This window comes from Cornus florida, unplaced genomic scaffold, assembly GCF_030987335.1.
Source record: "Cornus florida cultivar Cherokee Brave unplaced genomic scaffold, ASM3098733v1 CherokeeBrave_3.0.0_Hap2_Chr10, whole genome shotgun sequence".
NCBI lineage: Eukaryota > Viridiplantae > Streptophyta > Magnoliopsida > Cornales > Cornaceae > Cornus > Cornus florida.
This window is the reverse complement of record NW_026775580.1, coordinates 87,183,283-87,255,189: the sequence shown is the minus strand read 5'-3', so window position 1 is coordinate 87,255,189 and position 71,907 is coordinate 87,183,283. Positions and strand designations below refer to the sequence as shown.

Genomic DNA, 71,907 nt, shown 5'->3' with positions numbered 1-71,907 from the left:
ATAATAAAGAGTTCTAACAAATTTGACTCCGTCTGAAAAACAACATAAAACCCTAACACGAAAGAAAAAAAGGTTTAAATGCAAGGGTTACATTGACCTAGCTTGAGGTTTGGTCAAAGTATAAAAAGTTGGACCTTTATTATTTTAAAATTTGGTGCCTTTGGTCAATGACATCCTTTGTTGTTAACAAAAATTAGAAGAATGACTAAGTTGCCCTTTTATTGTGTTTAAAAGCCTCAATAACCTTATATTTTGATATAAAATGACAAAAATGTCATTGAAATGCCATTCAATTTTCATACCAATTTCATATTGTTATATTTTACAAAAACAAATTTTTTCTTCTTGTTAATGACATTTGATTAGGTTTTTCTTTGTTATAATCTGATTAGATTTTTTTTTCAAAAAAAAAAAAAAAGGGAAGAAAAAAAGATAGGGTAATAAGGACCGAATATTTTATCCGTATGTAATTTATTCAAATCTCATGAGATCTTAGTGTATTTTACCCTAAATTCAAAGGCATTCTAAGGTTTAAAATCTTTCAAAAATAATTTTGTGGGGATAGCGCCCCTTGGACTCCCTAATTGATCGGACGGCTTAACTCTCGACCAAAATTTGCAAAATGACAACACAAATCGAGTTTATGATTCAGACTCCATAACCACAACATAAATTTGAAGTGAATGAGGTGATAGTAACCTCTTTTTTTATAAAATAATACCAAATGTAAAGTTTTGCACCTAATTTGTCCATTTCAACATTCTTAGCTTAATGAGAAGATCAAGTTTTTCATGCAGCAAGCAATGTTAGTGATAGAACTACGTACTTCAATTTGAGTCTTCCAAGAAGGTTGAAGAACTAATTGCATTTCTCACCCACACACTTTATGTACATATACATAATATGTATGTATGTATGTAATATCAAATGAATCTGCAGCAGATAGAAGTACTTTAATAATGAGTGGTGGTTGTCTACAAATCTTCTTTTTCAGATATGGAATATTCTTCTTATAAGCATATTGTATACTTTTGCTTTATGGTACTTGAAAAGCCTCTAAAGTGAAGGCTGAAAACTACAACTACATGGTCCATAAATGATGTTGGGCTTGTGCTGTTTTTGAGATTAGAAAGGAACATTTGGACCACTACATTGGGACCTCAAGATGACACATATAGTATTATCTCTTGTACTAATCACATTTTCCATCAACTTTTATGTTTTCTACCAACCAAACAAAGCCTTATCTTCTCATTTTCCAATGCATGCACATTAACCACATGGTCAAGCTCATTGTCTGTTCATTTATCTTGATATTGAAAAGGGCAGTGATATTTGCACCGTTACAATAATTTACCTAATCAAAATTTTTTGATTATTTATTTATGTAGAATACAAATAAGTAGAGGGTCTCACTTCTTTATTTGTCGCATAAATAGACTAATTTAAAAAAAAAAAATCTAACAATTCAATGTAATAAATCGATAAAAGAATCATTTTTTTTATTGAAAATGACCATAATCCCCGTAGCTGGATAATTAAGGTTTGTGGTCCCTTGGCTAGCTGCCTTGTCTGATAAAAATTAATTAAAGGTGTTTGTCCTTTAAGAGTGTAAACATAATGTGTAACATGTTAAATGCCCATGGTAGGTCAGATATTTTATTTTTAATTCAAAAATCTTTCTTGTAAGAAAAAGACAATATACTCTTAACTTTGTAAATAGAAATGTACTATTAATTTATATGTCACTAAGAGAGATGGTATTATAGGGGTACGTATGAAGAGGCACTCAAATGGTAGCAGTGGAGTTTAATTTTTACTGTGTTGGAAAAAAATAGAAATTTAAAAAATAAAAAGAATCATGATATGTTAATTCAATAATTATGTTAAAGTTTAGGGGCACAAGTATTAATAACTTAATCTTTACTTGTATAGCTAGTCGAGTTGGTCAAGGTCTCATATTTTAAAAATAAAAAGAAGCCTCATAATTGATTCTTAAAAAAAAGTCTCGAATTTAATTTTTTAAAAATTATGACATGCATTCTTTTATGAAAAATTATACATCCTGTAAATTTAAAGGATGTCAAATGATTGTAAGAGTGGGTCGAATGAATTGTATGACATCTTCTAAATTCAGTTAATGTATAATTGCTCCACTCATAATTGATTCATGGAATAATTGTGAGGGCACTAAACTAAATATGACAAAGTTGGGATACTTTTGTCAAAAACCCATTCTTTAAAAAGAGTAAAAGGAATTAAAATTACTTAAAGTGCAATATAATAACAACAAGAAGTTAATTTAATATACATCTTGATGGAACATTTATTATGTCAAAACGCAACAATGGTGAAGTGAGAAATATATATATATTTTTTTTTGAAGTATCTATATTGGTCTCATAATATATATACTATTTAAATTAAACTATTTTAAAATAAGATTTCAAAAACTTATCCTCAAAATTAAGCAAGAATTTAATATAACTAGATCAAAAATCTTATGTGTTACATTTTTTTATGATTACATTCTCCATCAACATAATGAGTTATGCCTCTGGATACAAGGTTACTTGAACAGTAGAGTATCCAGATCCGAGTCAATAAACCATCAACTTTCTGTAGCCATTAGCTGAACAAAGCAAATGAGGAATGTTTGACCCTGACACTCTCTGACACCGTAAATCTGTGGAACTTCTTTATAATTCTTCGTTTTGACCAACGTCAGCCCTTTGACCGAATCTTAGCCGTCCATACAATTTTTTATTTTGGTAATTAGCTGTTGTTTACATTTGCCACGCTTTTACTTCACCATCGTGTTTTAATTCCACTTTATAAAACTTCCCCCTGTTTTGGAGAAAGAGCACCTCACTAATGCCACCAAGTTATACACTAAAAGTCTATAATACCCTTCTGTTACAAGGTCTCTCTGGATGCATAATCTCTTTACCATTTCATCTATTCTATTTTGTATCAATTGCAATCTATCCCATGTTTTAAACAAGGCATATTGTTAATTCATTTTGAAGTTTCGAAAAATAAAAAAAAAATTGGAAGATTCTCAATTTCTCTTATGTTATTGCTATTCTATTATCATATCGTGTTTTTCTTATTCGTGCGACAGAACAATTGATGAAATAAACAGATTTATTCTTCGTATTTTTTTTATTCGTGCGACAGAACAATTGATGAAATAAACAGATTTGTTCTTCAATTCAATTATTCGATTCAATTACGAAAGTCCATCTATCTAAGTGTTCGAAAAACTCTTTATTCTTTTTTGTTTTTATACTTATTTTGTGTTCTAGTAATATATTCCTATTTGTTTTGCAACATAATAATAATAATAATAATAAGTGAATTAAGATAATAAGTGGATTATCAAAGCTTGACTTAAAAAATAAATGAATTCCAAATTCTTAACGGAATACTAAACAGAATCTTAAACTTAACAAACATAGGACCAAAATCCAGTTGAACCCATCATCATCAAAGTGTACATAACCAACCCATAGATATTGAGGAAAAAAAAAAAAAAAACCCATAGATATTGACTAAATCAAGGCCAAACTTGACTTTTCATCAATTTGTTATTGAATAAGTGGTGCCCGGCAGCAAATATAAAGAGGTGTGTGTATATCACCATCATCATCATCCTCGTCGTCATATCACACAGTACTTTCTTCTTTTAACTCTCGTTCTGAGGGCTCTGTTTCGAGCTCGCCCGCTAAGATCGGATCTATTATCTGCCACAAACCCTCTTTACTCTCCTCTTACGCCATTTGTATCTCATTCTCATCATCAAACAAAACAAAATTCATAAGCAATTTTTTTTTTTCAAAAATAAAAATTTTAAAAAAATCCCACATTTTCCGTCAAATTTTGTTTTGTTTCAGAAAACAGAAGAAACAGTCCGAGAAAATCCCCAGAAAATCTCATACCCCAAGCTCTTTCATGGCCTAAAACCTCAATCGATCGCGTAGATTGATAGATTTTCTACGGTGGGTTGGTGTTAATGGGCAATGTAACGTCGAATGTTGCTGCGAAATTCGCTTTCTTCCCGCCGGACCCACCAACGTATAATGTGTACAGAGAGGACGATGGGAAGCTATTTTTCACTGGTTTATCCGCTGACAAGAACGTCGATGTCCATTTGCTGGACACAAAGGTGGGCAACAAGATTGTGGCCACGTTTTGGAGACACCCATCTGGGAGGTTCACGATTCTCTACTCCCATGGAAACGCTGCTGATTTGGGTCAAATGCAAGAGCTCTTCATCGAGCTCAGAGCTCACCTTCGTGTCAACATCATGAGGTATCTTAATTTTTGTAGATCATAATACATTTGTATATATCTATGTGCATAAATCTGTGCCTTTTTTCGTTATGTGATTGTTTAATCTGGGTTTTAGTGGGTTCTGTTTGTGGTTTTGTGTTTTCGGTGCTCATTTAAGTATGATTTATTTATGATATTCACTTGTATATGTGTTTATGTGGGTGGATATGTATGCTTGCATGTATGTTTTTGGATGAATTATTGTTTTTTAATATGGGTTTTGTTTGGATTGGATGATATTGAAACGGGTGTGTGATTTTGTTCTTCCGTGCTTATTTGTGTCTGCTGTTGATTTATCTGTTCTTGAGGTCTATTGGTGTAATCGGAATTTGGAATTTGATTTTTTTTGCTTGGGTCTTTGATCGTATCTAATTGGGTGCTTGCGTTTAATGTTTTGTTTGTCAGGTCTTTTGATTTAATTAATTCAACCCCCACTGTAACTTTTGATTTTATTAAATTCGACTGTTTGATCATTTATTTGAAAAATTAATGGTATTTTGGGTTTAATGTTGTTATATTGTTTACCTCTTATGTTTTGTGTGGTTTGTTTAATAATCACTTCATTATCTATTTTTTATAGATTTTTCCTTTTCTGTAGGAAATTTAGTACTTCTTCATTTTTTCCCCCAACTTTTTGGTCAGGCCTCTTAGTGTCATTCGTTTTATACTAAGATTTTTTGTTGTGTCACTTTTCATATACAGAGAGAGATGTTGAAAATCCAGATTTGTTGTTGTTGTTGTTTCATGCTTTTTACTTCCATAATTTATCATTGATGCACTTCCTGTAACTATTATATCCATGTATAGGCTTATAATCTCATAAAGCCATAAAAAAATAAAAATAAAAAATCTCTTATCCGTTTTTTGCCGGGAGATAGTGTACTTGATAATGATTAAAAGTTTCCTTGGATTTATAACTTTTAATTTTTATTGTGTTTGTGAAATATAATGTGATGATCAGTCCATATAAGGAAATGTATACATTTTGTATTGTGATTTGTGATCGACATTTAGTACTGGATGGTAGCAGTATTGTGAATTGGCAGCAATAGAGTTATTTATGATTTTTGTGTTAATGGTTTTGTGAATTGGTGACCTGTTGCTTCTAGGTGATCTTTATAGCAGGTAAATTCATCTGGTCGATACTCATTCAGAATCTAACTTGCAGCTGCCATCATTTGTTAAAAGTAGACCGGCTCTTTTTTATGTAGATTTGATGCACTATGTATAGCTATATTTCAACCTTTCCTTTATCATTTACGTAGTATAATTTTCTATATTGCAGCTACGATTATGCTGGATATGGAGCGTCCTCGGGTAAGGTAAGGAATATTTGAAACTAAATTGCATATGAAGTTTCTTTTTGCTTTGAGCATGTAGTGTTTAGGCTACAAGTGTCCAGTGTCCACCTATCTTCTAAATGAGTTTGAAACTGGCCATGAAGTTTTCTACTCATAAGCTTTGGTGAGTTTAAAGAAAAGACAGATAAAAGTAAAACCTCCGTATGGCAGCAAATTATCTATCAACAAATTATTTGTCATCCCATTATCAATCCATATATTTCGTCAGCTAATACTGTTCCTGATTTGTGATTATTTCTTTAATTGTGATAGCCATCTGAGTTCAACACTTACTGTGACATAGAGGCTGCCTACAATTGTTTGAGGAGTAATTATGGAATTAAGCAAGAGGATATGATTTTGTATGGCCAATCTGTTGGAAGCGGGCCTACACTACACTTAGCTTCTCGTTTGCAGAGGCTAAGAGGTGTTGTTCTTCATAGTGCCATCCTTTCAGGCATACGAGTTTTATATCCCGTGAAGGTGACATTCTGGTTTGACATTTTCAAAGTATGTTTCACTTCTTCATCCTTCTGCTATATTTCAAGTTTTAATTTCTTGGTTTTTGTATTAAGGATGCTCTGTTTAATATTTACAGAATATAGACAAAATACGGAGTGTCAGCTGTACTGTTCTAGTTATACATGTAAGTGTTACCTATTTCTTCCTTCCTTTCTTTTCCGAGATACATATCTCTGACGTCCATTCAGTTGTCCACCATGTTCATGCGTTTATTCTAAGTGAGATGTCTCTTGGGATAAATCGTTTTCTATGTAAATTTGTTTCTCCAATCACACTTTACAATTACCTGTGCTCGATTCATATTTCATAATGATTGAGAAATGACTATAGCTTACCTTATGATTGTTCTATTATATTGACTGTACCCTGCATATCTCATTCCATTGTTACCATGTCTTATATTTAGTTGTGAATTCCTACTAAAGGGGACAAGGAAACCTCAAATATTTTCTGTAAGAAACCATGATCCATCATGATTATTGATTTTGAACTTTCAAGTAATCTATGTTAAAATTTTGAATTATGAAACTACTTGGTTTTTAGAAACAGATTCCAATGTTAGCTTAATTGAAAATAGTCTGTGTAATCACCTTCTACTGCTTGTTGAATTATATTGGTGTATCTATATTGGCCCTTGATTTTCGCTCATGAACAAATAACAAAAAACAAAATTTCATATTATTGATGGTATTGCAGTTGGTGCTGAAGTGACCCTAGCTTGAGAAGTCTCTATATATCAAATCAAATCAGAGGCAGATCCTTTTTCTATTTTAAACTTAATTTTCTTATTAATAACTAATAAATTCTTTTGATTAATAAGCCATGTTCATTATGGCGAGAGCGAGCCTAAAAATATCTCTACCCGTGAATGATATTAGAAATCAAATTCCTCTCATGTTGGGGAGTGTAGTTGCAGCATTTTTCATATTGATAATCAGAAATTCTTGAAGTGAGGTAATGATTATTTGCTCGAACCTCCAATTCTAAGGAATTGTTTGAGATGTTTGGAGCATGTATACGAGTTAATAGATAAATTTCAAACATGGCTATCCAGTGGCCATGTAAAAAACATACAGTAGCCAAAGGGAAAATGTTAAGAAGTATCATGGATGAGTAAAAATAAGAAAAAAAAGATTGAATATTACGATATGAATGCTTTTGAGGGATTTCAGAACCGGACATGTAGGTGGATTTTCTTGAATCTTACTTTTACTTCGGTTACAATTGGTCTCCTTGGAAAGAATATCTATCAAGATGTTGTACAAAAAATTCTGTACATTTACAACTGCCCTTGTGTTTCTATAGGCTTTGCAATAATGCATGTCATGAAATAAATGGAGGCTCGTAGCCAGCCCGTAATTTGGAGCAATTTCTTGTCAGAAAATTGGTCAATATTTAACTTCATTTGCACGCATCCTCCTTTGGATTTGTCTCATTTTATTTTCTATTGAACCATTTGCAGGGAACAGATGATGACATTGTTGATTGGTCACATGGTAAGCGATTGTGGGAACTTTCCAAAGAAAAATATGATCCATTGTGGGTAAAGGGTGGAGGCCACTGTAACATTGAAACTTTTCCGGAGTACATTAAGCATTTGCGCAGGTTCATAAACGCAATGGAGAAACTCTCTATTGCACAGCAAAGCAAACCGCAGCTTACTTCCACACCAAGTATAACGGAATCCAAACACAACAGGTGCTTGAGATTTGGATAGAGGTGATTAGTTCGTTCTTCCCGCTTGAGTAGTGAACAGAAATAGCTTAGTTTCTTGAAAGGCTGCCATGACAAGAAAGAAGTATGCTTGGTATGCTGCATCGGCACAGAGCTTTGCTGCCAAGCTTGTACTACTCCTATGTTTCTCAAGATTACAAGCTGAGATGAATCATGTGTTCGATCCAGATGCCGAGCACTAAACCATTTTTGATGTGGAATACTCCTGTAGTTTCCTGTACTGTTGAAAAGGAGCGACGGCGTGTGAGTTTATCTGGATTTATTGTATAATTAGCAAGCTGAGCTTTATGTCTCAACCATCATCATTTGTAAACCAAAAAGAATTAGTAAATATATGGATCAGTTTCTTTGTTAATCTTTTAGCCCATTCGCTCCTTTTGTTGTCTTCAAAGCTACATCATGATCCTATCACTCACTTGAAATGCAACTCATACCCATATCGTATTATTTTCAACTTGTACAAAGACAAACTAGCCTTGTAAGGAGTTTGAAAAAGTTGTTCATATCATATCATATCATTGGTGGTTAATTCCATATAGTTCCAGAAGCCAAAGTTATTTTTGACAAATACACCTTTAATAATTAAGTCGGTCACCAAATTGTACAAGCACATATATACAATAAATGTTGATTGTCACTCTATTATGTTTAGGTATATATATATCATATATGTGGTTTACATGAGTGTAAGGAAACAATGGTGCATGCACCAAGCAGAGATTCATAACACCTATTCGTGTTGGCCCTCCTCTTGTAATCAGAATGGTAACACATATTCTTATTGGGCCCTCCTCTTGAATTCACAACGTGGACTTGTTCAGTTTATATGTGATGCAAAATACAGACACTTCAGCTGAAAAGTCGCTGATATATAAAATGCGATGATTCAAAATAGAATGAAAAAGTCTTAGATAATTAATGTCTCTCTTATCAAACACATGGAAAAATGACAACTGACTGGTAATGCAAATATCAATATTCAAATGAAATAGACATCAAGTGACACTTCTATCAACTAAACAATATGGTTGGGCCTCTGAAAATGATTTCATTTTCGACCACATACCTATATATATGCATGTCTATTCACAGGTAACTGTGACTTAAAGCTGCTTTTATATATAATATATAGGGTTAGGTAATAGAATGAATAAGACTAAATTGACGTCAGCTGACATTTTGATTAATTCGCGAAAATATTAAACCCCATCCCTGTTTTTCAATCTTCTCTCTCCTCTCCATCCCTCAGAGGATCAATTGGTGAGACTTTTGAAGAATGCAGATTTTTCGAGCATGTATAAAATTGGTGTCTTAAAATTTGAATCAGACAAAATTTAGTTTAAATTTTAAATTAAAAATTTTTAATTTTAATTTTAAAATACCAATTTTATGTTATCAAACGTAGCACAAGTATATTTGAATCTGATGTAATGTTATAGTAATTTATCAAAAAAGAAAACTGTTTGTGAATTGGTGCAATATTTAGCAGTGGATAAAGAAACAAATAGAACTCACATAAAACCACTTAAAAATGGTTGTACTTTGATAGGGAACATACTAGTGTAAAACCACATAATGGTCATTTTGACAAGTGATGTAGACAAACAACCCCACTTTTCTGTCCCAAGAAAATTGATGGGTGGGTATATTTCTAATGCCACCCACTTTTAACTGCAGCAGCAAATCCATTTCAAGTCCTTAAATTATAGGGTTTTATGATTACCATAACCGATGTTTGGTAAGAAAACAGAAAAGAGAAAAGAGAGGAGGGAAAAGGGAAAAGGGAAAGGGAGAGAAGCTTATCCTTGTTTTTAAGGAAAAAGCGAGAAGAAAAGGAAAGTGGGACTGTGAGATATATATTTTGTAATTGGCAAATTTTGATGTCAAAACAAGTCCGATCGAATTGTAATTTTTGATGTAAAATTTCGAAGATTGAAGATCGGATGCGGATTTGAAGAAGGTTAAATATTCATGGTATACTACACTCCGAGATAATGAGAACACTGTTCTAAGAAGTTTTGAGAGGTAGTGAGAACATTTAGGAAGGATTTTGAAAGGTTCGGAACAAGTTTTTACATTCTATCCATCTTGAACTGGTTCAGGATTCATCGAACAGGTTCAACATCATCAGAATTATAAAATTTCAAGACTAGCCATCTTAAACCGGTTCAAGAGGGCTGAACCGGTTCAAGAATCCGTGGGATTCCTTACTGGCCATCTTGAACCGGTTCAAGATGGCTGAACCGGTTCAAGAAGTCCTGAATACATCAGGTTTCCAAGTTTCCTTCTTCTGATGTTTTTTTTTTTTATCCCAACTTTCTTCCAAGTCCTATGCACGAAATTTATCATATTTTCTGAGGGATTAGGACTTTCAAAACTCTATATAAACCATGTCATATACATTGGTTTATTCACGGCTTTAGGGAAAATCAATTCTATATTTAGAGAAAGCCTTTTGAGAGAGAAAAATTTAGAAAATCAAATCTGATTATTCTGAATTTATTTTTAAGAGCACACATATATATTTATGAGTGATTTAGTTGTGTTGTTCTCTATCTCATTGGAATTGGAGTTGTATTGAAGATTCAGATATTTCAGATGATTAGTAGGATTTAATTCTTCTACATTTAAGTTCAGATCTTGAAAAACAGAAGTAAACGCAATCACACTTTGGAAGGGTTGGAGCATTCGTAGAGTGTTCTCTGATCTACCTACTGCTCTTTTACAAATATCAAGTGTAAGCCTGAGGTCAAGTTGCTGTTGGACAGGGAGTCGCAAAGCCAGAGGATCGTTAACGGTTGGTGTGGTGTAAAACAATAGGATGTGAGCCAGAGTCAAAGTTTGGTATACTTTGTTTCAAACATAGTGGATTGGTTTACTTTGGACTGCACAATTCACGAGGTTTTTCCCATGCAAACAGTTGACATATTTTATCAATTAGGGTTTCCTCACTAAAATCCTGGTGCAATCTCTCTAACTCTAGCTTGCTTTACTTTTCATATATTTGTGATTGTGGACATTTAATTTAATCAATCATAAATCGAGCAAGTTGACCTAATAATCAGATCTAGGTCATTAAAGGAGTTAATCACAATTAAAATCAACTGACTGTTTCCACACACCGCGTAACTCTTGTTTCACAATTTGGTATCAGAGCGGGTTACTCGATATACAGAGTAGATCATAGTTGCTAATTTATTATTGATTGTATTTTTTTTTTGGCATCATGTTTGAAAATTCATCTGTTGACGCTTTACCTCTTGTTTTTGATTCTGTCACAAGCATGCAAATTGAGTTGTCAAAGTTTAAAAAGGATTTTGAAAATCTATTAGAGAAATTGAATCTTGCGGAACTTGATAGAGATATTTATAAGTTATAAGTTTCTGTTTCTAATAAGAATTTGGAAGAAATTGGCCAGAAAAATTTGAATCTTCTTCATAAAATTGATTTTCTGGAAAAAAGAGCTTAAGAAGGTAAATTTGTTTAATAAATCACTAGAACTTAAAATTGATAATTTGAGTAGTGAATTTGTTAAATCAAAACAGTCTGTTCAGAAGGTTGATATTGACACTTGCAAAATTGATAAGTTGAAAGAAGCGGTTAAGAATGTTATAAGAAATAGAGATTTGGTATCAATTTCAAAGGAATTGTATTTTCAGAAATCTAAAGATGTTTTTATGAAAGTTGAAACCAACCCTTGTGTTATTTCTAATTCTCCCGAACTTATTTCAACATGTCATTTTTGTGGTGAAAAAGGACATATCAAGTATAAGTGTCAGAAAAGAAAAATTAAACTAGGAAAGAATTTTAAAAATCTAGAAAGTTCAAATTTAAGGAAGGAGAGGATTCGAACTGTTGAGCCTTGTGACACTTTGCCTAGAACAAAAAGGAAATCATTGCATAATGAATCTAAAATTGTTTGGGTAAAGAAAGAGAATTTTAAGTGTCTTGCCATGCACACTGCACTTAGAGCATTTGGTCCATGTGGTTGGTATTTTAATAGTGGTTGCTCTAAGCATATGACAGGGGATAGAACATTATTTACCACTTTTAAGGAATGCTCAGTTGGTACTATTACTTTTGGTGATGGTAAGACTTCTACTGTAAGTGGTAAAGGTAAGATCAAATTTTCAGGAATTGGGGAGTTAAAAAATGTTCTATATGTTAAAGGTTTAGCTGCAAATCTGTTGAGTATTAGTCAAATCTGTGATGAGGAGTTTCAAGTCAATTTTACTCAATAAGGGTGTTTTGTAACTAATGAAAAAGGTGAATGCATCTTGAAAGGAACTAGAACTTCTGATAATTGCTATGTTGTGTTTTCAGATCCTTCACGAATGTATTTTTCTACAGTTACTGATGAGGCTGTTTTATGGCATAAAAGACTTGGATATGTGAATTATAATGATTTAGTGAATTTGTCTAACAATGATCTTATTCGAGGTTTGCCTAAGAATGAAATATGTAGTTCATGTCAATTAGGAAAACAAACTAGAGTGTCACGTAAAAGACTTATTCATAAAGTCACTACTCGACTTTTAGAATTGATTCATATAGATTTGATGGGTCGCATAATACCTGATAGCATTGGAGGAAAAAGATATTTGCTTGTTATGGTTGATGATTTTTCTAAATTTACTTTTTTTGCATATTTGAAAGAAAAATATGATACTTTTGTGAATTTCAAATCTATTTGCCAACTTATTCAAAATGAGAAAGGATATCGAATTAATCGGATTAGGAGCGACAATGGAGGTGAATTCGAACCTAAGGAATTTATTGAATATTGTGATAAGAATGTCATTAAACATGAATTTTCAGCACCTAAAACACTGTAACAGAATGGTGTAGTGGAAAGAAAAAATAGGATAATTGCAGGTATGGTATGTACTATGCTTCATGAGAATAAAATTGCAAGTCATTTTTGGGCTGAATCGGTACATACTGCTTATCATATCCTAAATAAAGTTTATCTCAGGTCTGGAACTAACAAGACTTCATATGAATTACGGTATGATAAGAAGCCCACTGTTAAATACTTTAGAGTCTTTGGAAGTAAATGTTATATCCTTAGAGATAAGAAACACTTAGGAAAATTTAACTCTAGAAGTTATGAAGGTGTGTTTTTGGGTTATTCATAGACCAGTCGGGCTTATAGGGTTTTTAATCTTAGAACCAAAGTGGTTATGGAGTCTATAAATGTTGTATTTGATGATACAAATATAAGATAACTTCTTCTCAACTTGATGAAGAAGAAACTAAATTTGAAATTGCAGGAGAAAGAAAAGAACCTACAATTCATAAGGAAGAAAGAGTTGAGGATTTAGGTGGAGAAGGTGAAAAGGTTGAAGAAGATGAGGATAAGGAATTAGAGGTCATCATTAATGAACCTATAGGATTTCCTGCACCATCTCTAGATATTCCCACATCTAGTAGTTTTAGAGTTATATTGAGTCATCCAATTGACAATGTGATAGGTCCATGGGATAAGCATGGTACTAGGAGTACAGTCCGTGATGATGTAGGACACTCATGCATTATAGATGGTATAGTTCACTCATGTCACATAGCTCAGTTTGAACTTAAGAATGTTGATGAAGCTCTTCAAAGTTCTGATTAGCTAATGGTTATGCAAGAAGAATTGCTTCAATTTGTAAATAATGATGTTTGGGAGCTAGTGCCTTGACCTAGTGATGTTAATATCATAGGGACCAAATGGATTTTTAAAAATAAACTTGATGAACATGGTCATGTGATGAGAAATAAAGCTAGATTAGTTGTACAAGGATACACTCAAGTTGAAGGAATTGATTTTGATGAGACTTTTGCACCTGTTGCTAGACTTGAGTCTATTCGACTTCTTTTTGCCCTTGCATGTCATTTTAAATTCAAATTGTTTCAAACGGATGTTAAAAGTGTTTTTCTAAATGGTATTTTGCAGGAAGAAGTTTATATAGCACAACCAAAAGGTTTTATAGATCCACATAATTCTGATTTTGTTTTTAATCTTAAAAAAGCTCTTTATGGTTTAAAGCAAGCACTTAGAGTATGGTATGAGAAGTTGATTTCTTATTTATTGCACAAGGGCTTCAGAAGAAGAGGAGCGGATAACATGTTGTTTATTTTCAGGGAAGGAAAAGATTTTCTTGTTACTCAAATATATGTGGATGATATTGTTTTTGGTGCTACATGTGATAACCTTGTTCATACTTTTTTTAAAGATATGAGTAATATTTTTTAGATGAGCATGGTTGGTGAACTGACTTTCTTTCTAGGTCTCCAAGTGAAACAACTTGATGATAGGATTTTCATATCTCAATCAAAATATGCAAAGGAGCTAATTAAGAAGTTTGGTATGAAAGATTCAAAGTATGTTCAAACTCCTATGAGTACTTCATCCAAATTGGATAGAGATTCTGATCCTAACAAGGTTGATCATTTCTTGTATAGGAGTATAATTAGTAGCTTGTTATATTTGGTAGCAACTAGGCCAGATACTTCATTTAGTGTAGGTGTTTGTGCTAGGTATCAAGCTGATCCTAGAAAATAACACATTCTTGCAGTCAAGCGCATTATTCGTTATGTCAATAGTACATTGAATTATGGATTGCGTTATTCTTCTAAGTCTAACTCTGAGACTGCAGTCTATACTGATGCTGATTGGGCTGGTAACAAGGATGATAGAAATAGTACTTCAGGTGGTTGTTTCTATAGTGGTACTAATCTTATTTCTTGGTATAACAAGAAGCAAGATTGCATATCATTATCGTCTTGTGAGGCTGAATACATTGTTACTGGAACTTGTTGACACAATTGCTTTGGATAAAACAGATGCTTCTGGATTATGGAGTTAATCAATGTACTATTTATATCTTTTGTGATAATACTGGTACAATTAATATTTCAAAGAATCCAGTGTTGCATTTTAAGACTAAACACATTGACATTCGACATTACTTTCTTAGGGAACTAGTTGAACAAAATGTTATGTCTTTCGAGAAAGTGCATACTGATCAAAATTTGGCCGATATTCTCACTAAACCATTAGATGTTCCTAAGTTTTCTCATTTTGGGAAATCTATTGGTGTCTGTTGTCTTGATTAGATGCATTGCAAAGACATAGTCTAGAAAAGATTTTCATGCATATCTTGAGAATCTAGATTATATTTTTGGAAAGTTAAGCAAACCATATTGATTGAATACGTTGAACACAAAGAGTTTAATAACACATGGATTATTTGTGGAAAGCATACAATGAGAACAAATTTCGATGTCAAAACAAGTCCGATCATGTTGTAATTTTTGATGTAAAATTTCGAAGATTGAAGATCGATACAGATTTGAAGAAGGCTAAGTGTTCATGGTATACTACACTCCGAGATAATGAAAACAATGTTCTAAGAAGTTTTGAGAGGTAGTAAAAACATTTAGAAATGGTTTTGAAAGGTTCGGAACAAGTTTTTATATTCTATCCATCTTGAACTGGTTCAAGATTTATCGAACAGGTTCAACATCATCAGAATTGTAAAATTTTAAGACTGGCCATCTTGAACAGGTTCAAGAGGGCTGAACCGGTTCAAGAATCCGTGGGATTCCTTACTGGCCATTTTAAACCGGTTCAAGATGGCTGAACCGGTTCAAGAAGTCCTGAATACATCAAGTTTCTAAGTTTCCTTCTTCTGATGTTGCCTTTTTAATCCCAACTTCCGTCCAAGTCCTATGCACAAAATTTATCATATTTTCTAAGGGATTATGTAATACCCCTAATTCTCAAAAGGATATAACTGGAATTTAATTAGTTGTATTATGCGCATTTTAATTGATTAATTGATGAGTTGGTTTATGTGCATTTAAATGTGATTATCTGGTGATGTGATTAATTGCAATTGTTTATTTATTTTGTTATTTACTTAATTGATTAATTGTAATTATTTCAAAATTAATTGTTTACTTAGAATGGTTTTAATTTAATTGTTGGTTAATTTAAATATTTGATTTTTGTTGATTTAATTGACATGTAATTTTTGGTAGCTTTTAATTTGTATATGTCGTAGGGTTTTATGTTTATATAATTTATGGTCGCCAACTTATAGGAGGTTGGAATTAGGGTTAGGGTTTATACGAGCCTATATATATATAACAATATACGTCTGTTAGGGTTAGAAAATCCTATTCACGTAATAGTGGTTTGAAAGGCAAAACAGAGAGGGTCTTGGGAGATGAGCAGAGAGACAAGGAAATTTACAAAAGGTGTTGCTTGTGGGTTGAACCAATAAGTAACACAGGAAGAGAACAGTGGTCAGAGAAGGGGAACAGTTTTGGGGTTGCCGAAATTCAGAGACGGTGGTTTAGGTTTCAAGCCGAAACCTAAAGGCAAGTTTTATTCTATCTCCTTCATGTAAACTTGTGTTCTGTGCATTTTATATAGACTCCAGGAATCTAATTAAACTTTTAAAATGGACGTTTATGCAAGTTAGATTAGGCTATAATTTGTTTTACGTTCTTGTAACTGAAACTGTTGTTTTTGCATAAACTATTCGGTCATGATTTAAGTTTTTGGCAATTAATTCACACTAGAATATGAGGTGTTTCTAGGACTATAAGAACTTAAATTGAACCCTAAGAATGTTAAAAAGATTTGGGTTAGGGACGTTGAATTTCACAAGAAGCGTAGAAGACAACCGGACGAAACATAGACGAAGTAGAAACGGCTCTCAGGGAGAGAGCCGGCTCCCTCCATTAGGGAGCCGGCTCCCATGATGAGAGAGCCAGCTCTCCATGAGGGAAATCCGGCTCTAGAAGCCTAAGAGCCAGCTCCCTTGAAAAAAAACTCCACGGGGTGTTTTGCGACATTTTCTGATTACAGGGGCTTAAATGTAGTTTCTGGAAAGTGAAGGGGGTTTTAAATGTTTAAAAACTAACCTATTAAAACCTTAAAACAGTTGGTTTATGCTAGGGTGCTAATCCTAAGGGGCATCATAAAACAGAAACGGATGATAGGCATGCTGTAAAGGGATGAAGAAGGTTTAAATTGCTAGTTTGCTTTAGGAATTTAAACGGACTGGTATTAAATTATTTATGGGATGCTATATGAATAATATATATAATTTAATGAAGGCCAGGAAGGTTCATTTACTGGTTAGCGGACTTCATGACATTTTATAATAGTTTGCATGTAGTCACGGAATATGGAAGTTATTTCTAGTGGTCGTTGTAATAAATTAAACGGACTAATAGGAATGTATTTTAGGATTGGAGTGTAGGTGCTCAATATATACTTTTGAGCATCAATATATCTTGTTTTAGATTCATAATTGAGAATTTAATAAACATCATGAACTATATATAATAAGTTTCATGCTGTTAAGGATTGTTGAGGGTTTAAATTACTAGTCTTGTTTAGTAAATTTAAATGAACTGGTATGAAAGTACCGTTTGGAAATTCTAGTATAATATGCTTAGTGTAAAATTCTGATAATCATTATATCAAGCTACGAATGTAAATTGATGAACTGTTATATTTTCTGTTTTGTCAATTGGATGGATATGGATGGTTTAAATTGTTTATCAATACTTTAGCAACTTAAACGGAAGTTCTATGATTATAATTATATACTGGATATATGATAGGATCTTATCAATATCTAATTTCTATTATGTTGGTTTTTGGATGTACTTGATATTCATTTGAGTGTGGATCATTTATGGATCATTTGCATGATATGCACCAGTATGGGACGGTGGCATATTGGGGATGGATTAGATTAAAATACTAATTCCTACCTATTCATACATACGGATGGATTAACTAAAATAGTTAAATCCTACATGGATGCATGTCCTGTCAACTAAAACAGTTGAACGACATAACAGATGTTTTTTTTTTTGTATTAGGAAAGATTTATATATATCATTATGGTACCGTGATATGAGTTCGAGTCTCCTGATCACGGTTAGGGTGCGTATATTGCCTTGGATGGATAACTGGACCTAATTACATTTTCTGGTAGGTCTAGGTATGCATGACTACGCTACGTGCGTTTTGCGTGTTACCTTCTACTCAGGTGTGATGACTATAAGTTAGTGAGTGTCCTATAGTGTGTATCTATATCTATATGGACTATTTTAGATATTGCCGAGCTATCTAAGATATATCTGCATATCAGGTTTATGTATGGATTGTAGTAGAATGGAACTTGCATGTGGGCCTGACCCACTCTTATTTTTCAGGTGTTCGTTAGTACCAGGCTTAGAGCTTGATCATATTGATGCAGATACAGACACTCACTCTTTCGACTACATAAGATTTTCTTTCTTATTTTAGTTTTGGATTTTGATTCTGTAAATTTATTTATCATTTGGGATTATTAGGGGTCCACTAGATAGATTTTCGAGTTGTACGGATTGAAAGATTTAAATTTTACTAAACTTTTATTTTGAAGGATTTTTACATTTAGAATTTCAACTTATTATTTTACTTTCTTTTAATTCTTTTGTATTCTACTTGTTTACATATTAATTGTCTGGTATCCCTCGGAGCTGTGCTCGGACTTGATCACCCGTGGTTCTAGAATCGAGGGGTATCATAGATTAGGACTTTCAAAACTCTATATAAACCATGTCATATACATTAGTTTATTCATGGCTTTAGGGAAAATCAACCATATATTTAGAGAAAGCCTTTTGAGAGAGAAAAATTCAGAAAATCAAATCTGATTATTCTAAATTTATTTTTGAGAGCACACATATATATTCATGAGTGATTTAGTTATGATGTTCTCTATCTCATCAGAATTGGAGCTGTATTGAAGATTCAGATATTCTAGATGATCAACAGGATTTAATTCTTCTACACTTTGGAAGGGTTGGAGCATTCATGGAGTGCTGTCTAATCTACCTGCTACTCTTCTATAAATATCAAGTGTAAGCCTGAGGTTAAGTTGCTATTAGACGAAGAGTCGCAAAGTTAGAGGATCGTCAGCGGTTGGTGTGGTATAGAACGATAGGGTGTGAGCCAGAGTCAAAGTTCGGTATATTTTGTTTCAAACATAGTGGATTGGTTTACTTTGGACTGCACAGTCCACGAGGTTTTTTTCCATCCAAACAATTGACGTATTTTATCAACTGGGGTTTCCTCGCTAAAATTCTAGTGCAATCTCTCTAACTCTAACTTGCTTTACTTTCCATATATTTGTGATTGTGGATGTTCATTTAATTAATCATAAATCGAGCAAGTTGACCTAATAATCAGATCAAGGTCATTAAAGGAGTTAATCACAATTAAAATTAACTGACTCTTTCCGCACCCCGCGTAAATCTTGTTTCACAGAGATTTCCTCCATACTAAATAAAACTCTTTCCTAGACTGCAAATAAGGAGGAATGGTGAGTATGTGAGTTGGGTGTGTGTCTTACATGAAAAGGTTTAAAAGGAAAATATTTTATTATTATTATTAGTTTTTGAATATTGAAAAGTGTAGTGATCATATAATACCTTACCACGCATATTTATTCAGTCTAGCTTTGTTGAATCTTGAACCAAAAAAAACTCAACTCAATGTCAAAACTTCATATTATTTCATTTGTGTGCTCAAGCTTTGGCACGTTTTATTTAAAGGAATTCATCTTTACATGTATTACCCAACAAAGTGTGAGATGTAAAATTATTGTTGGAATATTTCCGTGATTAAAACGAGTCCAAATCGAGTTGTAATTCTTATTCATCATCAAGCCTTGGTATCGGAAGCGGACGTTCTTGGTTCGACAATGAACATCTATTAGACATGGTAAGTATGTGAGAATCACTTTTTTTTTTCTTTTTTTTCTAGTTAGTACTCACACACACTTACCTCTTTCAAAACTTAAACCTCTAACCTCCCTTTGGGAAGTAAGAGACTGATACCGCTAGGCCACTGTGATACCCTTCGAATCCGAGACATGGGTTGATCAGGCCCAAGCCCGAACCCGAGGGAATATCAAATAATTAATATTTAAAAACGAACACGGAATACAAAACTAAATTATGAAATGAATATTAAAGCTGAAAAGAATTCTACTTATAAAATCCTCAAAAGTTAATAATGTTAAAATCCAATAATCCAGAATAAAACAACTTGGGAATCCATCCTGTGGACCCCTATTAATATCCCAAACTGAAACTGAAACAACTGAAATAAAATCTAAAGCTAAACATAGAAAGTAGTCTTACGTAGTCAAAGGAATGAGTGTATGTATCTGCTTTGCACAACTAAACTCTAACCCTGAAACTGACGAGCACCTGAAAAATAAGAGAGTGGGTCAGGCCCACATGCAAGTCCTATTCTACTACGATCTATACAGAAACCCGATACATCCTAGATAGCTCAACAATATCTAGAGTAGTCCATATATGTATAAGTACACACTATAAGATGCTCACTAGTCCAATAGGTCTGTCTCAGCCTAAGTAGAGATACCATGAAAATCGCACATAATGTGGTCATGAGTACCTAGACCTACCAGGGAACAACACCTCTGTCCAGATATCTATCCTAGGCAATATACGCACCCTAACCATGGTCCTGAGAGCTCATATCATGGTACCATAATAATATATATAAAGTCCGTTCAAGGTATGTCATTCAAAAGGTTTATTTGCCTGACACATAGTTATAAGTAGGACTTAACCTTTGTAGTTAATCCATCTTATTTCAGAATAGGTAGGACTTACTGTTTTGAACTAATACGTCCCTAGTATAGGTAGGTCTTAGTGTTTTGAACTAAGCCATCCCTAATATGCCACCGTCCCATACCGGTGCATATACATATATATAAGTAGGACTTAACTTTTATAATTAATCCAACTTATTTCGGAATAGGTAGGACTTAACTTCTTTAGTTAATCCGTCCCTAAACTGCCACCGTCCCATACCGGTGCATTAAACCAAACAAAGATGCATACAATTATAAATACATCCATTGATCTCACTTAGCCATGATATAAAACATGGGTACAATCTTTGCATATTATTTAGCCATAATAATAAATCTAAATAGCATGCATATAATTTATTTTATACAAATTATCAGGCATCTCAAATAGACTATCTAACATTCACAACATAATTAAATTATTTCAATTACGTTGATTGATTTAAAATTGTTTAAAACAATACCCATAAATTAACCATTAAGATAATTTTATTCCAAACCTAGCATATTATTGTATATTATACATTCTAGTTAATTTTCGGGTTCAAGAAATTCATTAAAATTATTTAACCAGGCCTAACCATCCCTAGATACCAACGCATGTGCCAAAATCCTACACTGGACAACCCATATGACGATTACAAGAACCAGTTGATGTAAAATCCCAAGTGTTGACTTGTTCGCCTAAACCGGTTGATGTAAAACTCCTAGATGTCAACTGGTTTGCAAAAGTCCACTGAATCTAAAAGATGTCAACTGATTCATCATAGATGTCGACTGGTTTAATAACCAGTTGATGTTTTTCCACAAGGAGTCAACCGGTTTCAACCAACCGGTTGACCGAATCACCAAGGTGTTGACCGATTCATACAAATCGGTCGACGTGTGCACCAAACCGGTTGACCGAACTATAACAGTTCGTCTTCCACGGCTCCGGCGACTACGTCTTCCTCCGTTAAAGTCCTAAGACTACTGTTTTAAGTCTAGCACAACCCTAAACATTATGTAAACCTCTTATGCATAATTTAAACAAGTTAAAATCAGAACTCATGCGATATACTTTAAACAAAATTCAAACATATACACATAGAATTAACATATTATAATTCAAGTTTTAGCATGCATACATGGTTGGTTTTAACAACTTAAAGTTCCTAGAGTTTCCCTAAGCATGCACAGAACACAGGTTTAAAGGAAAGAGATATAAATAGAACTTGTCTGTGCAGTTTTGGAAATCAAAACCTTGTCGCCGTCTTCTTAAGTTTTTCGACGACATCCGTTCACCGTCGACCTCCTACTGCTTAACCTTCCCTCCTCTTAGGTCTGACCTTTAAGCCACGGCCACAACCCTCACCAAAGTTGCTCTGTTTCTCTCATAACCTCTCTATGTTTCTCTCTGTCTCTCAATACGTAAATAGGGTTTATTTGTAACCCTATGCAAACGTATCATGATATATTTATATGCTCATTTAAAACCCTAGTCCACTTCTAACTGGTGACAGAAACCCTAATTAAATTCTAGTCGGCCTCTACGTGAATCCTAAAAGAAACTAAAACCTAAATTAAACATTAACCAACCCATAATGTAAACCAATTCATGTAATTAAATTACTAACCAATTACTCCAATTAAGGAAAACAAAAATACAATTACAATTAATTCACGTAAATACCATTTAATAAAACAATACATTTAAATAAAACACTTTATCAATTACGTCACATAAGTAGTCAAATAAACAATTAATTACACAATTAAACAAACAAGTAAACAATTAAATTAATTAAAAATGCAATTAAAACATTAATTAAAAAAAAATACCATGACTATCCTTTTAAAATTAGGGGTATTACATTCTTCCCCTCTAACGAAAGGAATTCCATCTTTGGAATTCGCTCTTACCTTCTTCCAATATTTCAGGAAATTACGGGCGAATGACATCCTCCCGTTCCCAAGTAGACTCAACCTCATTGTGATGACTCCACTGAACACACACCAAAGGGATAACCTTATTACGAAGGATTTGATCCCGACGGTCGACAATACGACACGGTGGCTCCAAATATGTTGCATTCGACTGCAACTCAATCTCCCCAACATCGATATGTTGATACCGATCTCATCTCGCAGAAATTTCTGCAACATGGAAACATGGAACACAAATGGAATTATGATCCTTATAGGAATTAGGCAATCCCTCCACGAAATCCATAGAAATGCTCTCCTATTTCCACTCCGGTATCGGTAGTGGCTGTAGAGCTCCTGGCGGGCTCTAATGGTCAATCTTCACTATCTGACAGGTACTACACTACGAAACAAAAAGAACAATGTATTTCTTCATACCTGCCCACCAAAACTGCCGTTTCAAATCATGATACATCTTATTTCCTCCCGGATGAACAGAAAACTCAGAATGGTGAGTCTCCGTCATCACATCCTTCATCAACTCATCAACAGAAAGTACCACTAACCGTCTCTTGTACCTCAAACCTCCATCAGCCCCAACATAGTAAAATAGGACCTCACCGGAAGCTATCTTTGCAACTTTGTCAATGCACTGCTGATCCGTGAGTTGTGTCTTCCAAAACCTTGTGAATGATAGAAGATGTAACTACCATGTAAGCCATGAAAGTATTTGACAACTCATCCACCGTCTTTAAAGCATTCCACTCAGTAGTGAATAAAGCAGAAAGACTACCAACAGGTCGGCAACTGAGTGCATCTGCCACCACATTCGCTTTCCCTGGATGGTACTGTATAGAGAAGTGATAATCTTTCACAAACTCCAACCATCTACGCTGTCTCATATTCAGCTCCCGTTGAGTGAACAAATATTGCAGACTCTTATGATCGCTAAATAATCTGAAGGACTCACCCAACAGATAATGCCTCCAAATACGTAAGGCAAATACCACAGCTGCCAACTCCAAATCATGTGTTGGATAATTAAGCTCATGTGGCTTAAGCTTCCGAGATCTATATGAAATCGGTCGCTCATCCTGTATTAAAACACATCCAAGACCTTGCAAAGAAACATCTGTGTAGACAAGATACTCTATCCCGTTCTGTGGGGTAGACAAAATCAGTGCAGAAGTCAACTTAGTTTTCTGCTTATCAAAAGCTTTCTGACAGTGTTCATCCCACACAAACCGTACACCCTTCTTAGTCAGATGAGTGAGTGGTCCCGCTATCTTTGAGAACCCCTGGATGAACCTCCTGTAATATCCTGCCAATTCGAGGAAACTCCGAATATCGGTAGGTGAAGTAGGCTGTCCCTATTCAACCACTGCTGAAACTTTGGCTGGATTCACCGCTATTCCTCTTTCTGAGACTACGTAACCCAGAAACTTCACCTCCCGCTGCCAAAATTTACATTTCTCGAATTTGGCATACAACTGATGCTCACGAAACGTCTGCAAAACTATCCGAAGATGTCGAGCATGATCGTCCTCAGACCTCGAGTAAATCAAAATGCCATCTATGAAGACAATGACAAATTGATCCAAGTAAGCCCTGAAGACTCTGTTCATTAAATCCATGAAGACCGCAGGTGCATTGATTAACCCGAACGGCATCATCCGAAACTCATAAGATCCATATTTAGTGAGAAACGCTATCCTCGGAACATCCTGCTCTCTAACCCGAAGTTGATGATATCCAGACCGCAGATTAATCTTAGATAAATACGTAACTTCTTTCAACTAATCAAATAGGTCATCAATCCTGGGCAAAGGGTACTTGTTATGAATAATAACCTTGTTCAACTCCCTGTAATCTATACACAGGCGAAGCGAACCATCCTTTTTCTTCACAAATAAAATCGGTGGTCCCTAGGGAAAAGTACTCCTGCGAATAAAACCCTGGCTAAGTAGTTGCTGAATCTGATCCCTCAGCTCTCGTATCTCCACTGGTGTCATCCTATACGGTGCCCTAGCAATAGGCATAGTGCCTGGAACTAAGTCTATCACAAAGTTGATCACACGACTAGGCAGCAACCCTGGAATCTCCTGAAATACATTCGGAAAGTCCTGTACAATTGGTATGTTATCCAAAGATACAATAATTCTCTCCTCCGTTTCCTCCTCCACATGAAACAAATAAGTGCTACTGCCCCCATTAGAATGTGGCATAACGACAACATACATATCCTAACCAGGTATGGTGAAAACAAAAGATTGGCTAGAAATCTGAGTCTACCAATATCTAGTGTCATAGGCCCATCATTCTCATGAAGAATGGCTGTATTGCCTAATGGTGTAAAAATACCCTATGGTCTACTGCATACCCGAGTCATCATTCCAGACAAAACAACAAAAGATCTAGCTACAAATGAGTGTGTAGCACTCGTGTCAAATAATACATGTCCATGTAAACCATGAATAGGAAATTTACCCTCAACAGCCTGAGGTGCCTGTATATCCTGTGGCATAGGGTTGTACACCCTGTCATAATGTAACTACTGCGGTGCCTGTCCCTAAGGCTGCGGCGGTGTAATACCCCTAATTTTAAAAGGATATTTATGGTATTTAATTTATGATTTAATTGATTAATTGCTCAATTGTTTTATTGTGGTGATTGAATTGAATTAATTGTGTTATTTGTAATTATTTACTTGGAATTGCTTGTTTAAGTGTTTTTAATTATTTAATTGGATTATTTACTTGGAATTAATTGTTTAAGTGTTTTTAATTATTTAATTGGATTATTTACTTGGAATTAATTGTTTAAGTGTTTTTAATTAATTAGTTATTTTTACTGTTTTAAACTTAGGTAATTAATTACTATAATTCTTGTAGTGTTAAAATTAAGTTAGTATTTTTTTTTAAAGTTACAGTTATAACTTTGGATTAAAATTCACGTATAGGTAAGCCGCCGTATGTTACAACTGAGATAGTTTCATGGGCCGGCTAGGATTGGAATTAGGGCTTAGTATCTAATTGTACATGGATTAGGGTTATTTTTAATTTCCACCTATAAATATATGCAATACAATGGTTTAGGGTTTAGAGAAAATAAACGTAAGCTCTGAAGAAAAAAAAAACAGAGATTGTGAGATACAGAGAGAGAACCGGAAAGTAAACTTGGGTGATTCATAAAACAGAATCAAGGAGGGAAGTTTGGTGTGGGCTACTGGACTGTAATAGAAGTAGCAAGAGCTGTTTAACACAACCAACGTGGCCAGAGAAGGTAGAGGCAACAGTTAGAGATTTTTTATTCAAAGTCTCAAAGGCAAGTTTCTGTTCTATTATTTCCCATGAATCTATGTTCTGTGCATGTTTAGATGGACTCTAGGAGTTTAATAATATTTATACAATCTATATTGCATGCTTGACTGATAATTAGTCTCGTTTAACAAAACTGTTATACAAAATTCTGTATGTCTCTGTTAACTTTGTTCCTTCTGTTTATGCGTTTTAAGTTTTGCTATTTGAGATTAATGATGCATATGGATGCCTTGTAAGTAGTCTGGAATGTTAATTAGATATTAGAATAGGAATTTAATACAATGCAGAGGGCTGGAACATCACTCGAGTTGAAGAAGACGAAGCTAGAACGGACGAGAGCTGCTAAGAGGAGGGAGAGAAGGCTCTCAAACCTCTTAGAGCCGGCTCCCAAAGGGGATAGCCAGCTCTTGGTGTCTTGGAGCCAGCTCTAAGAGCCTAGAGCCGGCTCTAAGTGAAAAAAATGGAGCAGGCTCCCATTTTAAGAGCCTGCTCTCTCTTGAAAAGCACTGTAATGTGCGTTTTAAAGGTTGTTTGGGTTTTTTGGGTGTCTGCACTTAATTTAAATTGTTTTAAATGATGTGTATGATGGTATAAGGCTGGTACTATGGTGGAAATATATAAATTCATAATTGGATTGAAGATTGGAGCAAGAAAAACCTAAGAAAAAATTGGTAGCTTGCATTCTGTTTTGTTAGTTTTATCTTCCGGAACTTAGCAAGGTTTTTATATATAATCTAATTATATACAATCATATATTTTTTCCAGTGTTATAAGTATGGTGAATTAATTATATTTTATTATGCTCAGTTTGGATTTAATTGATACTTAAATTGTTATAATTGTACCGGTTTATCGACTATTTTGGAGGATTTGAACGCTATGGTTTATTTTAGCAGTTTAAATAATTGGAGCTTGATTTCTAGGTACTGTAGTGAATACCTAATGCCATTATATATGTATTAAACTATACTGATGCATGTTTTGGAGAAATGTTGATAAATTAATTAAATGTTATTTTTATCAATTATGTGGATTGGAGGATTGTATGCACCGGTATGAGACGGTGGCATATTAGGGATGGATTAGTTCAGATACTAAGTCCTACCTAAAATGGAATAAGGTGTGGAATAACCATAGAAGTTAAGTCCAACTCCTATTAGTGTCAAGTCAGTAAATAACTGAATGACATAACTTGGTTTTCTGGAATGGATTGCGATACATATATCATGCCACTACACTAGTTGGATGATATTTTGTATTAGGATGGACACGGACTTTATATACTTATTATATGGTATCATGGTATGAGCTTGAGTCTCAGGACCATGGTTAGGGTGCGTATATCGCCTAGGATGGATAGTTGGACAGAGGTGTTGTTCCCTGGTAGGTCTAAGTACACATAACCACGTAATGTGCGATTTGCATAGTATCTCTACTCAGGCTGAGACAGACCTACTAGACTAGTGAACGTCCTATAGTGTGTAATATATACATATATGGACTACTTTAGATATTGTTGAGTCTATCTAAGATGTATCTGCGTATCGGATTCCTGTTTGGATCGTAGTAGATCAGGACTTGCATGTGGGCCTGACCCACTCTCTTATTTTTCATGTGCTGGTCAGTTCCAGGGTTAGAGCTTGGTCGTGTAGAACAGATACAGACTTCTATTCCACCGACTACGTAGGACTGTTTACTTATTAGCCTTGGATCGTACTTCAGTTATTTCATTTTACAGTTGGGATTTTTATTAGGGGTCCACCAGATGGATTCTCGAGTTGTTAATTAATTGGAGGTTTTGGATTTTGGATTTTAATAATTGTATTTTGAGGATTTTTCCATTAGAATTCATTTCAACCATTTTTATTTATTTCTTTTCTTTAAATTTGTATTATGTGTTCGTGTTAAAATATTAATTGTTTGATATTTCCCTCGAGTTTGGGCCTGAGCCTGATCAACCCGTGTCTCGGATCCGAGGGGTATTACAGGCGGCGCTGGTAAAGCCGGATATATCTGTCCCTGAATCCGTGGAACCTGTGGAGCTGGTAAAGGCACTGGCCCCCTCTACCCCTGCTGTACATGTTGTCCCTGTCCCTGTCTTTGTCTTGCTTTAGGACACTGCCTGGAAGTGTGACCTTACTCTCCACAAGTATAGCAATTACCCTGGAAAGTACCAAATGGCCTCCTATGTCGGTTAGCATATGGTTGACCCTGTCCTACCTGTGTTCCCCCATTCTGCTGTCGCTAAATAGGTGTCACATCCCTGGGAGCATCTAAACCACCCTTGTGCTTCTTCCAAGGCTATTGTCCTTAGAATTTGCCCTTGTCATTCTATCGGTGTCCGTTGCCATTCCCTTTCTCAGCTAACTGATTAGCAAAGTCTCTGTCACCCCGCTTCTCACCCTTGGCCTATCTGAAGTCCACCGTCAAATGATATTACTGTAGAGCGGCGTCTACCACCTGAGCGTAGGTAGTATAGGTTGGACTACCTGTAATAGCTCTTTTGATAGACCACATCAGTCCCTTAACGAAACTGTTGGGCTTCTTCTCCTCTGTATCCACCTCCTCCGGAGTAAAAAGAGATTAGCGCGTGAACTGCTGCTTATACTCTGCCACTGTCATATTCCCCTACTGCAGATTAAGAAACTCCGTCTTCATAGCTGCCCTGACTGCATAAAGGAAGTACTTCTCATCAAAGCGTGTACTGAACTGATCACAAGTTAATGTCATCCTCTCCTTTGCGGTGGTAACTGACTCCCACCACTGTAATGCATCTCCGACCAGCTTGAAGGTAGCAAGCATCTGCTTCTGAACTCCGTGCAATGAACCAAGCGAAGATGTCGCTCGATGTCCTGTTTCTACTGGTGAGCTGCTTTCGCATCGGTGGAGCCTATGAACTCAGGTGGGCTCCTCTTTGTGAAAGAACTCCTAACCTTCTCCCAAGTATCAGTCTGAATAACCGGTGCTGGTAACGGTGTTGGCTATACCTGAGACTGATTCCGAAGTGTAGCTGTTACCCCTGCTTCTATAGCCAGAGTAATGAGGTCGTTGATATGAGGAGGATACTCTGGATCCCTGACCTGATCCTGAGCCCGCTGTACTCCCTCCTACTCTTCATGAAGACCATCATCATCCTGTAACTCAGGCATTTGTTGTTCTTCCTCCATTCGCAGACGCTATAGGAAATCTTGCTGCCTACGTGCCTCTTCCCTCCGTTGCTGATTGTTCCGTCTAGTTCTAGCATTAACCATTCCGTTAACACAGAAAGACAGACATCAATACCATATAAACCGAACCGTAAAAGAATTCAACGAATCCTAAACTTAAGCACTAATCAAGAGAAAACGTTACACGGAAGTCTTATACGATAGAATCCTAGAGACACTTGAACCTGGAGTGCTCTGATACCAACTGTGATACCCCTCGAGTCCGAGACATGGGTTGATCAGGCCCAAGCCCGAACTCGAGGGAATATCAAACAATTAACATTTAAAAACGAACACGGAATACAAAACTGAATTATGAAACAAATATTAAAGTTGAAAAGAATTCTACTTCTAAAATCCTCAAAAGTTAATAATGTTAAAATCCAATAATCCAGAATAAAACAACTCGGGAATCCATCCTGTGGACCCCTATTAATATCCCAAACTGAAACTGAAACAACTGAAATAAAATCTAAAGCCAAACATAGAAAGTAGTCCTACGTAGTCGGAGGAATGAGTGTTTGTATCTGCTCTGCACAACCAAGCTCTAACCCTGGAACTGACAAGTACCTGAAAAATAAGAAAGTGGGTCAGGCCCACATGCAAGTCCTATTCTACTACAATCCATACAGAAACCCGATACGCAGATACATCCTAAATAGCTCAACAATATCTAGAGTAGTCCACATATGTACAAGTACACACTATAGGACGCTCACTAGTCCAATAGGTCTGTCTCAGCCTGAGTAGAGATACCATGAAAATCGCACATAATGTGGTCATGAGTACCTAGACCTACCAGGGAACAACACCTCTGTCTAGATATCCATCCTAGGCGATATACGCACCCTAACCATGGTCCTGAGACTCAAGCTCATATCATGGTACCATAATAATATATATAAAGTCCGTTTAAGGTATGTCATTCAAAAGGTTTATTGACCTGACACATAGTTATAAGTAGGACTTAACCTTTGTAGTTAATCCATCTTATTTCAGAATAGGTGGACTTAGTGTTTTGAACTAATCCATCCCTAGTATATGTAGGTCTTAATGTTTTGAACTAAGTCATCCCTAATATGCCACCATCCCATACCGGTGCATATACATATATGTAAGTAGGACTTAACTTTTATAATTAATCCAACTTATTTCAGAATAGGTAAGACTTAACTTCTTTAGTTAATCCGTCCCTAGAATGTCACCGCCCCATACCGGTGTATTAAACCAAACAAAGATGCATACAATTATAAATACATCCATTGATCTCATTTAGCCATGATATAAAATATGGACACAATCATTGCATATTATTTAGCCATAATAATAAATCTAAATAGCATGCATATAATTTATTTTATACAAATTATCAGGCATCTCAAATAGACTATCTAACATCCACAAAATAATTAAACTATTTCAATTCTGTTGATTGATTCAAAATAGTTTAAAACAATACCCATAAATTAACCATTAAGATAATTTTATTCCAAACCTAGCATATTATTGTATATTGTACATTCCAGTTAATTTTCGGGTCCAAGAAATTCATTAAAATTATTTAACCAGGCCCAACCATCCCTAGATACCAACGCATGTGCCAAAATCCTACACTGGACAACCCATATGACGATTACAGGAACCAGTAGATGTAAAATCCCAAGTGTTGACTGGTTCGCCTAAACCGGTTGATGTAAAACTCCTAGATGTCAACTGGTTTGCAAAAGTCCACTGAATCCAAAATATGTCAACTGATTCATCATAGATTTCGACTAGTTTAATAACCAGTTGATGTTTTTCCACAAGGAGTCAACCGGTTTCAACCAACCGGTCGATTGAATCACCAAGGTGTCAACCGATTCATGCAAACCGGTCGACGTGTGCACCAAACCGGTTGACCGAACTATGACAGTTCGTCTTCCACGGCTCTGGCGACTATGTCTTCCTCCGTTAAGGTCCTAAGGCTACTGTTTTAAGTCCAGCACAGCCCTAAACATTATGTAAACCTCTTATGCATAATTTAAACAAGTTAAAATCACAACTTATGCGATATACTTTAAACAAAATTCAAACATATACACATACAATTAACATACTGTAATTCAAGTTTTAGCATACATACATGGTTGATTTTAACAACTTAAAGTTCCTAGAGTTTCCCTAGGCATGCACAGAACACAGGTTTAAAGGAAAGAGATAGAAATAGAACTTACCTGTGCAGTTTTGGAAATTAAAACCTTGTCGCCGTCTTCTTTAAGTTTTCCGACGACGTCCGTTCACCGTCGACCTCCTACTGCTTAACCTTCCCTCCTCTTAGGTCTGACCTTTAAGCCACGGCCACAATCCTCACCAAAGTTGCTTTGTTTCTCTCACAACCTCTCTCTGTTTCTCTCTGTCTCTCAATACGTGAATAGGGTTTGTTTGTAACCCTATGCAGACGTATCATGATATATTTATAGGCTTATTTAACACCCTAGTCCACTTCTAACTGGCGACAGAAACCCTAATTAAATTCTAGTCCGTAATGTAAACTAAACATTAACCAACCCGTAATGTAAACCAATTCACGTAATTAAATTACTAACCAATTACTCCAATTAAAGAAAACAAAAATACAATTATAATTAATTCATGTAAATACCATTTAATAAAACAATACATTTAAATAAAACACTTTATCAATTACGTCACATAAGCAATCAAATAAACAATTAATTACACAATAAAACAAACAAGTAAACAATTAAATTAATTAAAAATGCAATTAAACCATTAATTAAAAAAAAAATACCAGGACTATCCTTTTAAAATTAGAGGTATTACAGACACTGGCCCGTTGGTATGTGAGAATCACTTAGAATATGGTTACAAGTTGGTTTTCTAAAAGTAGGGTTTTTCAACACTCCAACCAGTTGGTCCTCACTGTGGAACCGGTTGCTTTTCCTGTGCAAAAACATGCTACAGGAAAAATCCAACCGGTTCTAAAGTGAACTCCAACCAATTGCATTTCCCTGAACCAAAAAGGAAAGTTTGTATTTTTACTGACTTGTGTTACCTTTTGAGTCTGACTTGTAGGAATATTCTAGTACGAAAATTGATGTATTTTCCAACTTTATTAGAATTACATATTTGTCTATGTAAACTCATATTAACATACTTTAATACATGTCTTTTGCTTAAATTTTATCATAACTCTAAAAAAAACTTTTTTTGTGTGAGTTTTTTAGAGTCTTTTTATTTTTGTATTTTTGAGAACACACAGCTATACATAGAGTGTTTTAGGTTTCTTCATTGTTCGATCGGGATTGGCGTGATTGAAGATTTCTTATCTACTAATCGTAAAGCAGAATTTCTTGTAAACTTCAGAAAATCTGTTTTGAAGAATATGAGAAAAATATCACACTTTGAAGGGATCGAGACACTTGTGGAGTGTTGGTTGATCTACCAACAACTTTTCTACAAAGATCAATGGTAAGTCAAATGTCGAGAACTGTTGGACGGGGGAGTCGCAGAGTCGAGGATCGTCAACGATTGGTTTTTGATAGAGCGATACGGTGTGTGCTTTAGTCAAAATCAATTGTACTTTGCTTCATACATAGTTAATCGATCTTTTTGCTCTGGACATAATTCACAAGATTTTTCCCAGAGTGATTAATTTCTTCTGTCAATCGGGGTTTTCTCGCTAAAAACTTGGCATCACTTTAAACAATTTACTTTATGTTGTGAGTGAATAATTTAAATTTAGTTGAAGAAGTCGAAGTTAAACAAAAATAGAGCAAACGAGCGCTTAGATAAATTTAAATTAAACAAAAATCGAGCAAACAAGCGCTTAGACTTGTTCAACCTCTTCTTGATTGTTTATCCATACTTATATTTCGCAACCATGAGGTTATTATGCAACTCATACAGAGCACTTAATCCAATCAAAATTTGGAACTCCTTAAATGCAAGAAGCAAAATATCAGCCCTTTTTAGGAATATAGGTAACACAATTCATGCAATAACTGTAAAGCAAAATAACATATAGCTCATAACTCACAAGAGACTTGGGAGTCATAAAGGTGCAAATTTTTGACATTGACAATATAGTTCTACAAACTCATATGTACACACACACATATATATATATAGATGCATATATTAATAAGACAAAGTATAAGCTTCCACAATTCACCACCATAGGTCCATACCCATGTCACCGTAGGTACTACTTTTGCCAACAAAGGAGGGTTTGATATTCGTTTAGAAAGAAGTGAATGGAAATCTGATTAGAATATGATTACAAGCACTTCCACTTGAAATACGTCAACTAAAGTTCTCACCATCAACCTTAAGTGGAGTAAAAGTTGACCAAAAAATCCTTTCATTATACACACACACATATATACATATATGCATAATTAACAACACTCCTATGGAGCTCTCCAACTTATCATTTTAGGTCACATGGCTATGGTTTTCCCCCACTAAATGGGCCTCACACCTCACACGCAAAAGAGTAGTGGGCATTTAAGTAGAAGGTGATTTGCTAATTCCCTTTCATTATATTTAATTTCCCTAAAGTTATTTTCTTCAGGGAATCCTAAAAGATAGCTCCTTTTGATTAAGGATAAGAGTTATCCATCTTCTTCACTTTAATTTGTTGTTAATTTTTTTTTTTTTTTTTTTTCTGGTAAATTTAAGAATGTGATGATATTTTGGACCGCTTTGAATATTCATTTTGTGTCACATAGGATTATTTAAAAAGTTTGATTGATTTGATTAATTTTGCGTCACATATTTGGAAGTTTGAATGCATAGATAGATAGATAATCACTAAAAATATGGTGGACCCCTCTCTCCCTCTGTCCGATCCAGCACTTCTCAGCAGCATGACCCACCGTGTACACGCAGACGTGTTGCCGTGAACGACTATCCCATGTCTGATGTCTCGGAATAACTGCAGCAGTTTATCCGGGTCCCAGTGTTTGTGATCAACAAGTACTGTTTTGGTGGCCCCATTGGTTCGGATATCATGCGACCGACGTGTCATTATCTCAAAAGGTTGCCATTCGTTTCTGGATGCCATGCTTGAATCTCAAGCGGGAGTCTATGCATCACAGGCAATCATATATCGAAACGTGGTGCATTAGCACTTAGTACTGTGGGGCTGTCCATATACAACTTATACTCCTGCTACTTTTCCAATCTCGATTATCGATGATTGGGCCCCACTCACTTTTGTAGAGTGTGAGAGGCACGTTCCATTTGAGGGTTAAATTATTATTATAAATATTTTTTTTTTTTTTTTTTTTTTTTTTTTTTTTTGGGTGTGGTTTGTCAATTTCAATTGTCCCATCTGGGACGAGATTGAGATCAATTTAATAGAGTTAGTGGTAAATTTTAAATGTTTTTATTATTATGATAGTTAAATAGTTGATTATATTTAAAAATAAATTTATATATATATATTATTTTAAATTTATTCAAATTTAAGTTATTTTTCTTTAAAAATATATATATATATCAGAACGTTTCAAACCCGTCACAATTTCAATGAGATGCGAAAAAAAATGAATTTGAAAAGAGAAAAACATATAGTATAACTTGTGATAAATTAAGTGTTAATTTGTGTTATGTCGATGTAAGAGTATTCTACTAAGTAGATAAATTCTAACTCGACCCATTTAATAATCGTGTTAAGAACTCTCAATGCTAATCCGACCTGTTTATTAAACGAGTTAACGTATTAATCCGTTTAATGACATATTTATCAAAACGAGATATTTAATATTTAATCAAATAATAAATACTACAAAATTTTTGTTACATTTTAACCAAATATTTAAAATAAGAAGAAAAATCCTAAGACATGGTAAAAATTTATGTTAAAATGACTTAATTGTTCATACAAATTGAATTTTAACTGGTTAAATATTATTACATAGGTCATATTCACTATTATAATATATTGAGTTAAACGAGTTTAATTCATCAACCCTGACCCTACACGGTTAAGTAAACGGGTTAATCGTGTTAATTCATTTATGACTTAAATTCATTTAAAATCAATTCAAACTCACTTATTTCGTATCGTGTTCAAATCATGTTAACGAATCTTATCATTATTTGCCACACCTATTATAAACCACAGATTTTGTGATTGGGGGTTAACCCTTTCAGTTAGGGCTGAAAAAAATAACTACTATTATTGTTATATTTGTTGGCCCGTGCTTATCACGTTTGACAATTGTTATTTGCCAATCTCCTTAGCTGATTAGAAAATTTCCATCTAAAAAAACATTGAGCTGTAAAAGCAAAACTATAAATTAACAATTGATGTAAGCAACTCATTAGTTTTTCTTATTTTCAGAATTAACTCCTTTTTATATCATATATGCATGCGTCTACTTGCTGAAAGGACAAATTTGGACCCGGTAAACATCACATGCACGGCAAGAGAAGGGGCAATTGTGTCCTTCCACTACCTCTTTAACAGAATTGCCATTTTCTTAAAACTTGGGCATCAAATGACGCAAAAAAGAAATGGAATTGTTTGATGGAGACTATAAATAATTTCTCATAAAAAGAAAAAATGTGTTATGTCATTAGCATTGAAAGCTAATGTAATGTGTTATGTGTTTATAGATTTCCCTGCCAATTTGTCTCACTATTCCCATTTGACAATAACACCCCTGCAAAATCGCCTTGCTGATCACGTAATTCTATCATTCTATGGGCATACTGTGGAATAGAAAGAACAGTATTCCTCACGAACCTCAACATTTTCAGCACAGCACTCCTATCATTGAACTAGGTTGATTAAGAAATTTAGTGGGCCACCACTAAAGACCTACGTTTGGTCAAACATACACCACCAAGAGTAATCTAAGCCGTTGGATCACTGAGCTATACGGAGTTATCATTTTTGAGATCAGGATGTAGATTTGACACTGATATAAAATTTATGATAGTCATTGCTGCCCAAATACAATGGTGTTGGGCAGGCCACGGTGTATAACAATCTGGTCAAACTAAAAATTCAAATAAGACGAAATCGGATTGGATGGTTTAGTTTAATTGGTCGTAATTTTAAATTTGTGAAATCATAAAAATATGATTTAGTCACGATTTAAAAATTTTTAGGACCGAATTAGACCTAACAGAGCCGTTATATATACATATATATATATATATATATAATATATTATAATATAATTTTACAATTCAAATCATTCACAGAATAAAAGTTTGTAGCAACTATCAATTATATAGTCCACTCTTAATTATCTTAGGTATTATCAATTTATTATATATATTTATATATTTAAAGTGGCTAAATTGAATTGTGGCTGATTGTTGTTGAATTAGTAATTCAAAATATATTAGGTTATTACCAATTCTGAATTTGTATATTAATAGTTCTGGATGTGTTAATAACTTTTTATTATTGTGCATGTGTATAATATGAATACTTCTGTAAAAAAAAAAATTGTGAAACCGAATCGAACCAAACTGGTTTTTCACGATTTTGTTTGGTTTGGTTTCTTTGGTCAAATGGTTCGGTTTGATTCCAAATTTTATGAATCCGTTAGAATTGATTTGGTTCAAAAAAACTATTAAATCGATCCAAATCGAACCGTGTGCACCCTTAGGGCAAGCCTCTAAACGGGTCCAATTCGAATGGGATCAAAGGTGATCCATTTGAATTCGATAAGGTTATTTTTTTATTTGATTCAATTTAATAATTTAAACGGGTAAAAATGATACTTAAAAAATAATAAATAAAATATGAAAGAAAAAGGTAATGAAAATTAAACTCTTTAAACTTGAAAGTATTTTGATGATATATAAATATTATATATTATAAACTTGAATTTTTATTAGATCGGATAATTATAATATTTAAACTTGAATTTTTATTGAATCGAATAATTATAATTCATATTTGATTTATTTACTTAACGGTTGAGATCAAAATCGGATCCGTGTTTTGTATACAACTTTTGGTGGATGGGCAAAGCACACTATCATTTCTAAAGGCCCTCCCACTACCAAATACGCATGATTCTGGCTTCATATGAGAGAGAGAAGAGAGAGGAAAAAGTTCCTGGAAGAAGGTTATAAAGTATAAACAACAGCTCTCTGATTCATATCAACACACACACACACGACTATTTTATATTGAAAAAGGTTTTCTATTCTGTGAGAAGAAGAAAGAGCTAAAGACAAATACAGAGGTGGGGATATTGGTTCTTTGTAGAGAGAGACACATAGGGGTTGTGATTGCTCAAGTACTACCATATGATTTGGTGTGTTGTTGGGTTGAACCCATTTTCACTTTGTTCTGGTCATCTCCATTATTGACAATATGTACAGCTTTACTACTTATTTCAACTGGTTTTCGCCTCTTAGTCTATACACGAACTCTATCGTTAATTCTTCTCGAATCTTCTTTCATTAGCGTTCTTTGCCTTCTGGGTTTGTTGAAAAAGTTAAAAAAAAAGGCAGTGTTTTCAGTGCGCAAAGGCTAAAAGTTTGTTCTGTGCTTGATTTTCTTATCTGGGTCTTTGAAATTTCTGTTCCGAAGATGACAGTGGAGGAAATTAGAGGAAGCTCGGGTGGTGGAAATGGGAACGATGATAGATTTCCGGTGGGTATGCGTGTTCTTGCCGTCGACGATGACCCCACTTGTTTGATGCTATTGGAGGGTTTGCTTCGGAAATGCCAGTATCAGGGTTTGACCCTTCTCTGTTTGATTTCTCTTGACATGAATCTGTATTTGATTGATCAAAGATGGGTTCTTTTTTATGTTGCTAGTTGATTTTTTTATTTTTTTTATTTTTTCTTTTAAATCCAATTTGGTATTTCTTTGAAGTTCAATTGAAGTTTTGATGAGTAGATGTCAATTTTGGAGTTCTTTTCCATCAATTTTAAAGGGGTGGTTGATTCCTTGCATGGCTGTCAATTTCTCCTCATGAATTTTTGTCAAAGTGTTTTATTTTCCTACTTCTTTTTAAAAAATTCAAAGATTTTGAAAATTTTGATGTTCCATTTTCCTTCTTACTTCCATAATGGCTCAGAATGACAGTTGACTCAGATTTTTTACTTCAACTTTTTAGTTCCTAGAATATTTATGTGTTTGTGTCAAACGTGTGTTCAATTGTCTGCTTTAATTCAAGATTTCTGTGTTCTAATTCTCAGTATATGGTCTCAATTTCTAGTTCAAAATATCTGTTGACTTCGAACCAAAATTTGAGATGCAATCTTGTTATTTATAGAGCATTTGAGAAACTGTGACAAATTTATTTTATTTATTTATTGTTTGGGTTCAGAATTTCTGTTGACTATGTCAGATCTTGTAGTTCCAATTGCAGACTTCTTACAATATTATATGAGATTCTGAAAATTGGGTATTTTGAGTTTCAGTTTTGCACCTTCTAGAAAGTTCAGGAGATTGTGAGAAATGGTTTTTCAGTAATCTTCCTTGATTCCAGTGTGTTCTTAATTTTGATCTTCTTGTATATTTATGAAGGAGTTGCATACTATTTGATTCTGTTTCTATCTCTTAACATTACGATTTTGAATCTATGGTAGACTCAACTTGATTTTTATTTATTAAAATTTCACCTTCTTAAGTGATAACCGGCTGTTGCAGCTACAACGACCAGTCAGGCAAGAACGGCATTGAAGATGTTGAGAGAAAACAGAAATAGATTTGACCTTGTTATCAGTGATGTTCATATGCCAGATATGGATGGGTTTAAGCTTTTGGAGCTTGTTGGTCTTGAAATGGATCTACCTGTCATCAGTAAGCAAGAACTCCATCCCTTATGTATAATGAAGTAAATTTAACATAGATTCAAAAAAAAAATTCTCCTCATTAGTTGAGGTTTAGGTTTCGTATGAGAATTCAGAATTTACTTCAGGTTATTCATTGTAGTCTCTTTGGATATGCAATTTGAGCTTTATATAATATCTAATCCAGGATTAAGGCATGGATTGATTTTAAACTTTTCTTTCATATCTTGAAATGGTCCAGTGTTGTCAGCATACAGTGATACCAAACTTGTAATGAAGGGGATAACCCATGGTGCTTGCGACTACTTGGTAAAACCTGTTAGAATTGAAGAGCTCAGAAACATATGGCAGCATGTAATCAGGAGAAAGAAGGTCGACTCCAGGTCCCAAAACAAGTCGGTTACTCAAGATAGTGCCCAACAGGGAAGTGGAGATGGTGGACTAGGGCCTGCACTGGGAGGTAATGCAGATCAGAATGGGAAGCTCAATAGAAAAAGAAAGGATGAGGAAGAGGAGGATGAAGAGAACGAAAATGAGAATGAGGACCCAGGAGCCCAGAAGAAGCCTAGGGTTGTTTGGTCTATAGAGCTTCATAGGAAGTTTGTTGCAGCTGTTAATCAATTGGGCATTGACAGTGAGTCCTTCATCCCACGTCATTTTATGTTTTGTGCTTCATGTATGAATGTTATCATGGGTTGACTCCCTCTTTTGGTCCTCCTTTTCTTGTTTTTATGCAGAGGCTGTTCCTAAAAGGATTCTTGATATGATGAATGTCAACGGACTTACTAGGGAAAATGTGGCAAGCCATCTCCAGGCATAAATCTTTCCTTATCCTTTCTTGCATCTATTGTGGCTTTAAAAGTTCTATGCCTTCAAATGGAATTCTTTGTATTCTATAATTGTATTGTTTGGCCCAAGGAATAATTTGGATTTTTGGAGTAAACGAAATAAGTATTGTCAGGTGTAGGAAATTGTCAGTATGCTAACAAGTTGGCAAGAGTAAATTGAATTGATTCAAAAATTATGTTAGATTTGAAAGAAGTATATGTTGCATTGTTGCCATTGTTTCACTGTAACATTAGGCAGCTAACTGAATCTTGTCTAATAACTAATAGGGCAAATTACACAAAGGACAACTCAGGTTTTCATCTTATACATGTAGATAGAAGATGCCACAATATAGAAAGGCCTTAAATTTACTGTATGTGGTTAGTGGATTGATATAAATTTACATTTTTGTCCTTAGAGTAAAACTATTTGCTTAATGAAAAAATCTAAAAAAATATGTATTGTTAAAGTTACTGTTTTGCCCCTAAGACTCCTTCACTTTCTTTCCTCTTACAAAACTGTAAAAGGGGTGTCTGGCCATCACGGCAGAGAGGGGATGGGGATGATGCGGATGGAACAAGCGAAAGAGCATCTGGTTTTGAGGATGCTTACACGAACAATCACACACATGCAACCACGCTGTGCCTTGCGTCGGTGATTGACGCCTCGCCCGGCGCTGGAGCCCTCTGCTTCATCGGCTTCGAACCGACGTTGATCTCAGACCCAACTCACCCGATCTTTTCGATTCACCTCCTAACCCTCTCCGACTCGCTCTCTCTCTCAAAATCCCTCCACGATGCCACCGTTCTTTGGTCGCCGTCGAAGATGGAGTCCGTACGGGTCAAGTCCTCTCTATTGGGCATAACGACAGGGCTAAGGGCAAGGCTCGGAATTTGATAACTCAGTCACAGATTGTGGTTGTTGCGGTGTGGTAGCGTGCAGTTGAGGCGGCGTGTGGTTGTGGCGACGTCTTCTTTGACCCAGAGACGGTGTGCTTGATGTGGTGGCAGTGTGTGGTGGGTGCATTGTGGCGGCGGTGTAAGGTTTTGTGGTCAATTTAGCAGTTTTTTCTGTAATTTCAGGCATGTTGTGCCAATTTTCAGGAATTTGAGAAATAAATAGACATGGGTGGAATTAAAAACACGGTTTTGTAAGGGGAAATAAAGTGGAGTCTTGGGGGCAAAACCGTAACTTTAACAATACACAAAAAAAATTAGATTCATTAAACAAATAGTTTAACTCTAAGGACAAAAATGTAAATTCTTATCAATCCACTAATCACAAACAGTTAATTTGGGACCTTTCTGTTATATTGTGGCATCTTCTATTTACATGTACAAGATGAAAACCTGAGGGGTCCTTTGTGTAATTTGCCCTAACTAATAATAAGAGATAACCTTAGTTTCTATTCCATCATGGAAAGTAAAGGAGAATCCCTGCCCCCACCTACCAAAATGCGCCAAAAATAATGAATAAATAAAATAAATCACCTCACCAAGAAAGTATGAAACATGGGCTGACTGGCTTCACTTGGGAAGGTAATTCATTATCAAGGACAGGGATTTCTGATTTCAATTTAGTCCCTGTCCAAATAATTTTGGAGTTTCATTAATATTTAGCATGGCTGGCTCCAAATATTTGCGTGCTTAAAATTGCACTTATAGTATACACCATAAAAACTCTTTACAAATGAATTAACAACTGGACTTATTTGAAAATTTTGAGAAATATTGTCATAATGCTCCCCTTGAAGCTTACCGTTCTGATTCTGTTACAGAAATATAGGCTTTACTTGAAAAGGATCAGTTCTGTGGCAAACCAGCAAGCTAACTTGGTTGCTGCATTAGGATGTAAAGATTCCTCTTATATGCGCAGTGGTTCATTCGATGGACTCGGAGATTTTAGAAGTTTGGCTGGGTCAGGAAGGCTTCCAAATTCTGCCTTGTCATCATATTCACCAGGTGGGATTCTTGGTAGATTAAACACCCCTGCTGGTGTGAGCCTCCGTAGCCTCAGTTCTCCTGCACTGATTCAACCAAGTCATACCCAAATCTCAAGCAACTCCATTAATAATATTGGGAAGTTCCAGCCTGTTGTTTCGCCTGCAAACCAAATTGGAAGTTTGTTTCATGGGATTCCAGCATCATCGGAGCTTGACCATTTGCAACAGAGCAAGTGTTCCAATGGAGATTTCAATTCAACTGCTGATCTAACTAACTTTGCAGCTGCCAGTACATATGCAGACAGCAGTGTTGTAGTTGGTAGTTCAAGTAACTCTCTAGTCAGTGCCCCTAACAATCCTCTGATGCTACAAGGGAACCCACAACAAACACATATTGGGGAAGGATTTGGAAATCAGTCTTCTTTCAAAAGGGCTTCTTTCAACTCGGAACCTTTCAATGTTGGTGTCAGTGGTGCTTCTAATTTCCGGGATAATGGTAGCTGTAATGTGAATTGGCAGAGTCCCATTCAACTATCAAATTTTTCTTCAAATTCTTTGCCATTAAACGAACCTTTCCATCATAATCAGTTGCAACCTAATAGCTTAAGAGAAAATGCTTCCTCAATTGGCCCTCAGGTTCGGAGTAGCCAACTCGAATTTTCTTCTATCATTACACCTTCAGCACCTCTAGAGGATTCCAGAGGAGAGATGCTTTGCCACGCATTGGTTGGTGATAATCTTCAGAATATGAACCAAGCAACAAACCAAAGGTGGAGAGAACATAAAGAGGATTACACCCACAACTCAAATAAAATTTTCAGCACCTTAAGTTCTTTGGTTCCCGCCAGTGGTGTTGTGGGCCCCTTAAGCCAGAGTTTGGACCAAAATAATGGAATCTGCAATGTCGGCCAATCAAATAGTGGTGCTTCATCTCTGGTGCAGCATGGTGAGGTTGAGAGATCAGCTATGGACTCAAAGATGAGTGCCACGGAAGATTACCTTTTGGAGCAAACAAAGTTGCAGGGTGGTTTTGCTCCTAATAATTATGACTCGTTGGATGATCTAGTGAATGCAATGATCAAACGGGTACGAAAATATATCTAGCATTGTCTATATCAATTTCATACGTGATGTGTCTTCTTTTGCTTTGCCCTTATTCATTATTTTGAAATGTTGATTCAATGAATACCATATTAGAATTCAAGAAAAAAAAAAAAAAAAAAAAAAATCATATTAGTCAGCAAACTGTATAAAAATGTCCTGCTTTATATAATTCGTGCAAACTTCTTTTAGGTATTTTTGTAAACTCCAGCAGTTTTGGATACACAATTTTGCAGTAAAATAGAAAATCATTTTGTTCTTTGCTTAAGTCATACGGCTATTTAATGTCATTACATACAATGTCTCAGGTGAAATCTACTTGGGAAGAGATTCTTTCTGGAAAATGAAAGTCAATTGGTTGTCATTTTGAATAAATATATAGGTAAATTTTTCTAAGATAATTTACTTAGAACTAACAGGAGAAAATAGGGGTATTTGTAAGAAAAGTATTGGCGTCGTGCTAAATCAATGAACTTCATTAAATTAGAAGAATCCAATTTGGAATTTTGATGATTATGGCTCTCCAATCTACATGAGGTTGCAAATATGTTGCAGTATGAGTCATGGAATCACCAATGCTTTCACATGATTAATTTCGATACAACTAATATCTTATTTTAATGGACACTATTCATCTAAAGGTCAAAAGATACCCTTTAGAAATTGAAACTACCTGATCAAGTTTATACAAAGCTACTCCTATATTACAGTTAGTACGACGGTTTAGAGTATGTAGCTTATCACGCTCTCTTCCCTCTTCACTGTAGTAAAATGATTACCGTTCCAAGTAACATCTGACTTCCCAGGTTATATAAGAGACCAATGCTTTTTAAATCATCTCTATTTGACTTCCCTTTTTATTTTATTTATTTATTTATTTTTATGTATCTTGTTTCCTCCAACCCTGCAAAGTTGGCTTAAATGAAATTAGTTTCATTGCTAAAACAATTTTCATTCCTTCATGACGCATTTGTTTGTTCATTCTTTCAATTGTGATCAAGAATACCCCTGGCAAGCAAGTGCTATCTGGTCAGGTTCAAAAATTGAACATCTTGCTCGATGTGGGAGAAGGAAGAAATAGAAAATGAAGCTCTCCCTCTCCCCCGATGATCGAGTGCCTTGGTGGCAGAAGGATGTCTTGTCATTTCCTTGTCTTGTATATACTTCATAGAAATCGTTGTTTTCAGTATAAAAATCAAAACCTCTATAAATTTGAGAATACAGGAAATTTTGTGTACTTTATGGGTGAATGGTTATCACGACTACTTTTTAGAAGGAAGGAAATTAAGTTAAAAATAAAATAAATGTTAGTTGCACTGATGCTGCTTTTTATTGCTTTTAGTTGAATGGTTTACCTCTTTGATTTTGTATGTTTAGATGTCAGTGTAATCTAGTATTTTAAAAGAAGCCTGTTAACCTTGGTACATTACCATGTAATCTTTGTAGATTTTTTTTTTTTTTTCCCCCCCCATTTTCCTTATCTTTTTAATAAAGGACTGGAGTATGTGATGCAGGAACAAGAAGGAACAATGCTGATGAACGGAGAATTTGGATTTGATACTTGCTCGTTTGGCTCATGTTTGTGAGATTCCTGTAAGCTGCTGCTTATATCTAGAGAAAAGAGGAGGTATCAACAGATAAGTTCACTCCACGAGGAGTTTGTATCAATATGTAACTTTTTTCTGCATTTCTCTGTGTATCCTTCCAATTTTATCCCGTTATCAAAGTTCTATTTCATGTGGGTTTCTAATGCCATGTGGGTTTCTTAAATCTTTCAATGTCTCGACATCTTGAGGGAACAATGCCATTAGAATATCTCAAACTCTGAAGAACTTTTCTTTTATTTCAATTGCAAAGTGACTGACCTCCAGATATGACATGATGAGAGTTATGGTACTGTGTTAATTGTGAAGCGTAGGAGCATTAGTTGCTGGTAGTTTTACCCTTGCATTATATTAAGTATTGGCACGACGATGCAGGATGCCATAGATTGTTCTATTAGGTGCTCCCTTAAATGGTGTTTGGCCACTCCTCTCCCTGCATCAACGTTCTCGTTCGTTTGCTCGTCCTCGAGTTTATATGAAGGTTCTTTTTTAGTGAGAAGCAACAGAAGCTTTTGCTGTTTTATGAGATGAAGCACGATCATAGTAAAATATTAGATAACAAGAGATGTGGCGATGGCTGCCACAAAATTACAATCCGTTAAAACTGGGCATATACATGTTTCCCTTCGCATACAACTCCCTAATACCCACCACACATAGCTTCCTTGCTAATTTCATGAATTTTTATGGGGATGGTATGGTAATAGTAAGGTTGCAAGAGCCACCGGAGTGATTGGGTTATTTTTCGTATTTGGTAGCATGTGTTCAAGCCTTATACTCTCTCCCTTTTCTCTAACAACTAATTACTAATCTCTAATGTTCTTGCCCTAATGAAAAATGGGAGTAGCAAGGTGCTTTTATTTTGAAAATAATGTACCCAAAAAAAAAAAAAAAAAAAAAAAAGAAGGATTTGGAGTTATTGGTTCGGGCTAAAAGCCTGTTTGATATTAACTTTTGCTTTTGCTTTTACATTTAACTTATAAGTTAGTGTTTGTATTTCTTAAATGCTTTTTGACAAATTATTTGCTGAAACTCTCCTACTACTGGAATAACTAGTTTGCCCTTAAAAATAGTACATTATTCTATAATAAGCCACACTGTCAATTCAGCATGATTGATTGGAAAAGTTATTACACAAAGGTCAATTATCAAATGGAACAACATTTAATTTATAAGAAAATAAAAAATAATGACCATAAAATCATTGCATTGCAACTATCTCAACAAATTCATCAATGGCTATGTACAATCTTTAAAGAACAGAACAAATAAAGAATTAGAAAGAACAACACTCCTATCAATATTCGATACTGTTTCTTGCAGCACATCTGATTGTCAAATGTCCTGATGGTATAGAGATAGAAAGGGTTGGATTGCACCCAGAAAAGACAGAAAGGTTTGGATTGCATCTTCTACAGGGTTGTATAGTCTAAAGCATGCCACATCTTATTTTGCGGGATGTTCATCTCCAGTTCCATGGCACAACCTGGTATGGCAGTCTCCCACAATCTCTCGAGTGAAGTTCAATTTATGGTTAACAGTGCAATCTAGACTTTCAACCCGCGATAACAAATCAATGGCACATCTCCACAATCTATGTGTCTTAGGCCAAAACCACACAGAATCACGTGATCACTTATTCTTTAATTGCTGCTTCATATCGCAAATTTGGAGATAAACTCGAGATAAATGCCAATTTTACACCCAAATTTGCAATTGGGACATCCTAGTTCTATGGATTAGCAATCGATGGAGGTCAAATTCTGCACCAAACCTGTTTCGCAAAGTTTACCTCTCATCTGTAGTCTACCACACGTGGGAGGAAACAAATGACCGAATGGGTTCTCTTGGCAAAAATCTGCTTCACCATCACTTATATTCTCAAGCTTGGGTTCTTTAAGGACTGAGTTGTTACAAGACCCATAAGTGAGTGACTGGAATCTCTCGCGTTCTTGCTCCCTTCTTCCTCCAAGACCACCGGACCGAGCATCGTGATGATATGAAAACCATGAACGACTATATTAGCCGTTAATTTAGGTTATTTGTTTTGGTTTTGGGGCTAGGCCTCATTGTTTTTGGATGGTTGTAATTCTTGTTTTCAGCCATTTATTTGGGCTTTTGCTTCCCAGTTCTCTGGGCTGTTTGGCCGAAGGCCCGCATGTAATTATACTTTATATATTCAGTTGTTTAATCTTTTGGGGAAAAATAAAAATTTCAACAAAATACGTGGAGTGATGACCTTTTTCATTGCAAGTAATTATGAGATTGCCAATAAATGCAAACTAAACTTCGAAGTTAAATTTTTTACATTTCAATACACTAGGTATGAATATAGAGAGAAAAAAAAAAATACAGAGGATAAATTTTTAACATTTTAATGCACTTGGTATGATGGAAATACCACACAATTCTTGAATGACTTTTTCTTATACAAAGTAACATATTTTTGTAGTGGTAATAGAAATGGCGAAGATAAATAATGAAGGTAATTAATTATTGAGGCACTGTGATATTGGAAGAAATTAATAAAAATGGTTACAATCTTTCTGTGGGTCTGTGAAAGTCTCTGTGAGCTACTAGGCAGACAACAGTCAAGAAATTATTAAATATAATATGATTGTAATGGTAAAATGTACTATAATATATACACTTGACTAATTGTATAATGGCATATTAAATGTTTAAAAGTATCAACCAAGCAACCGTAGAAAAAATGACATCCTGAAAATTAAAGCAAAAAAACCAAACGATAATATTCTGAAAAATGCGGTAACTGTTTCTATTGAACACATTAAACATAGACATAGGACTAATTTGGAAGATTAAACAGCAAAGAAACCAGAAGCGTTTTAGTGTGACAACTCCAATATTGTCATACAAGTTACAACCATAAACCATAACCCTTAAGTGAGAATAAATTGTAATAAATTATAGTATAAAATATATATTGACTAATTGCATTGTAATTGTTAATTGCAATTATAATATAACATATATGGAATTGTAATTGTAAATTACAATTTTAATGCTTGACTATAAATTATTATTGTAAATAATTGGATTAGTTCGGTTCCATTTGAAAGGGTCTACCGAAATTAAATGATTTCTCAATTTTGGAACCCAAATCAGAATTGAACCTTTGAAGAACCGAACTGATTCTACCGATTCTTTGTATGCCCTATTAGAATTAAGCCATTTTTTCGAGTGTTGACTAGAATGAATAAACTAGCCTGATAATGATTTATGTGTTTCTGACATTCAAATACAGATGAAACAACATAAAAATTGAAACTCACTATTTGTTATAATAAATGAATACCGGAGAATCATATAAATGAACATTCTATGTAAAAAAAAAAAAAAAAACTATTAGGTATTTATTTTCATATTTGATAAAGACTTTTATTATTATCTTTAAAGAAAATCTTTTTAAGTTTTACATAAATTGAACTCGCGCCATCAAGTCTATAATTATTATAAATTATTAATTAATTAGGACTTATATAATAAAGTTTTAATTAAACGCATAAGTAGATTTATTTAATTTTTTTGGCTATGAAGCACTATATACATGTGATCATATATATGAATCATATGAATATATGATGTGCTTGTTGGAACTAAAGTTCTAGTTAGGATGTTTAAAAATGAATCCAACAATATATATATATATATATCAGATTTTATGCCCTTCCTCATGTAACACATCAATAATTCAATACTCATGAAAACGAATTCACAAGTAATAGTTCAAATTCAATTTAATTAGAAAAAAAAAAAAAGATTAAAATGGAAAATTTATTGCTCACTAAGAGATAAATACATAAATATAATGCAAAATGTATACATCCCTGTAACTTAAGCATGAAGTTACATAAATTCTAGAATGACCCATAGAATCTGGCACATTGCAAAGATTCACACCGCACACCTGTAAGGTACACGTTTAGCGCCCACAATCACATCCCACGCTATATAACCCCACCTCTTCACCTTATCAACACACAAAGAAAAACCCACGAAACACACACACATTTCAATTTCAAACCCTAAATCTCTCTTTTTTCAAACTCTGTTCTCACCGAAGAAAATGGCAAAGAAGGAGATGGAAGTGGTGAAGGGTCTAGATCTACAGAGGTACATGGGTCGCTGGTATGAAATAGCTTCATTCCCGTCAAGGTTTCAACCCAAAAGTGGCATCAACACTAGGGCTACTTACACTTTGAAAGAAGATGGTACTGTGAATGTCCTGAATGAGACTTGGACTGATGGCAAGAGAGGCTATATTGAAGGCTCTGCTTACAAGGCTGACCCTTCCAGTGATGAGGCCAAGCTCAAAGTCAAGTTCTATGTCCCTCCATTCTTGCCCATCATTCCTGTTGTTGGGGATTACTGGGTCTTGCTTCTTGATGATGAGTATCAGTATGCTTTGATTGGTCAGCCTAGCAGGAAGTATCTTTGGGTATGTTCCATTCACTATCTTTCGTATTTGTGTGTGTGTGTGAGCGAAACTTTATGCATAGCTCTGTAAATGGCCGGTTTTGTTCAAATTTCAAGTTTCTGGTGACAAATTTTTTTTTGTTCTTCAAATGGGTTCTTGTTAATTTACTCAATTCACCTCTATAAGGGATTTTGTTGAAATTTAATGTTTTGGTCATCATTTTGTATTGGTTTTTCATATAGGTTCTTGTTAATTTGCTCAATTCACATTGGTTAATTTTTTCCCTTCTTGAATAATTAATAGTTGAAATTAAAATTAGGAATTAGTGAAGATGTGATTGAAAAGAGTTGTGTACACTGAGTTTATCTAGAATTGCCTGCTAGGAATATAATATAGTTGATTTTTTTTTTTTTTTTCAGATTTTCCTTGGATAAGTATGAGTTTTTTTTTTTTATATATTTATTTTGTGCTTATTTATGTGTTATTTTGACTATTTACTTATTAATTTTGGGTATTTATTGGATGTTTCTTTTTCATGTGATGTGGTAATTAGTTTGTTTGTTTTCTGTAATATTTTGTTGGTGTTATTTGTTTTTAGATATTATGCAGACAGACCCATCTTGATGAAGAGATATACAATCAGCTTGTGGAGAGAGCCAAAGAGGAAGGGTATGATGTGAGCAAGCTTCAAAAAACAACACAAACCGATCCTCCTCCAGAAGGTGAAGAAAGTAGTTCCACGGACACCAAAGGCATTTGGTGGTTCAAGTCCATTTTTGGAAAATAGGGAATATGCTAATATATGTTTTTAAGATAAAATAAAGGGTTAAAACCCATCCTACCATTATCTTGATCTTTAGAGTGCTGTATTTAGATTTGTTTTTGCTTTATGGTATTGTCAATCTGTGTAAGATAAGTGATGTTGATGCTAGTTTTGAAACATATGAACTATGACGTGTAAGTTTTCTTTGGGGTGGAGTAAATAAGATATTTTATACTTTATATGGTGTTCTAGATACTAATGTTAAGAAACTTGGGAACCAAGGATAAGTATGAACTCCACTCAAGTTTATGTTGGACCTTATCCCCCCTTCATTGAATAAATATAGCTGTCATGGGCCCAAACTAGGATGTGCATAGACAAGTGACAACTATATTCAGTTCAAAGATGATGATATTGCCTACGGATTTCTGTTGGAATTCATGGAACCAAACCCAAATTCCTCACCCTGTACCACCGAGTCCCGTCAAAATTTCGAAATTTGTGGTTTCTCCCGACTGAAAATTCAATGGCATGGGAGATATATTTGTTCAGAGGTTGACCAGAGACCATGGTCTATATTTCTATCTTCAGATTTCTCGAGATTCAGGCTAGCTTGGTATGGTGGAATGAATTGGAATGGAATGAGAATAGAGGTGGAAATGGAATAGAGTGGGAATTATGATTCCCATTCTCTTGTTTTATTGCAAATATAGAATAGAATGTATAAAAGTAAAATAATAATTTCTATTTATTTGTTTGGTTGGATTAAAAATAAAAATGGATTAAATTTATAATATTTTACCTTATTCATCATTTATATTATTTTCTCCAAATTATCTTTATCATTAATAAAAAAATTATTAACTAAAAAATTAACATCAAATTTTTTCCAATCCAGTGGATAGAAGGTATGTAATAATGAGATTGAGGCAATAGATAGAAAGAAAAAGTAGAGAGAAAGTAGAGACTGAGCAAGTGAGATGTTGGAGATTGGGCGAGAAAAGGCGATGGAAAGAATGGTGATCCGATTTGAAAAAAATGGTGATCCGATTTACAAACTTCGGTGCGATCAGGTGAGGACGGATCTGATTTGGAAATAATGGTTTCAGCAATTCTTTCACAAAATCAATGAAAAAGTTTATGTAAACAGATTTGAAAAGTATCACGAAAAAACTTTAGATCATTTTTTATTTATTTATTTATTTATTTTTTTTAACTTACCAAAAAACAAAAAAGTTTCAAATCTACTTTTGATTTTTTATTGTGTCTTTGTCCAACACTTTGAAGTTCAAGATCAGACGGTGGGTTTGATGGAGGAGATGATAACGCCGGCGGTGGGTTTGATGGAGGAGATGATAACGCCGGCGGTTTGATGGAGGAGGTGATGCTGGCAGTGGGTTTGATAGAAGAGATGATGATGCCGGCAGTGGGTTTGATAGAGGTGATGATGCCGGCGGTAGGTTTGACAGAGGATGTGATGATGCCGGCTGTGGGTTTGACAGAGGATGTGATGATGCCTACGGTTTGTTTGATGGAGGAGATGGTGATGCGTAGGTTTGTAATTTGTTAGGTTTTTTTTTTTAATATTTTTTTAGTTTGTATTTTTCTAAAGTTGAAATGAAATGGTCATTCCTTTTGTGAAAAGGTGGAATGATTTTGATGGAATGACCATTCTCCAAGAATAGTGGAGAATGACGATTCTAAGTTTAAAATTGGACCACCAAACACAAGAATAGAATAAAAACCATTCCATTTCACTTTCTTTGCATTCCATTCCACCGCACCAAACTAGGCCTTAATCTATTGACATCGATCTCTTAGAGATATGTTCACCTAGTCTGGTCAACTAAACCACACAGTAATTGCGAAGGCATTAAATTCCTTTTCTTTGTATCGTTAAGAAACTAGTAACTATCGTATTCGTCTTCACAAGTCTAATGTCTCTTTTTAAATAGACAACAAATTGAAGTAATGAGCTCTCGAATTTTATATAAAAAATGAAGTAAATTTCTCAGTATTTTCAGGTAACTAAGGTCTTCTAATTGGGAGTTTTCTAGATCAAGTAATACAATACGCTGAACTAACATAGTTATGCAAGCTGAATCACTGACGTCTTAACATACCAACTATTTGATAACAAATCAGAAAGTATATGGCTATCTTAATTTAGAGCCAAGTCAATTTTACTTCCTCAGAGGGGATAAAGCTAGCAGTGCCAAAATAAAACAAATAGAGAAAGGTAACATTTCCTAGAACATGCCCTTGTCTAAGCATTGTGAACATGGAAGTATATTAGTATTATAACAAGGAAAACATTGCCCGTATCAGTCGGTTTCCATTTCTTCAATCCGATAGCAAAGATACAAGAGGGGTAACATCCATAAATTCTGGCAAGCGAGCAACAAATAAATGATATAAACAACTACCACCATCTTGTGTGAACCATCATATTTAACACTAGAACAAGTGATTGCCATGGTAGCGTAGTCTCTGTGCTTTAAAATCTTACAATATTGTACAGCATTGGTTGGTCTTTTTTGCCTGCTTGTAGAACATCTGTTTCAACAACCAACAAGCAGGTCCTTGTATTATCAATTGAGTAAATTTAGTTACATAACTAAACATTAAAATAACTCGCACAAAAACAGTGATATGGAATCATAACTATGAATATCATCTTTCTTATAGAACAATATAGAAATGTAAGTTCTCAAAATCCATTTCTTAAATCAGGTCCCTTACATCACACACAGAAGATTCTGTTTTGTGGATAAATTGTAAAAAATATGATATTTTGCAGAGTTTTCAATGATATATATGTTTTATTTTTTTGTAAAAGAAAATTCCAGTAAAATATCTCAAAATAGGAGAAATAAAGAGAAAACAATAAAATATAGAATAAAAAGGATATAACATATCAAACTAAATACCTCTCCTGATCACAATATAACTCCTCCTAAACATAACTAAAACTATCAGACCTCGTACTTGAAACTCTCTGAAACTAAAACCTACTGTAATATCTCAATCACCACCTAGAGAACTCCAAAAAATAAGGGCTGATTATAATAAATTTCATAGTGCTCAAAGAAGACCAATAAGCAACTCCAAATCCAAATATTTTAGACCAAGGATACCCTCTTGCAGAAAACCCTTTCATATCATAAACTACATTAAAAATGTTATGCATCCAGTGTTTCACCAAGTGAACTCAATGATTTTATTCCTGTACTACTAATAGTAATTAAAAAAAGCTTATATCCCAATAATTGGAACATCTCATGCAGGCAAGCATTCATTCAGTTATAGATCGAAGCCATGACCCAAATTGCAAGAATAAAGGCACTTTAAAATATAAAAAAAAACAATGCAACCCCACACACTGATCAGTTGCGTTGATAATCTTACAACTAACAGTTGAAATGGATGCAGTATATTATAAACTTCAATGAGGTTCAACATGGACACATTGTGATCATTAACAAAGAATATAAGTAAACCAAAAAGAAGAAACATATGCTATGTAAATGCTCCATGGTGAACAGAAGTTTGAACAAACAGATGTTGTGCTAGTGCAAGTATGCACAAATTACAAGTATGTACCTGTGAAGCAGCACTGAGATCTGAACTCTTCTCAACTAAACTGTCCAGCTTCTCACCACGCGCAAGGACACTATCAATAGTCTTGTGCTGTATGAAGCGTAGAAACATATGAGGAAAGAGTACAGTAATAGATTAACTAGATCAGTAAATAATTGTTGCAATAAGACTATAAGGTCATATACAGAATATTCAAAATCCCCTTGCTTCAATTTCTGAAAAAAAGAATATTCATAATCACATTTTCATGTGACATCTACGAAACTTCATCCCTCCAAAAATAGTGAGGAGTAAAATTAATTAACGTTTATAAATTTCTATGCAAGACTAAGATTTGCTTCTACCAAATAGTTTTGTTGCAGAGTGTGGAGAATACTATCCTGCAAACTATGACAGCAAAGTTGATAAAGAACAGCACTGTAAAAGTAGTAATAGAACCCCGAATAATCGATTTTATTGTGGGCTTAGTTCATGGAAATCTTATATATATTTATGGCTTTAGTTTGTTGAAAAATAGGAAGTTTTCATGGAGAGCCGTTGAAAATCACTTGGTTCCAGAGGTGAAGGTTGCAGGAAATTCTGGACAGATTGTGGAATTTAAGTATGATTTTGAAGGCCTAAAGATAAGAAAAAGGGTTAACATTGATTTTGAGCTGGTACAAAAGAGTTTGGGGATGAAAAAGGGAGAGTTCAAGGACTGAGAATAGTAACCCACAAGAAAATATTAGCTTTTTTGTGCACTGCAGTTGAATAACTGAAGATGGAAGGGTTAGGACTTGGAAGATAGGATCTTTAAGGGTAAACAAGTCTGATTATCTCTTGCAAAGGCTAAAAAAAAGTGCAGAACCTTTAACAAAATAAATAATAATAATAACAAAATAAATAAATAAGTTAGGCATCACAACTAAGGTTAGAAGACCTAAAATAGCTTCTGAAAATTCAATAAACTTATATTTACTGAAATTAAAAGAGAATCTAAGCATCTGTAAATTTGCTAGAAAGTTCATACAGCATTTAGGCCTATGACTCCAAATATAGATTTGAAATATAAAAATTTAAAGACTTTGACTAATAGAACTTCTCTAAAGTAACTATGAACCATAACTTATGACTTAATTAGAATACCATGACCCAAACAAAAACTCATGGGCCAACACTAGTGCCCATGACAACTGGAACCAACAGCATATGAACTTTAGTAGTTTAGTGAAGATAATATAAATGACTTCAATTGGGTCCCTCGTTGAAATGAACCAACCAATAATTTGCTTTCTTCTCTTTCTTGAACTTCTTATGGACTGCATCATTTATTGGTCATATTTAAACGGTATAGCTGTATACACAATCAATCTAGTAAATTATATATATACTCATAACTCAATCTAGAAATACCTAATGTTAGAAGTTAGAAATTGGACGAGTTACAGCTTAAATATATTCTCTTACTTGCCTTTGCCCAGTAAGTAAGAAAAATACAATTACCATTAAACTGGCAAAAATCTTCAAACAAATTTAGTATGTGTGTTGAGGGAATAGAATATAAAAGATGTAACTAAATTGACTGCTTTAGGTATATTGGCAGAATCATTAAAACTCCATTTGAGAAATTGAGGTCTACTTTCATACCCTCTCTTTCAGTAGAACTTCTACTATCTTTTGTTTTTTGAACATTTCAAACATTATATAAACATTTACATTGATTTTTCTTATAGTAATATTTTCTTCCACACCAAAAGAAAGTCTTTTACAATATCAAAATTCATTGCAAGAATAAAAAGTGTTAGCCAAGTGTCCGAAATTTAAAAAAAAAAAAAAAAAAATTATTTTTTAAACAATGGACGCATCCAAGATGTGTTAAACAGGCATCCAAAAATGTCAATGACCAACACACATACAGCACCATTTAGAAGTTTCATGCTTCATAGGCACATATGTAACAGCTGGCTCCTTCAGTTCAGGAAATCCTATGCTTTAAATACAATGTAGGCTTGTAATGACCATAAATTGTCACAGAAACTGTTTAACCATTCCTTTTTAAATAAAATAAAATAAACTCCCTGCCACTTTCCTTTTAAGTCATTTGATTTCTTCATGTTTTGTAGCAAAAATATGACATATTACATGGAACTCTAATTTTGTTGGACTTATAATATCTCTCCTTAATTCAACATAAACCAGATGATTTAGATACACTGAGAGAACAATAGATAACATCATTATATATTCTAAATATACCAAGAAAATTGTGTTGTGGGGGGGGGGGGGGGGGGGGGGGGGGGAGAGAGAGAGAGAGAGCTAATACAATTTGAATAGTTACTAAAGAAGCAGAGTATATTCAATTGGGTTGTTCCCGAAACAACAGCAGAATCAGTTTCAAGAGCCGGTCCACGAGTTGCTTTCCCTAATAATAATATATTCACATAAAGTATGACATAAAAGCCGTGTGTGTTGGCCTAGTATCAATACCATATGTTCATTAGTTTGTTAATAAAGAAGCAACATTCCAAATTCTAGATAACAGACAAATATATACTATTTGAAACAATGTTCTTGGGTAAATTTATACATTGTTGCAATCTACAACCAAATTTTAGATGAAAAAAATATATATGTAAGAGTGAAACATTAACTCAATTGGGGTTGTTCCCAAAACAACAGCAGAATCAGTTTCAAGAGCCGGTCCACGAGTTGATTTCCCTAATAACAATATATTCACATAAAGTATGACATAAAAGCGCATGTGTGTTGGCCTAGTATCAATACCGTACTTCCATTATTTTGATAATAAAGAAGCAACATTCCAAATTCTAGATAACAGACAAATATATACTAGTTGAAACAATGTTCTTGGGTAAATTTAAACATTGTTGCAATATACAACCAAATTTTAGATGAAAAAGAATATGTATATACAAGTGAAACATTAACATAACCTCGTCCATAACATATGGACATACAAATTCAAGAGTTGGAAAACACAAAAAGATATTAACACAAATAAAGCGCAAAAAGGACGAGGTAATTAAATCATATACAGATCCGAACATGCACAATAATGCAGTTATAACAGAACACTCACAAGAATAATTTTCGTTTCGTCCAATTCCCTCTGAATTTTCAATAGCTTGTCAGCCTCAGCAGGGTCCTGAAATATTAAAAGAGGGGGGAACTTCAGCTCATCTTCAGCATATGCTCAAAACATAAATTTAGTGTATTCAAGTTGGAAATAGGGGAAAACATATCAATATGCTGTCTTATGACTAGCAAAAACAATGAGGACAGAGTTAGAGAATACCTGAAATTTGGTTAGAGATTCACTCAGATAGGGCCATGGTTGAGCATTATCTTCTTGCACAGTTCTCCACGAATCACCAAAATTCTTTTGGTACTCATCTATTAGCTGACAAAAAATTTACTTAATAATTACTTCCCAGTCGTATCTGCTAACTTCTTTTGGTACTTATCATCACCACAACCGTACCCATACCCTTTGTTATACCATTACAGACCCTAAAGTGCTTTTTTTACCAAATTTCAGCCACAAATAAATTGATTAAATAAGCCCAAAAAGATCTGCTTAGCATTTACCCAACATTGATCGAAAATTAAGGTCTGCCATTAATATGTAGAACTAGGAGTGACAAACTGAGAATGGGGTGTTATGGGAAGGGGCACCCCTATCCTGAACATGCCCTGTCAAATAGGAGCCCCAAACCGACCCTGATGAGAGTCTATCACACCCCAAATCCAACTAGACCATCTAAACCTTTACCTGCCCGCCCCTGACCTGTCCCATTGCGCACACATATAGTAGGGAAAAGAACTTGCATACAGAGACGAAAAAGGGAATGATGCTGATTAACATTGCCAATTGAATCCCTCATATGAAATTCATGCAAGGTTTTCTGAATTTTATATGTATCAAGGTACAGCAACATAATTCAGAGAGAAATCCGGCCCTGATATTGACTGTATCCAGCAATGGCTGCCACCTTGAGGTTCAGCCGTGTGGAAATATAATTTATGGTATATTCTAGCTTCTAACACGTTCTTCAACTGCTTATTGCTGTCTCCCCTTACATTTAAGCACCACACTTTTGGATAGTTCATTTAAAAATAAAAAAATCAGACAGCTAAATCTACAACTTCAGAATATAAAGTAGGAAGGCTCAAAAAGGGAATCTACACGAAGAAGTTATTGCTTATATGTACTAAACTAGTATGAACGGTTTAAGATATTATCAGAACATGACAACATCTGAAGATCATTCACTCAAAAGTCAAAAGTTCATGACTGAGTAAAAGATAAGGGGGGGAAAACTATCACAGAACAATAAACATGCAAAAAGTATCGAAGCAGTTGGCACTAGGATGAAATTTTTTCGAAATAAAATGGATAAATGAATAAAAGTGGGTCTACCTGATTAAGCAGTGAAAACGAACTTCGAACAGGATAGTGATCGTCCATAAATCCCAACGCACAGAGACCATTTCTGTTGTAAGAATGCACCATGTACTCTACGAACAGAGGGGGGGAAAATAAAAATAAAAAATAAAACTTTGCGCGACTCGGATAACATATTTGCAAACACTATACCAAAATTGTAAAATGATTTCTATAAAATAAAAAATAGACAAATATTCATGCATCAGACATGAGGATTGCGTATTCTTTCCAATTAAACTTCCAAAGAACAAGTTCAATTTTCTTCAATCATGAAACAAAAGACTTCAAAGCCAAGTATATCTAATTCCAAAAAAAAAAAAAAAACTTAAACAGCATGTTAAGGGAAATCTTACTAACAAGTTCAACATTCTCTTAAAACAACCCCAAATTACTTAATCACTGAATTGCTCTCACAAGTCATAAACTTTAGTAAAAACAACATAAGCTCATGATACTTACAATTATTAGATAAAAGAAAGATCCAAAACTAACAAAATGATCCAAAACTAACAATTTACCAATAACTATGCATTTCACAATATTTTATAGAAAAAATTATTTGGCAGCATAATCAAATTCAAGACTTCAAAATTTTCAAATCCTTTTAATTGCACAGCTACTTAAGTTTAGTTGTCACTAAAATAAATAAATAAAACAACCAGTTCTCTGAATTATTCATCAGAACATTTTCTAAATTGGTTGAGATCTTCAATTCAACATCCGAATTTTTGTACTCCAATTCAAATTCAAGCTTCAAAATGTTCTTTTCCCCTATAATTAGCTTGAAAATTGTTACATCAAACGAATTTTCCAAGTAGTTTATCAGAAATATTTACTAATACGGCCAAATTGTCATGACTTCACAACCCAATTACCTAATGAAGTAATTGTCTTTTGAGCTCTAAATACAAATACAAATGGTAATTCTACCAAATAACTACAAATGTTCAGAGAATTATACAAACTAAACTATCTCTTTGTCAAATTATCACCAAAGCTAATAAGACCAAAGCTAATAAGAACAAAGATGCTAAACAAAACTAACCTAACTGTATGTTCAAGAAATCAAAAAATACAGGTCATAAACAAAAATGCCAACTACACAAGTCCAGAACACGACAAGTGCGAGATCCAAACCCTAATACATGAAAGAGATCGGATGAGCATAATAAAGTTATCGGACCTTCGTGTTGGACGGATTGGCGTTGGCCGGGTGGGGTCCGTCTGGCGACAGTCCGACCCACGAAGACGATGAATTCTTTGACGCTGGATCTCTGAAAGTACCCGAAATGGCTGACGTCCGATGCGTTCGCCAGTATTACCGGATCCGACCCCTCCGGAATGCATTTCAGAACCAGGAGCGCGGTGATCTTCATCTCTCTCTTAAACTCTCCCCTTCTCTCTCTAAAATTCAGAAAAACAAAAGGGTAAAAGGCTTCGCAAGAATGAGTCGATCGTTCGGGGTTAAATCAATTATTTTTTTCTTTTTCTGGTTTTTTTTTTTTTACGCAGACCAGTATTGGATTGTGTTAGGTTTGAAGGAAACGTAGAGAAGTTGCGTTGCTGTGGCGCGATCGTGATTCGTGACGCGTGTGATTCGAAATTCTGTGATTGTTGCAATCGCCTACCTGTCAGTAATCAACTTGTGCCAATTCGTTCAGCTTGTATTGGCCTAGGCAGCATCACCGACAAAATTGGATATAATGTGGGACCTACTTTTGATCAATTTAATTTGTGAAAGTTAAAAGTTTTGATTGGAGTCGTTGAATGGTCTTATTAATTTGAAAGACAATACCTGTCCAAACTTAGAAATTCAACAATATTACTGTAATTTAGTAATCCCTGTTTTAAAATAAGTGTTTTTTTTAGAAACATTTTTTTTTTTTAATGTTATTATTCTTAATGTAGTAGGGACTGAATTATTAGCTCATTATGATGTGATAATTTATTTTTAAAATGGGATACTTATATTTTGAATTGAATAAAAAAATATAAAAAATTTGAACATCTATTAAACTTTTGATAATCAACATGGAAGACAAATCCCAATTGTTTGTCTAAAGAAGAAAAACGATTTGACTTAAACATAAATTATAACGTGTAATTACAACAAATTATAAATGTGAATTGAAAAATGATGTGTTCAAATTAGGTTATGGGACACTCACACTTGTGAGTAGACCTGTAAATAGAGCCAATCTTGATTCGAATTTTATCTTAATCCGATTCAATTAATCGGATATGAATTGAACAAAAAATTTGATAACCCGATTATGATCCAAATACGATAATCCATTAGCTTAACAAATAAAATATGAATTATGTTGATCCGATCCGATTTAAATTATATATATAAATAGTTATATATATATAATTATTTATCAATAATTTTACATATACATATATATATACACGTGTGTGTGTGTGTCAATACTGCTATTAGAATTGTATTAGAAGTAATCCAAAAATTATATATATATATATATATATATATATATAATGTTATATATACAATAATGTGATGTTCTCATCCACATGCTAATAAATCTCTTAATATACATACTAATAATATCATACTCTTTATAATTTTATATATTAGTAAATATGATTTTAATCCGAATTCAAATCCGATTCGATTCGAACTATCTTAATATACATACTAATAATATCATACTCTTTATAATTTTATATATTAGTAAATATGATTTTAATCCGAATTCAAATCCGATTCGATCCGAGTTCGAACTACATAGGATATAGATTGGGACATTCAATCCGAGAACCCATTAGTGATTCGAATTCGATAATCCGTTTATTTAATAAATTAAATATGAATTTGATCGATCCGATCCAAATTCAATTCATTGATAAACTTACTTGTGAGCCCCTACAACATGGTAGAACTCACAAGTTCACAAACCTTGTCTTTGTCATTTCAAAAAATGAATCCTATCTCTGATTATTGTATAGTGCTTGTGATCAAATATATCTCACTATCAATTCAACATCTGATCAACTTAATCAAATACAATCTCATTTTTTTATTTAAAATAGGATTAAATGCAAAAGACCCCTTTATAATATACAAAATGTGTAATTACCTTTTACTGTTAATAATTTTTACAATAAAATTACTAAATTAATCTTATTTTATCATTAACAAAAATAGAAAGAATGAATATGTATGTGTAAAAATTTGCATAAAAACTAAACTTACTAATATTACTTTGACGTGGCCTCATCATAATACAAGAAATAACTTTCTATCTAATTTTACCGATTTCTATTTATTTATATCGAAAATTTGTAACTGTTTCTTAATTTTTTATCTTGATCTTCGAAGAGATCTTGATTTTTTGGAGGGGGTTGTGATCTCTGGCTCTTCGTTGATATTATAAAATTTCTTGGACTTGTTAATTCCGGATGCTCTTTCTCCTGTTTTAAAGAAAGATATATAACTATGGAAAATTTTAGATAGAGAAAAAAAATTTAGAAAGAAATATTATATTTTATTTGAACATCTCAAACATTCTCTTAAAATACCTTCTTTTTTTTTTTCTTTTTTTTTTAAATATACACTGCCACGTATATATTAGATGTAAAATTTGATTTTAGAGCTTGACAATGTATGAAATATTTACCCTACTTATCAAAATATATATATATATATATATATATATATATATGTATGTATGAAATATATATCCAAAAGAACCACAAAAATAATTCTATTACTAAGTGATAACGTGAGTATCAATTACCAATCAACCAAAATAAAAAATAAAATAAATAGAAACATATCAAGAGAGATGGGTGGGTGGCTCAGATTCGCCTTTGATCAGACAAGATGCCACACCGCAATGGCTGCAACAACAGTTGCCCAGTGAAAGAAAGGCCAAAAAAAGACCCAATCTTCCACGGACCCTCAGAGTTGCCTCGCCAATAGACGATCTAGCGTCTGATTTTGTTTCGAATACATATCATCACAGCCATACCAATACAGTTTGAGAGAGAGAGAGAGAAAGAGAGAGCGAAGGGCGTTTTACAGCCACTTCAATATATATGTATATATCCTTATAAAAAGAAAAGAAAAGAAGGGAAGCAGGAAATGGAAATGAAGGGTTGTTGATTTTAACGGCGCTGGTCTGAAATCATCGGCTCTGCGGATGTTATCCGGTTCACAGAGAGGGGCAACCGCCCTTAGAAACTTCCCATCTCTCTGAGCAAGTCTCATTCTTAAACTAATGAGTTTTTTGAAACCCTAGATTTCACCTTTGCCCTCTTTTTGTAGTGCCCTGGGTTTGCTTTGTTCCCCGTTTTAACCCTGGTTATTTGGGAGGTGGAGGTTGCGGAGCAGGGTGTTTCAGTCATTGCGCCAGTGGAAACCATTTTCAATGCACAGTCAGTAATGGGGCAAAAGATGCACCTGTCATGTGTCCGTGCTGGTGTTGCATGAATTGTTGCATTGCATTTCAGTCCTTGATAAATGACATAATTGGTGAATTTAGCTAGAGCAAAGGTATATTTACATATACATGCTTACATACATATATATATATATATATATATATATATTTTCTTCGAGTGTGTGTACCGCCCCATAACACACGCATCATTAAAGTTAGGAGTACGATTTGAAAACGAGATTCTAAGGACATAATTGTTGCATTTCAATCCTTAATAAATGACATAACTGGTAGATGTAATTAGAGCAAAGGTGTGTGTGTGTATATATAGGTGTGTGTGTGTATATATATATATTTTTCTTAGAGTACGTGTATCGGCTTCATAACATAAACATCATTCAATAAACATCATTCAAGTTAGGAGTATGATTTAAAAGCGAGACTTCAAAAACTTACCGAGAGAAAATCTACCAACACTACTATGTCCCTGGGGCACTAGAGCAAAGGTATGATCAAGTTAATATTTAATAATTGTATATTTAATAAAAAAAATTAAATATAAAATTTACTGTATTTGGAACCTTTTAATGTGTCCCAACTCTCAGAAAATGGATTTGAAATCTACGTAATAAACAGAGAGTTTGACAATCCTAACTAAATTAATTTGCGTATGTGATGATGTTACGATGAGATTATTATCATATTTAATGATGTCATCTTCCACTCGCATAAATAAATTAGATAATTTTATTTTTAAATTACTTATCATTATTTTTTATTTTAAAATGTGAAAAAATTTAAAATACAGTCCTAGACACGTTTAGTCAAACGAGTTAGTAAATGTATGATGTTTATGTTTGTAATGACGATGAAAATTGCGATTTCAAATTTTTAGATACCTCAACTTTTTTATTGATTATAATATAAAGTTGTTAATACAATTTCTTTGAGTTGAACTTCATTAATAGACCGTTTGCTTGCAATTGCCGTTTAATTATTTAAAAGTGACTTTATTTAAAAAGTTGATTTTAAATTGTTTGAGAATAAAACAATAATTTTTATAAATAATTGGGATTTTATTTCAATAAAACTTTTGAATGAAGTTAAAAAATTAAAATTTTAAAACTATTTGTTTGTTTCTTTAAACAATTTTATTCATTCTTTAAGAGCAAATTGCATAAAACCCCATGTACTTTAATTTTTTTTGACAAAGAAGCTCACTTGAAGGAAAAAAGTTGACATTAAATTCTCCAAATTATTATTATTATTATTATTATTATTATTATTATTCCCTTAGTTAGATTCACGCACCCTACATAAAACTGTTTGCACCTAATACTATTAAAAATCGATTCTAAAACATGATGTTTTATGCTCGTAAAGGGTTCCTTAATGCTCGGTTCGGTATAAAGGAAAAAAATTAAATGGAAGGAAAAGAAGAATGGATGACTGAGACATCTTAGGAAAAAGATTGTTGTACGTCTGGTGTGCATGAATTGAATGGAATGAAATGAAATGCTGGGGGAATGAAATGAGAATGAGAATGAAATGAAAAGGTCATTCTCATTCTATTGTTTGGTTGTAAATATGAAATGTGTAGGAATGAAATGATAATAACCATTCTAGTATTTAGTTGAACCAATTTAAAATTTAGAATTGAATAAATTTCTAATTGAATTGTCCAAAATATCCCTCTTAGCAACAAATAAATTAAATAAAATTAACAAAATGATATTCTCTAATAATTTTTTAAAAATAAATGGTGGAAAGCGGTAGTAGTGTAGGTGGTGATGTTGGAAGGCAGTGGTGGTGACAATGGTGAAAATTAGTGGCAGCAGTAGTGGTGGAAGGTGGCAGTGGTGTTGGTGGAAGGCGATGACAGTAGTGCGGTGGTTGTGGTGGAAGGAGATAATGGTGTGATTATGGTGGTGGTGGAAGGCAGTGGAAGTGGCTGTGGTGGTGGAAGGTGGTGGTGGTGGTGGTGGTGGAAGGCGGCGATGGTGGTGATAGTGGTGGCGGTGGCGGTGTTGGAAGGCTGTGGTGGTGGTGGAAGGCGGCGATGGTGGTGATAGTGGTGGCGGTGGCGGTGTTGGAAGGCTGTGGTGGTGGTGAAATGTGGTGGAAGGTGGTGACGATGGTGGTGATGGAAGGCGGTGACGGTGGTGGTAGTGGTGGCGGGTGGTGGTGTTGGAAGGCTGTGGCGATAGCGGTGGCAGTGGTGGAAGGTGGTGGTGATAGGAGGTGGTAGAAGGTGGCGATGGTGGAAGGCGATGGCGACATTGTTGGTGGTTGTGGAAGGCGGTTACAGTGGTGGTGAAAGGTGGCTATGGTTGTGGCGGTGGTGGAAGGCAGTAATGATGGTGGTGGGCTGTGGTGATGATGGTGGTGGAAGGTGGTAGTGGTAGTGAAAAGTAGTAACAGTGGTGGTGGTGGTGGAAGGTGGTAGCAGTGGTGAAAGACGATAACGGCGGTGGTGAAAGGCAATGGCAATGGTGGTAGTGGCGGTGGCGAAAGGCAACAGTGGTGAAAGGTGACGGTGGTGGTTGCGGCAAACGGTGGCGGTAGTGGCGGTGAAAGACGATGGCGGCGACGGTGGTGGAAGGCAGTAGTAGTGGTGGTGGTGGTGAAAGGCGGAAATGATTGTGGTAGAAGGTAATGGTGGTTTTTGGACTTGGAATACAAGAGTGTTTTGGGAAGTCAATTTTTTAAAATAAATTACTTGGGAATAGAATAGTCATTCCATATGTTTAATTGTGGAATGGATTTTCATTCTAATGGAATGACCATTCCCACTTTTAAGTTGCATCCCAGCAAAGGAATGGGGTTGGAATGAGCATTCGTAGCATAAATGTTTCTCTTTTTTTGTAGGTTGAATGCTTTACTTTATTTATAAAATCTATTAAATATTTATGAATAATGATGTAATAATTTAAAACTTCGTTCATCTTTCATATTATCCTTTATTTCCTTATATCATTCCGAACAAATTTCCTTCATACCAAATATGGCATAAATATTTAACTTATTGCAATATAATGTTATAAGGACAAAAATACACTTTAATATAACTTTTAAAAATAGTTTTATTTTTGATTTTTTTTTCATTAAAAGGGAACTTTAAGAAAAAGTATACTTTTTCAAATTTTTATTAACGCAACATTGAAAAAGTTTCGAAAATCTCAGTGTAAAATGAATTATTTATATTAAAAGAAAAATAATTTTCTTAATTTTGCAAATAATTGTATTGTACAGTCACATTGATGCACATCTTATATATTCTCAGGATTGGGGTTTAATGCAATTTGACCATGAAAAATGCGTGTAATGCCTTAAACAGATTAATTGTTACCAAAAAATTTAAAATTACTACTCTATTTATTAAACTTAAAAAATAATGTATCATAAAAAATATAAAACGAGAGAACCAGTTTTCAATATGATAAGAGTATCTGTATTCAACTATTAACACAAACAAAATCTGAATAATTTCCAGCAAACTATAGTCCCTAAAAAATGGACACTTCTCTTCCATCTTCAAATCTGAAAATTGTAGCTCACATTCTTAGAAAAACATGAAACACAGACATATATAATTATATATAATATATGCAAGGGGAATAAAACGAGGCTCAGATCTGCTTTAGATCAGATCAGACGAGAATGTGACACAACCATGGCTGCAACAACAGTTGCCCTTGATAATACAAAAAGCATTTCGCCTTGCCATGAAAGGAGTCACCTTCTCGATGACTGATTTGCTCAGATATTTTTCATCACAGCCTTTTGCAAAAAGACCATAAAAAATTTCACCAAATAGGATTTAGTTTGCAAAACAAGAATAGAGAGAGAGAGAGGGCAAGTTCAGAGTCGAGAACGAGAATAGAGATGGAGGCGATTGGGGAGGCTGAAATATACAGTATAATATATGCAAGGGGAATAAAATGAGGCTCAGATCTGCTTTAGATCAGATCAGATCAGACGAGACTGGTACCATGGCTGCAACAACAGTTGTCCGTGAGAATACAAAAAGCATCTCACAGACCATCCGAGTCGCCCTGCCAGGGAACGAGTCATCTTCTCGATGACTGATTTGCTCAGATATTTTTCATCACAGCCTTTTGCAAGTAACAAGCCGCCGCCGCCGCCACCACCACCGGTCCACCACCACGAGGACGATGAAGTCCACACACACACACAAGACATAGATACATATATATATATATACACTCTTACTCAGAAAAGGGGTTTTCCCTTTGAGAGTGAGAGTGTGAGAAAGGCTGTTGATTTTTAGATGAAGTCATTGGCTCTGGTAATCAACCGGTTTCAGAGAGGGGCAACCACCCTTAGAAACATCCCATCTCTCTGGAGGAGCCTCATTCTTGAGCTAACCCTAGTTTTCCATCCAACCCTCTATTTATATCTGTCCACCAATTTTATTTCCATTTTTACCCCTTTTTACTTCTTGCGGTTGGGTCAGTTGATGGGCATCTCCGTCTTTTAGAAGGCATCTTAAGTGTCTGAGGAATTGGGCAAGGCCCAAACTTTAGTAGTGGGTCTATATGTAATGATATTTGCGCTACAAACCTTGGCAAATCATAAGAAGGAGCAATTAAACATACTAAAAGAACACATCCATCTAGTTTCTGTTCCTAAAGCCCATTTTGTAACTCCCCAACTTCACTCCCAAATTTGACCCCATATATGTATGTATGTATATATTTTTTTGTGTAACTAATGCTATAGTGATTAGGTAAATTTGCAAAAGGGTCTTTTACTGAAGCATCCCAATTACTCCATCTAAAAACATTTTGAATTTGGTATTGGAACTTGGAATCAATTAATTATCTACGAAGACCACTTCACAATCATTTTACTTTTCTCCAATGTTTACAAGCAATGTTGTAGTTCCATAACTTATACTACTAGGTTTGAAAAAATTAGCCTTATTACTTTGATCTATTTTGATATTTGCTACGTGTGATCAACGACATATCGATACTCCTAAAATTTTCTTATGGACAAACTTAGGCCATGTTTGGTGTGGGCTATTAAAGGTGGAATCATCATTCTCCACCATTATCGGAAAATGGTCATTCCACCAAAATCATTCATTCTTTTTACCAATGGAATGGACATTCCATTCCTACATGGAATAGGATTAAAAACATTATGCCTAAAAAACCTGTTCATCATATCTTTTCTAAACCCATCTCTGTTCTTTTCCAACACATCGACTTTGGAGTTCCTTCCACAGCCTAGAATCACGGCGATGACATGCCACAACACAACCCAACCGCCGCTATCATCATCTCTTTTCTCAACGGTGGAACATAAACACAACCCAGCCGCCGCCATCATCATCACAACCCAGTCGTCATCAACACAATCCAGCCGTCGCTATCATTATCTCCTTTCTCAACGGTGGAACATACAAGACCACAATACAACACAACCCAGCCGCCTCTCTTCTATGGCCCTTTTGCTTAGGGCAAAGCCACTAGAAAGACTTTTGCCTATAAATTGATATTGATAAAAGGGGAGCTTGCATGTTTGGCTGTTAAATAGTCTGAAGAAGTAAGGTTTGCCTTTTCTTTCTTGGCTTATCGCGTTGCCTAGGAATTTCCTATCCTCCGTTTTCCTCTCTCACTACCCCTTATCTCACCACCACCGTCGGAGACGCCTCCTTCTCAACATGGCGTCTTCTTGCCTTCTTGCCCTAATCTTGCCCCAATTTCATTTCTTACTTTAATTTTTTTGTTAAATTTATTTATTTATTTATTTTTAAGTTAAATTTCTTTATTCATGATAAAAGGGTAATTTGGAGGAATCAATGTAAATTAATTCCATTCTAGCTTTAAATTGGTTCACCCAAACACATGAATAAGAATCATCATTCCATATTTATGGTATTCCGTGTGTAACGACTCACTCCACCACATAGTATGATATTGTCCGCTTTGGGCCTGAGCCCGCATGGTTTTGCTCTTGAGCTTCACCCCAAAAGGCCTCATACCAATTGGAGGTGACACACTTATATATAAGCACTTCACCTTTCCTCTACCCAGGCGATGTGGGACTGTGCACCCATAGCTCGCCAGTGTGGTAGCCTGACAGTGTCTCTCGCACCCTCCCACGGCACACCCGCCCACAAGGTCATCATACCGTGTTTCCAACCAAACACTAGAACTCATTCCCATTCCATTCTCAGCTTCATTCTATTCCCATTCTATTTTATTCTTGCACACCAAACTAGCCCATATTGATTAAATGATGAATTTCTCATTCTCAACTATAAAATACAATATAATAAATAATAATAATATAAGTACATTATTAACATTTCACATTTCAAGTCATTTTATGACAACAAGTGAATGGGTTTGGGGAATTTGTCCAAACCTCACGAAATGTGTGCAATTTGTATACAAGTATAGATATGTACAAAGTGAATTGGGATATGGGCTAGGGAAGACCAGGCCCAAAGCTAATCAAAAGCACTGGGCTGAATATCAAGGCGCACAAAAATAGCATTTAACCAAAAGGACCGTTGGTCTCAACCGCTGTTGCTCGTCAGAGTTGCGACTGATTTTCGAATCCGGTGGACCACAAGTGGTGCTCAGCTTGCTCCTGTGTCGGAGCAGCTGAGAGAGATGTCCGGAGGGCCAACGAAGGAGGATGGAGGTCCCAGTTGTGTCGAACTCTCCTAGCCGAAGCTGAGTTTTTCATTGATGAGGGGTGTAACCTCTCTTTGATTGAGTCTGTGATTCTTGATGGAACCATATTCCTCTGAAGATTCTTCTATTCTTCTCTTTCCGAGTTTGTCGACAGAGTTGCTGTTGTTCTTGGGTTTCCCCAGTGATGCGACATCCAGCCAATAAGGTCTGCCCACATTGTGTTTTCAAAAAGTTCCAAATGGTCCGAACAAAACGGGCAGCTGAAGTTTGCCTGAAGAACAAGTGAGACGGGGCTTCTGCAGAGGAGAGATAGAGGCTGCAGACATTTGGAATATGGAGGTACGTAGGCCATGGCTTTGCTGTCTAATGTTGAAAGTCTGTTCTACAAAAACTGACAAACAAAATTTTGAAATGTTCTTTACTTTTCGAAGTAATCTGAAAAGTTAAAAACGTATTTAAAAATTGAATCAAAATCGGTTATAAGATTCAAAGTTCTTGACTTTGCAAATACAAGGGATTTTATTGCATTAAATTTAGTGTTAGTTTCTCCTTTGTCAGCTCAATTTGATTAATCAAATCATCTGATTCGGATATTCTGTTGAGTAGCTGGTCCATTTGTGCTAAACATATTGGGAGTCGAACAAATCACCATAACGCTAATCAGGCAAGTGCGACCGGCCGGTCACACTTAAGTCGGATGGCACTTGTCCTTGTCATAAGCACTGCACTGAGTCCGATTTGTAGCACTAGGTGACAACCCAACCATGAACAAGTGGCCAATTAAAGTGTGATGGGTTGCGGGCTAGAGTCTATATCAAACTCAAGAGATTGGACGTCAACTATCCCTTTTATGGTTGATTTAGGCGATTGTGGAGAAGAGATAATAGGAACAACTTTCAACTAAGTTCTTTCTTCCTTGATGTAAGGACTTGTTAAAGGTAAAAAAAAATTACAATGACAATAAAATAATGTGGGATGTGAATGAATTGAAATGAAAACTGCATAAAGGAAAATGGTTATAAAGAAATTGCTTGGCTTGAAAATAAAAAGGTTCCTTTATTTATAGTCAGTTCAACCTAACCTCTTTTTCTAGTTCTTTGCTGCAGCATCTTCTTTCCTTGATCTTCTCTACTTTTTGAATTCGATTCGAGTCAAATCTTTGGTCAGCCAGGTCCTCTGCAGGTTTCTTCAAATAGCATTCTTTTTCATTAGGACCTCAGTTGCTGAGATTGAGCTACCTTCCTCACACGTTGACTTGCTTCTTTGATTTACTCAAACCCCATTCCTTAAATATACGTGTTACCATTTACTGATGCATGTGGTTCCCTAAGTGGCCAATTTCCATGGCGCCACATCATGGTCACCTGTTGCTATTAAATTCAACCACTTGAAGTCAAAAATGTTTCCTTGGCTCAATGGTCCACATTAAAGAGCCAGCCAATAGTTTTGACTGAATTGAGAATAGTGCCCATTCAACTTAAACGAGCTAGCTTTTAAAGGTTTGGACTTTGTAAAATAGTAAGGAGGAGAATAAGTGCAGATGAAAATGTTTGAAGCATAGTTTTACGTCCAAAATGAACTTTTTTTCAAGACCTAACAGTATGATTACCCTCTTCTCCCTCATGTTTCTTCTTTCCCAGCTTCCATACTCAGCTTCTGGAACACACACGGATAAAAGCCGGTTACTGGTATTCCGGTAGCGAATTCCCTACCACTGATATAATTTCGAGTCTCTTCACTCACCTTATATGTGCCTATGCAGGCCTCAACTCTTCCACATACCAAATCTCCATCTCTGCTTCAGACGACTACTACTTCTCCACCTTCACCGACACCATCAAGCAAAAGAATCCATCAGTCGTAACCCTTTTATCCATTGGTGGTGGACTAGCCAACTCTTCACTCTATTCGTCAATGATCAGCCAATCTTCTTCTAGGCAGTCTTTCATTCAGTCTTCAATAATAACAGCAAGATTCTATGGGTTTCATGGCCTAGACTTTTGTTGGGTTTCGCTGAGTACTGAATCTGACATGGCCAATATGGCCATACTTCTTGATGAGTGGTGAATCGCTATAGAATCTGAGTCAAGAAACTTCATAGGTCGCAACTTATTCTAACAATGGCTGTTCACTACTCACCGTATCTTGGTGATTCGGTTAGTTTTCCAATTGAGGCTATGCGGAGGAACTTGGATTGGGTACATGTTATGGCATATGATTACTATATGCCTACATGGGCAAACAATACAGGGGCACATGCTGCTTTGTATGGTCCAGCAAGTGATCAAGACACTGATTGTGGTATAAATGTGTGGATTAATGATGGATTAGCAGCCAACGAGACGATTTTGGGGTTGCCTTTCTATGGCTACGCATGGACACTAGTGAACCCAAATGACAGTGCAATCGGTGCACCTGAAAAAGGTCCTGCCATAACCGAAGATGGGTCGATGAAATATAAAGACATCAACAGTTACATTCAGAGGAATGGAGCTGTTTCAATGTACAATGCAACTTATATGGTGAATTACTGCACTATCGGATCCACTTGGATCGGTTTTGATGATGTTGAGGCTGTCAAAATTAAGGTTGCTTATGCGGAAGAGGAGAATTTACTGGGTTACGTTCTGTGACAAGTGCCTAATGATGACAATTGGGTGCTCTCTCAAGCTGGTAAGTGTTGTATTATTTATAATATATATTGTGATTCTCTCCACATGTATAATGTGGAAATTGAAAAAGTCAGTTGAGTGGCCTTAATACTGATTTTTCTTGCTAAATGTTTTTAACTTGGAATTACCCAAGCCAGTTAATTAGCAGGACTGTTCTTCATAATTTGAACTTTCTTTCAAACAAAGAAAATGGCTTCTTTAATTGTTTAAATAAGAATTGGTTAGTAAAAGCTGTTTTTGGCTTTTAGAGTCCAAAAGCTGAATATTTTTTTAGTGTTTGGATGATATTAGCAGAAGAGCTTTAAGCTCTAGAAGAGCCTGGTACACCCCACCCCAGCTTTTAGAAAATGCTCTTCCTGATGAGACACGGGAAACCGTTTATAGTTTTAATGAAACTTTTGTAAGTCCCATAATGCCCTTTGTTCTATAAGTAAACAATTCTTTATTCCAAGCGTATCCCAAATCCCCCAATATTTCACGCTTTACATTTTTTAGGGTTTCTGCTCATCACGTTCTCCTCCAATTTCTCTTATTTCTGTAACTTCCCAAGTTTCCTTTTGCCAGCGAAATTCTCAATTCACACACTATGGAGCCACCGATG

The 71,907-nt window shown here is 34.8% G+C and overlaps 7 protein-coding genes across 8 annotated transcripts; 6 read left to right on the top strand and 1 right to left on the bottom strand.

Annotated features, from left to right (window-relative positions):
* The first annotated feature begins 3,390 nt into the window (after window positions 1-3,390).
* LOC132279775 (uncharacterized) lies at window positions 3,391-8,286 on the top strand. 2 transcript variants are annotated; one of them, XM_059781818.1, is made up of 5 exons: window positions 3,391-4,314; window positions 5,621-5,657; window positions 5,949-6,158; window positions 6,274-6,321; window positions 7,660-8,286. In XM_059781818.1, the coding sequence occupies exons 1-5, from the start codon at window positions 4,016-4,018 to the stop codon at window positions 7,912-7,914; spliced, it is 849 nt and encodes a 282-aa protein (XP_059637801.1). In that variant the 5' UTR covers window positions 3,391-4,015; the 3' UTR covers window positions 7,915-8,286. The 2 variants fall into 2 exon arrangements, with proteins under 2 accessions (XP_059637801.1, XP_059637799.1); XM_059781816.1 differs by having other exon boundaries at window positions 3,395-4,314; window positions 5,949-6,185.
* A 5,889-nt stretch (window positions 8,287-14,175) lies between these two features.
* On the top strand, window positions 14,176-14,736 carry LOC132278069 (uncharacterized mitochondrial protein AtMg00810-like). Its single transcript, XM_059779897.1, has 2 exons — window positions 14,176-14,453; window positions 14,520-14,736. Exons 1-2 carry the CDS (start codon window positions 14,176-14,178, stop codon window positions 14,734-14,736), a joined length of 495 nt encoding a protein of 164 aa, XP_059635880.1.
* Window positions 14,737-37,099: 22,363 nt separating this feature from the next.
* Window positions 37,100-44,548, top strand: LOC132279774 (two-component response regulator ARR12-like). Its single transcript, XM_059781815.1, has 6 exons — window positions 37,100-37,765; window positions 38,686-38,838; window positions 39,070-39,462; window positions 39,566-39,642; window positions 41,434-42,684; window positions 44,214-44,548. The coding sequence occupies exons 1-6, from the start codon at window positions 37,618-37,620 to the stop codon at window positions 44,283-44,285; spliced, it is 2,094 nt and encodes a 697-aa protein (XP_059637798.1). The 5' UTR covers window positions 37,100-37,617; the 3' UTR covers window positions 44,286-44,548.
* Window positions 44,549-48,294: 3,746 nt separating this feature from the next.
* LOC132279773 (temperature-induced lipocalin-1) lies at window positions 48,295-49,746 on the top strand. The gene is made up of 2 exons (XM_059781814.1): window positions 48,295-48,765; window positions 49,343-49,746. The coding sequence occupies exons 1-2, from the start codon at window positions 48,394-48,396 to the stop codon at window positions 49,529-49,531; spliced, it is 561 nt and encodes a 186-aa protein (XP_059637797.1). The 5' UTR covers window positions 48,295-48,393; the 3' UTR covers window positions 49,532-49,746.
* A 1,905-nt stretch (window positions 49,747-51,651) lies between these two features.
* Window positions 51,652-59,160, bottom strand: LOC132279771 (VAMP-like protein YKT61). Its single transcript, XM_059781813.1, has 6 exons — window positions 58,738-59,160; window positions 57,528-57,625; window positions 56,403-56,507; window positions 56,187-56,252; window positions 53,111-53,197; window positions 51,652-52,063 (listed from the first exon to the last, which is right to left on the bottom strand). The coding sequence occupies exons 1-6, from the start codon at window positions 58,928-58,930 to the stop codon at window positions 52,013-52,015; spliced, it is 600 nt and encodes a 199-aa protein (XP_059637796.1). The 5' UTR covers window positions 58,931-59,160; the 3' UTR covers window positions 51,652-52,012.
* A 9,807-nt stretch (window positions 59,161-68,967) lies between these two features.
* Window positions 68,968-70,701, top strand: LOC132278068 (class V chitinase-like). The gene is made up of 3 exons (XM_059779896.1): window positions 68,968-68,973; window positions 69,728-69,816; window positions 70,275-70,701. The coding sequence occupies exons 1-3, from the start codon at window positions 68,968-68,970 to the stop codon at window positions 70,699-70,701; spliced, it is 522 nt and encodes a 173-aa protein (XP_059635879.1).
* Window positions 70,702-70,754: 53 nt separating this feature from the next.
* On the top strand, window positions 70,755-71,267 carry LOC132278067 (class V chitinase-like). The gene has a single exon (XM_059779894.1). It carries the CDS (start codon window positions 70,755-70,757, stop codon window positions 71,265-71,267), a length of 513 nt encoding a protein of 170 aa, XP_059635877.1.
* The last annotated feature ends 640 nt before the right edge of the window (window positions 71,268-71,907 follow it).

What these genes read in the sequence shown, in the direction of transcription:
- LOC132279775 (XM_059781816.1), top strand. Translation starts at nt 4,016, where the DNA reads ATGGGCAATGTAACGTCGAATGTTGCTGCGAAATTCGCTTTCTTCCCG. An exon ending in ATGGAGCGTCCTCGGGTAAG is followed by an intron (nt 5,658 to 5,948) that starts GTAAGGAATATT and finishes TAATTGTGATAG; the next exon opens with CCATCTGAGTTCAACACTTA. An exon ending in GTACTGTTCTAGTTATACAT is followed by an intron (nt 6,322 to 7,659) that starts GTAAGTGTTACC and finishes AACCATTTGCAG; the next exon opens with GGAACAGATGATGACATTGT.
- LOC132278069 (XM_059779897.1), top strand. Translation starts at nt 14,176, where the DNA reads ATGGTTGGTGAACTGACTTTCTTTCTAGGTCTCCAAGTGAAACAACTT. An exon ending in AGTGTAGGTGTTTGTGCTAG is followed by an intron (nt 14,454 to 14,519) that starts GTATCAAGCTGA and finishes TTATGTCAATAG; the next exon opens with TACATTGAATTATGGATTGC.
- LOC132279774 (XM_059781815.1), top strand. Translation starts at nt 37,618, where the DNA reads ATGACAGTGGAGGAAATTAGAGGAAGCTCGGGTGGTGGAAATGGGAAC. An exon ending in AATGGATCTACCTGTCATCA is followed by an intron (nt 38,839 to 39,069) that starts GTAAGCAAGAAC and finishes GAAATGGTCCAG; the next exon opens with TGTTGTCAGCATACAGTGAT. An exon ending in ATGTGGCAAGCCATCTCCAG is followed by an intron (nt 39,643 to 41,433) that starts GCATAAATCTTT and finishes ATTCTGTTACAG; the next exon opens with AAATATAGGCTTTACTTGAA.
- LOC132279773 (XM_059781814.1), top strand. Translation starts at nt 48,394, where the DNA reads ATGGCAAAGAAGGAGATGGAAGTGGTGAAGGGTCTAGATCTACAGAGG. An exon ending in CTAGCAGGAAGTATCTTTGG is followed by an intron (nt 48,766 to 49,342) that starts GTATGTTCCATT and finishes ATTTGTTTTTAG; the next exon opens with ATATTATGCAGACAGACCCA.
- LOC132279771 (XM_059781813.1), bottom strand. Translation starts at nt 58,930, where the DNA reads ATGAAGATCACCGCGCTCCTGGTTCTGAAATGCATTCCGGAGGGGTCG. An exon ending in CGTTTTCACTGCTTAATCAG is followed by an intron (nt 56,508 to 57,527) that starts GTAGACCCACTT and finishes ATTTTTTGTCAG; the next exon opens with CTAATAGATGAGTACCAAAA. An exon ending in AATCTCTAACCAAATTTCAG is followed by an intron (nt 56,253 to 56,402) that starts GTATTCTCTAAC and finishes TTAATATTTCAG; the next exon opens with GACCCTGCTGAGGCTGACAA.
- LOC132278068 (XM_059779896.1), top strand. An exon ending in GTCAGCCAGGTCCTCTGCAG is followed by an intron (nt 69,817 to 70,274) that starts GTTTCTTCAAAT and finishes CTTCTTTCCCAG; the next exon opens with CTTCCATACTCAGCTTCTGG.
- LOC132278067 (XM_059779894.1), top strand. Translation starts at nt 70,755, where the DNA reads ATGGCTGTTCACTACTCACCGTATCTTGGTGATTCGGTTAGTTTTCCA.